At 44.9% G+C, this 64,633-nt stretch overlaps 21 protein-coding genes across 21 annotated transcripts in view; 10 read left to right on the forward strand and 11 right to left on the reverse strand.

Moving 5' to 3' along the window:
• The first annotated feature begins 8,380 nt into the window (after window positions 1-8,380).
• On the forward strand, window positions 8,381-9,903 carry BDR25DRAFT_376477 (phosphotransferase enzyme family protein-like protein). Its single transcript, XM_033697450.1, has one exon. The coding sequence runs from the start codon at window positions 8,446-8,448 to the stop codon at window positions 9,802-9,804; it is 1,359 nt and encodes a 452-aa protein (XP_033543763.1). The 5' UTR covers window positions 8,381-8,445; the 3' UTR covers window positions 9,805-9,903.
• A 2,643-nt stretch (window positions 9,904-12,546) lies between these two features.
• BDR25DRAFT_305778 (uncharacterized protein) lies at window positions 12,547-13,086 on the reverse strand. The gene is made up of 2 exons (XM_033690483.1): window positions 12,844-13,086; window positions 12,547-12,763 (listed from the first exon to the last, which is right to left on the reverse strand). The coding sequence occupies exons 1-2, from the start codon at window positions 13,046-13,048 to the stop codon at window positions 12,654-12,656; spliced, it is 315 nt and encodes a 104-aa protein (XP_033543764.1). The 5' UTR covers window positions 13,049-13,086; the 3' UTR covers window positions 12,547-12,653.
• Window positions 13,050-13,763, reverse strand: BDR25DRAFT_358983 (uncharacterized protein; the record flags this gene model as incomplete). The annotated part of the gene is made up of 5 exons (XM_033696023.1): window positions 13,050-13,123; window positions 13,164-13,261; window positions 13,294-13,433; window positions 13,525-13,583; window positions 13,634-13,763. The coding sequence occupies 5 exons, from the start codon at window positions 13,761-13,763 to the stop codon at window positions 13,050-13,052; spliced, it is 501 nt and encodes a 166-aa protein (XP_033543765.1).
• A 45-nt stretch (window positions 13,764-13,808) lies between these two features.
• On the forward strand, window positions 13,809-16,241 carry BDR25DRAFT_358984 (uncharacterized protein; the record flags this gene model as incomplete). The annotated part of the gene is made up of 14 exons (XM_033696024.1): window positions 13,809-13,820; window positions 13,852-13,880; window positions 13,951-14,047; window positions 14,120-14,154; window positions 14,237-14,282; window positions 14,345-14,405; window positions 14,454-14,594; window positions 14,624-14,677; window positions 14,724-14,863; window positions 14,900-14,909; window positions 14,979-15,723; window positions 15,751-16,012; window positions 16,061-16,186; window positions 16,224-16,241. 14 exons carry the CDS (start codon window positions 13,809-13,811, stop codon window positions 16,239-16,241), a joined length of 1,776 nt encoding a protein of 591 aa, XP_033543766.1.
• A 2,664-nt stretch (window positions 16,242-18,905) lies between these two features.
• BDR25DRAFT_195966 (uncharacterized protein) lies at window positions 18,906-19,715 on the reverse strand (the record flags this gene model as incomplete). Its single annotated transcript, XM_033684337.1, has 1 exon — window positions 18,906-19,715. A coding segment is annotated over one exon (810 nt), but the record flags the coding sequence as incomplete, so codon positions are not given.
• A 118-nt stretch (window positions 19,716-19,833) lies between these two features.
• BDR25DRAFT_327612 (subtilisin-like protein) lies at window positions 19,834-22,473 on the forward strand (the record flags this gene model as incomplete). The annotated part of the gene is made up of 5 exons (XM_033692344.1): window positions 19,834-19,836; window positions 20,515-20,713; window positions 20,766-21,234; window positions 21,303-21,928; window positions 21,989-22,473. 5 exons carry the CDS (start codon window positions 19,834-19,836, stop codon window positions 22,471-22,473), a joined length of 1,782 nt encoding a protein of 593 aa, XP_033543768.1.
• Window positions 22,474-23,166: 693 nt separating this feature from the next.
• Window positions 23,167-23,650, reverse strand: BDR25DRAFT_358987 (uncharacterized protein; the record flags this gene model as incomplete). The annotated part of the gene is made up of 4 exons (XM_033696025.1): window positions 23,167-23,274; window positions 23,322-23,414; window positions 23,489-23,608; window positions 23,645-23,650. The coding sequence occupies 4 exons, from the start codon at window positions 23,648-23,650 to the stop codon at window positions 23,167-23,169; spliced, it is 327 nt and encodes a 108-aa protein (XP_033543769.1).
• A 4,204-nt stretch (window positions 23,651-27,854) lies between these two features.
• Window positions 27,855-29,436, reverse strand: BDR25DRAFT_345136 (putative tetrahydrofolylpolyglutamate synthase). The gene is made up of 3 exons (XM_033694014.1): window positions 28,404-29,436; window positions 28,200-28,357; window positions 27,855-28,152 (listed from the first exon to the last, which is right to left on the reverse strand). Exons 1-3 carry the CDS (start codon window positions 29,354-29,356, stop codon window positions 27,932-27,934), a joined length of 1,332 nt encoding a protein of 443 aa, XP_033543770.1. The 5' UTR covers window positions 29,357-29,436; the 3' UTR covers window positions 27,855-27,931.
• Window positions 29,437-29,724: 288 nt separating this feature from the next.
• Window positions 29,725-31,717, forward strand: BDR25DRAFT_395472 (uncharacterized protein; the record flags this gene model as incomplete). Its single annotated transcript, XM_033698378.1, has 13 exons — window positions 29,725-29,859; window positions 29,903-30,013; window positions 30,076-30,203; window positions 30,255-30,389; window positions 30,442-30,498; window positions 30,537-30,846; window positions 30,881-30,913; window positions 30,957-31,003; window positions 31,056-31,293; window positions 31,342-31,372; window positions 31,432-31,466; window positions 31,500-31,541; window positions 31,565-31,717. The coding sequence occupies 13 exons, from the start codon at window positions 29,725-29,727 to the stop codon at window positions 31,715-31,717; spliced, it is 1,455 nt and encodes a 484-aa protein (XP_033543771.1).
• Window positions 31,718-35,077: 3,360 nt separating this feature from the next.
• BDR25DRAFT_305780 (uncharacterized protein) lies at window positions 35,078-35,750 on the forward strand. The gene has a single exon (XM_033690484.1). It carries the CDS (start codon window positions 35,182-35,184, stop codon window positions 35,500-35,502), a length of 321 nt encoding a protein of 106 aa, XP_033543772.1. The 5' UTR covers window positions 35,078-35,181; the 3' UTR covers window positions 35,503-35,750.
• Window positions 35,751-35,801: 51 nt separating this feature from the next.
• BDR25DRAFT_267655 (alcohol oxidase) lies at window positions 35,802-37,700 on the reverse strand (the record flags this gene model as incomplete). Its single annotated transcript, XM_033687060.1, has 2 exons — window positions 37,560-37,700; window positions 35,802-37,502 (listed from the first exon to the last, which is right to left on the reverse strand). Exons 1-2 carry the CDS (start codon window positions 37,647-37,649, stop codon window positions 35,802-35,804), a joined length of 1,791 nt encoding a protein of 596 aa, XP_033543773.1. The 5' UTR covers window positions 37,650-37,700.
• Window positions 37,701-39,008: 1,308 nt separating this feature from the next.
• Window positions 39,009-40,254, forward strand: BDR25DRAFT_376489 (uncharacterized protein; the record flags this gene model as incomplete). The annotated part of the gene is made up of 4 exons (XM_033697452.1): window positions 39,009-39,025; window positions 39,303-39,356; window positions 39,411-39,508; window positions 39,563-40,254. 4 exons carry the CDS (start codon window positions 39,009-39,011, stop codon window positions 40,120-40,122), a joined length of 729 nt encoding a protein of 242 aa, XP_033543774.1. The 3' UTR covers window positions 40,123-40,254.
• Window positions 40,255-40,696: 442 nt separating this feature from the next.
• BDR25DRAFT_358994 (uncharacterized protein) lies at window positions 40,697-41,766 on the reverse strand (the record flags this gene model as incomplete). The annotated part of the gene is made up of 9 exons (XM_033696026.1): window positions 40,697-40,737; window positions 40,784-40,872; window positions 40,901-40,954; window positions 40,990-41,038; window positions 41,073-41,146; window positions 41,197-41,305; window positions 41,370-41,465; window positions 41,494-41,607; window positions 41,637-41,766. 9 exons carry the CDS (start codon window positions 41,764-41,766, stop codon window positions 40,697-40,699), a joined length of 756 nt encoding a protein of 251 aa, XP_033543775.1.
• Window positions 41,767-42,201: 435 nt separating this feature from the next.
• Window positions 42,202-44,155, forward strand: BDR25DRAFT_336137 (cytochrome P450). The gene is made up of 3 exons (XM_033693075.1): window positions 42,202-42,468; window positions 42,524-43,156; window positions 43,206-44,155. The coding sequence occupies exons 1-3, from the start codon at window positions 42,382-42,384 to the stop codon at window positions 44,121-44,123; spliced, it is 1,638 nt and encodes a 545-aa protein (XP_033543776.1). The 5' UTR covers window positions 42,202-42,381; the 3' UTR covers window positions 44,124-44,155.
• A 1,298-nt stretch (window positions 44,156-45,453) lies between these two features.
• Window positions 45,454-46,523, reverse strand: BDR25DRAFT_305783 (uncharacterized protein). Its single transcript, XM_033690485.1, has 3 exons — window positions 46,352-46,523; window positions 46,134-46,296; window positions 45,454-46,068 (listed from the first exon to the last, which is right to left on the reverse strand). The coding sequence occupies exons 1-3, from the start codon at window positions 46,439-46,441 to the stop codon at window positions 45,476-45,478; spliced, it is 846 nt and encodes a 281-aa protein (XP_033543777.1). The 5' UTR covers window positions 46,442-46,523; the 3' UTR covers window positions 45,454-45,475.
• Window positions 46,524-47,067: 544 nt separating this feature from the next.
• Window positions 47,068-48,877, reverse strand: BDR25DRAFT_292628 (P-loop containing nucleoside triphosphate hydrolase protein). The gene is made up of 2 exons (XM_033688669.1): window positions 48,243-48,877; window positions 47,068-48,193 (listed from the first exon to the last, which is right to left on the reverse strand). The coding sequence occupies exons 1-2, from the start codon at window positions 48,782-48,784 to the stop codon at window positions 47,170-47,172; spliced, it is 1,566 nt and encodes a 521-aa protein (XP_033543778.1). The 5' UTR covers window positions 48,785-48,877; the 3' UTR covers window positions 47,068-47,169.
• A 786-nt stretch (window positions 48,878-49,663) lies between these two features.
• BDR25DRAFT_345141 (NAD(P)-binding protein) lies at window positions 49,664-50,829 on the forward strand. The gene is made up of 4 exons (XM_033694015.1): window positions 49,664-49,808; window positions 49,872-49,898; window positions 49,958-50,021; window positions 50,074-50,829. Exons 1-4 carry the CDS (start codon window positions 49,688-49,690, stop codon window positions 50,738-50,740), a joined length of 879 nt encoding a protein of 292 aa, XP_033543779.1. The 5' UTR covers window positions 49,664-49,687; the 3' UTR covers window positions 50,741-50,829.
• On the reverse strand, window positions 50,795-51,476 carry BDR25DRAFT_358998 (uncharacterized protein; the record flags this gene model as incomplete). Its single annotated transcript, XM_033696027.1, has 3 exons — window positions 50,795-50,900; window positions 50,938-51,130; window positions 51,185-51,476. The coding sequence occupies 3 exons, from the start codon at window positions 51,474-51,476 to the stop codon at window positions 50,795-50,797; spliced, it is 591 nt and encodes a 196-aa protein (XP_033543780.1).
• Window positions 51,477-55,151: 3,675 nt separating this feature from the next.
• On the forward strand, window positions 55,152-56,540 carry BDR25DRAFT_292634 (uncharacterized protein; the record flags this gene model as incomplete). Its single annotated transcript, XM_033688670.1, has 3 exons — window positions 55,152-55,436; window positions 55,488-55,938; window positions 56,000-56,540. The coding sequence occupies exons 1-3, from the start codon at window positions 55,214-55,216 to the stop codon at window positions 56,538-56,540; spliced, it is 1,215 nt and encodes a 404-aa protein (XP_033543781.1). The 5' UTR covers window positions 55,152-55,213.
• A 1,184-nt stretch (window positions 56,541-57,724) lies between these two features.
• Window positions 57,725-63,066, forward strand: BDR25DRAFT_292636 (uncharacterized protein; the record flags this gene model as incomplete). Its single annotated transcript, XM_033688671.1, has 8 exons — window positions 57,725-59,100; window positions 59,152-60,360; window positions 60,407-61,006; window positions 61,057-61,261; window positions 61,363-61,813; window positions 61,890-62,548; window positions 62,597-62,720; window positions 62,781-63,066. The coding sequence occupies exons 1-8, from the start codon at window positions 58,177-58,179 to the stop codon at window positions 63,064-63,066; spliced, it is 4,458 nt and encodes a 1,485-aa protein (XP_033543782.1). The 5' UTR covers window positions 57,725-58,176.
• A 300-nt stretch (window positions 63,067-63,366) lies between these two features.
• The window catches only part of BDR25DRAFT_359000 (uncharacterized protein), a gene marked incomplete at both ends in the record, with an annotated part of 2,235 nt that continues 968 nt past the window's right edge, over window positions 63,367-64,633 (reverse strand). The window contains 5 exons of the mRNA XM_033696028.1: window positions 63,367-63,493; window positions 63,536-63,596; window positions 63,653-63,926; window positions 63,967-64,495; window positions 64,527-64,633. The exon at window positions 64,527-64,633 is cut by the window's right edge and continues 211 nt beyond it. Of these exons, the coding sequence (XP_033543783.1) occupies window positions 63,367-63,493; window positions 63,536-63,596; window positions 63,653-63,926; window positions 63,967-64,495; window positions 64,527-64,633 (1,098 nt within the window). The remainder of the gene's footprint in view (window positions 63,494-63,535; window positions 63,597-63,652; window positions 63,927-63,966; window positions 64,496-64,526) is intronic.

Genomic DNA, 64,633 nt, shown 5'->3' on the forward strand with positions numbered 1-64,633 from the left:
CCCTTAGATAGCATTTATAGCTAATATAGCTAATTCTTTATGCGCTAAGCGTAATCTAGGCTATATTAGCATAAACTAGCTTAGTACGTTTAGAAAGTGTTATCTAGACCTTAAAGTAACATTTACGCGTAGTACAACTATAAGAAAGCCCTCTATAAGGGTCCTAGAGTAATTTAGGGCAGGTTTAGCCTTGTAGAAAATATTAAAGCTAAGTATAGCATCTAGGATAATAACACGTACAACTTTAGCAAAACAGGCTTTATTATAGGCTAAATATCTATTAACTATACTTACGCTTAAAACTTTACTTTAAGCTTTAAATAACACTTTATAAACATACTAGGCTAGTTTATGCTAACATAGCCTAGATTACGCTTAGCACGCAAAGAATTAACGTACCTAACAGGTTAGCTAGCCACTTTTGCTAAGCCCTTACTAAACTCTACCTATCTACATAATGCCTTAACAACAACACTAGATTAAATCTTCTAAAGAACGTTAGATACAGCTTGCTCTTTAAGCTTTTAAATAAGACTTAAAACTTTCCTTATAATGCGCTGTAGCTATCTATAATGTCTTTTACACAACACTAAGCAATTAACGCGCTAGACAGCCTTTATAAGTAGAATACTAGCCTAAATTAAGGAATCTAACTGTCACGATTGTGCACAAGTAAGGTTATAGAGCTTCACGGAGGTCTAGTTTAATTACTATGTGAGGTATTATAGTAGGTACAAGACGTTGTGTGAGGAATAGAAAGGTTTAAAAGAAAATTAGTAATTAAATACTTAGCTTAAAAGTCTAAGCACTTTAGGTATAAATTAAGCCTGTTTTAGGTTTAGTTAGTGTTAAAGTAGTTTATGCTTAAGTTTATGTCTATGTTATGTTATATTTATGTTAGACATGCACTAATAATACTCTAGTACGCATCTAATACAGTTATGTCTAGGATCTAGAGAGGATACTATAACAGTACCCCCCTCTTATTAGGAAGAGAATCTTTTACATTAGTAGTTCTAGCATTAGGTTGTCTTTATTAGGGTACAGGTTTAGTTTAGATAGGTATTAAGCGTAGAATTAAGTTACTATAGAGTTTTTTTATAAAGCTTCTATAGGTTCCTATAACAGTTTGTTGTATCTAGTCTATTTTATAAAGTATTTATAGATACATTTTTTTTATTAAACTAGATCTATTTAACATCTTCTATAATATATTCTAGTTTATTATTTATAATAACAGGTTTAAGTAGCAAGTTTAGCTATTTAAGTAAATAGTTAGATTTAGAAGCTACTTAGCGCAGCAACAATACATAGAACACAGGGTGTATCTTTATGCTGTTAGGTAGAATTAATTAGTAAGTATATAATAAGACTATATAAGCTACTATAAAGAGGCTAAAGTTTTTCTAATTAAGTTTCTTTAATTATTAGTTTATTTAGATATTTCTAGCGTTTAGCTAGACCTTCTTGCTAGCTGCATACGCAAGGGTAAGAGTTTAGAATTAGTTTATGTACTCTTATTAAAAAGCTTAAGCCTATGTAAGCTTTTTATAAACATATTTAGATATATTTTAAATTTTATTAATAAGTCTATTTACATTTATTACTTATATAAATTAATAAGTTAGTTAGAGGGTATTTAAAAGTAGTTTAAATCTTATTTAAAAGTAGTATCTATAGTTTACTAAAAATAGAGATACTTATATTAATTTAGATGTTATGTTATTAGCTTTAAACTATGCTATAGCTAACTATTTTACCTAGTTGTCTTACTAGTAGTTTGTGTACACTTATAGAACTTATTTTATTACAGTGTTTATGTTCTTAGTCTAGCTGTTAGTCTCTAGGTAAAAAGCTGTAGATAGATAGAAAATAATTTAAAGCTATTTATAGAGTTTGTCCTAGAAGGCTAAGACAAACTGTGTACCTCTGTCTAATATAATTATGTTAGGCAGGCTATAGTAAACTTATACATATTAGTAGAATAACTAGGCTATATTAAGGGCAGTTATAGAGGAACATAGTATTAGGTGTTAATACTTAGTTAAGTAATTAATAACTACTATAATATTTATATACTTTTTAGATAAAAGTAGGTTTATAATAAAGTTAATTAATATGTCTTTTTAAGCTTATTTAAAGATTAAAAGCAGTTTAAGTAGGCTATTATACTTTTTTTAAAAGGCCTTTACTTTATAGTAAGTATAGCAACATGATACATATTAGCGTACAGTATAGAACATGCGGGGCTAGTAGTACTCTCTCTATAGTAGGTTAAGAGTCTTTTCTCTGCCTAGGTGTCCTCTAATAGGCAAGTTATATATAATTTAGAGTAGTTTAATTCTTAGTTTATTAAAATTAAAAATTATAAGTTAGTTATAGTAATATAGCTTACTATTTTAGTTTTTATAGTTAGCTAGTGTTACCTTTTTTAACTAACTAGCGCTGTTTTAGAGCAGGTCTAAGGTTTTTTAAATAAATTTATTATTTAGATACTTATTAGTAATAATTTAATTAATTATCTAATCTATTTTGTTTAAGTTAAGGTCTAAAAATAGCTTAAGTTAGAGTAAAGTTTAGTGTTAAGCTTTTTATACTTTTTTCTAAGTAGAGATGTTTTAGGATTGCCTTATAAGAGCATCTAGTTTCCCTTTATTTTAACTAGAATAATAAGTAATCTTAAAATTAAAACAAAATAAGTATTTAAACTAATAAGCTTATTAGTAGCTAAGTTATTTTATAGTTGCAAAGTACTGTAAGTTCTTATAGTTAAATAGAACCTATATTTAATGCGCTGCACCTTCTAGTTTAGGTTGCTATTATTTAAAGTAGTGTACTATAGTAAGTAATTTTTTATTATAGATCTTATAATTACTTTCTACAGGGCTTATTTTTTTTAAAAAGTATGTAATAGGCCTAATAGTCCTGTCTAGCTTAGTCTAGAAGAGAACTCCTGCTACTACATAGTCTAAGGCATTAGCTTCTACAAGTATTAGTAGTTTAAAGTTAAAGTAGTAGAGTATTAAAGCTTTAGTAAAGGCTTTCTTTAGCTAGTTAAAAAACTATTAGTAATTTAAATTAAAGTTAAATTAAATTTCTTTTTTAGTAAGTGTAATTATAAGGCTTACTTACTATAAAAAGTTGTTAATAAATTATTAGTAAAAGTTAGTAAATTTTATAAAAGCTTAAATATTCTTTATATTTTTTAGGTATTACTAATCTAGCATAGTTTAAACCTTAATAGGGTTTATTTAGATGCTATCTGTAAAGATTACATATCCTAAATATGTAACCTTTAATTAGTAGAACTTACATTTATTTATGTTAAGTTATAGACTTACTTTTTCTATAGCCTTTAGCACTAGGCGTACATGCTGTTTATGCTCTAAAAGGCTATTACTATAAATTAAAATATTGTTAATATACACAGTACAGAACATGTCTAGGTAGGGTTAGAGTAAGTTGTTTATAAAATATTAAAAAGTACTAAGCGTGTTAGCTAAGCTAAAGGGCATTACTAGGTACTTAAATAGTCTATATTAGGTTTAAAACGCTGTTAGCTACTTATTACCTTTTACTATCCTTAGCTTATTAAAAGTAGTAATAATATCTAACTTTATAAAATACTTTACTTTACTTAGTTAGCTTAGGGTTTTCTATAAAAAAAGAATTAAGTATTAGTTCTTAATAGTAATAGTGTTTAGTTCTTAGTAGTTAACATAAAATTAAAGCCTACCTTTAGGTTTCTTTATAAATAGTATAAGTAACACTACTAGTAAAAAGCTAGCTTAAATAAACTTTTTTTTAGGTTTTTATTAAAGTATTTTTAAAGCACTTTTAATTTATTTAGTAACATCTTATATAGTAGCCTATAACTAGGTTGTTTACTAGGCTTAAAAGTTATCTAGTAATTATATAAATATTATATTAAAAGCTTATTAGACTTATCTTAAAAAAAAACATATAACAAGTTATAGTAGTTTTAAAAAACTATTATCTTTAAGTTAGTGCATTTTTAGAAAGCTAGAGCTTAGTCTATATTAAAAATTATAACTATGTAGATTTTATAATCTAGTTATTAAGCTAGGGTTATAAATAGAGTAGGTCTTATATAGCAGATGTCTATCTGCTGTTTAAGTCCTAGTTTATGTCTAAATTAAGTAAGTAAAGATTTCTTAAAGGCTTTTTTTTTTTAAGTTTAAGTAGTTATTAAATTATTTTACATAGCCTATCTTAGTAAAAGGCCTAGCTTATTAGCCTTACTTAAGTAGTTTTTTTTTAAGTTATTAAAAAGTAAGTCTAGAGACCTTTTATATTAAGTGCTACTTAAGTGTTATTTAGGTGTAAGTATAAGCATATATCTTAGTATTAAAAAGAGTTAAAGTTTAGAACTTACTCTTAGTAATTAAAAGTAACCTTATGCTAATATAGCTATAGTTATTTTAAAATTAGGTTATAACATTCTATGTTTATTACATAGAGCTTAATTTACTTCTTATAGTGTTAGTAAGTAATTATAATAGTTATAGTATAAAAAATAAAACTTTTTTTAAGTTATTTTCTATTAAATCTAGTTAAGTAAATTATTTAAGTAAGTAGTGTTAATTAAAGATTTAGTTTACACACTAGTTTTTTATTAATATAACCTATACTATTTACTTTTAAGTTAATAAAAGCCTATATTAAAGCTAATATAGTTCTTTATTATAAATATATAGAAATATTAACTTAGTACTTTTAGTTGTTAGTAAAGGACTTAGCCTATAAGTTAGTAAAGATCTAGTGTTAAATTAGTTCTAGAGGGCAACTTAGCCCTAGAACAAGCCTTTTTATAGGCTTCTACTACTATAGCTACAGCTGCGTTAAGAGTAGTAAAGGGGATTAAAGCTTAAATATAAGTTAAAGCTCTTATAAAAATAAAATTAAAATAGTAAAAATCTTTAATAAGTGCTAGCAGCGCTACTTATGTAGACTTAAAAAAAAGAAATAAAGTAGTTTTAAAAAATATAACTATGCTTACTGCACTTAAAGTATTAACCTTTTTTTTATAATTTTTACACTTTTTAAAACTAACTAAAGCATAATTTAAATTAATTTTTATTACATTAAAGTCTTTATTTATAACTGCGCTAGTTTAGGGGCGTATTAAAGCTTGTATAAGAAGGAACTTTATGTTATTATTATAGGTAGTAATTAAGTTTATATACATGTTAAGGTTATTTAGAAGAGGTTCTTCTACTATAGCGCGTTATAGTTTAGTTAAGAGGAAGTTATATAAGGCTATAATTAAACTTATCTTATTTAAGCCTATATTAGATGTAAGTTAGTAAAACTTAGTAAAGTGTAAAGTAAAGCTTTTTTTTATTTATTATAAGGTGTTTAGGCAACTTAAGGCTGTTAACCTTTTATTTAAGTCTTTATAAGTTACTTATAAAAACACTATAAATTAATTTAAGTTAATAATATCCTTATTTATTAGTAAGTTAATTAAGGTTATTATGTTATAGTTAAGTTAAAAGTAGGCATATAGTAACTAAAAGTGTTTAGAGGGGAATTAGTCTATATTTTCTTTAAGTTTGTATTAAAGCTTATATAAGAAAAAAAGTAAGTCTTTTTATTTTCTATTAAATAGTAAGGAATTAGAGAGTTAGTTAGATTTTATTACTAAGTTAGAAAAGTTACAAGTTATAGGCAGCATTAGACAGAAAAAAGTTAAGCTATCTCTAGACTTTTAAGTAAGCTTTAAGGCTAGTAAGTTCTTAGTTCCTACTACTATAATAAAAGTTAAGGTAAAAATAGACTGCTTAATAACATAAAGCTATTTTTTAAAGTCTTTTTAAAAAGCTTTTAAGCTTACAACATAGTAGCTTTTTTATAAAGTAAGCACTTTTTAAAAAGCTTTTTAGCTTACTTTAATAGCTTAAAGTTATATAAGTACTAAGCTTATTAAATTAAATTTAGAGGCTATTTTTAGCTAAAGTTTTAATATAACATAATGTTATAATTATGCATAAGTAAGGTTATAGAGCTTTACAGAGGTCTAGTTTAATTACTATATAAGGTATTATAGTAGGTATAAGATGTTATGTAAGAAATAAAAAGGTTTAAAAAAAATTAGTAGTTAAATACTTAGCTTAGAAGTCTAAGCGCTTTAAGTATAAATTAAGCCTATTCTAGGTTTAGTTAGTGTTAAAGCAGTTTATACTTAAGTTTATGTCTGTGTTGTGTTGTGTTTATGTTAGATGTGCACTAATAATACTCTAGTACGCGTCTAATACAGTTATGTCTGGGATCTGGGGAGGATACCGTGACACTAACTAAGCTTAAAAAAAAGGTAGTTGTTAAGTACATACTTAAGCTTATTACACGCAGATTTTCCTTTAGGCTTATAGCTATAGCTAATATAGCTAATTCTTTACCTGCAGAGTGTAATCTAGGCTAGGTTAGCTTAAACTAGACTAGTATATAAGTTAAGCACTACCTTAAGTTTATAATAAAGTTTAATTATAAGTATAATTATAAAAGAGCGCTTTATAAAGATTTAAAGGTTATCTAGGGCTAGTTTTGCCTAGTAGCTAACATAAAAGCTAAGTACAGTATTTAGAATAAAGACAGGTATAACTTTAATAAGTTAGGCTTTATAATAGGCTAGATATTAACTAGAGTAGTTGTTACAGCTTTAAAAAGATAAGAACAGCTAAAGGTAATATAGTAAAGTAATAAAAAGTAAATAACAGTTATCTAAAGCATTAATGTAATAAAGTAGGCTATAAAATTATAAAGCTTTAAGTAGTAAATAAGGCTACTACGCAACATAGATTACATAAAAAAAAGTAAATTTAGGCAAAAAAGACTTTAATAGTTAAGGATAGAGCTTGTTTAACTACTCTAAAGGAGTTTAAAGCGTGTAGTAATAGGAAGAAGCTAAAGACACAAGTGCGCGCTAAAGAAAGTAAGCTAAGTTAAAAGTAATATAGGCAGTGCAATTAGACTAGGCATAACTTATATATATATAAGTAAGTAGCAGAAGTAGACTCTAAATAATATCTTGTGTTATATTACTTTATATAGGGCTAAAGTAGGCTGTTTTGCAAGAGAATAGGGTAGTTTTAGTAGGGGCTTAGCAAAAGTAGCCAGCCAACCCGTGTAGCCGGCCAACCCGTTAGGTACGTTAGCTATATTAGCTATAAATGCTATCTAAGGGGAAAATCCTTGCATATATAGCTTAAGTATAGTCTTAACAATCACCTGCTCCTTCTTATTACCTAGCCTTTATAAGTTAGCTGTAGAATTAGCTTATAAAAGTTGTCTAGCGCTATAGTTATTTGTTATTTTTTAAGAGACTTTGTACATAGCTACAGCATGTTTCTTTAAGAGTTTTATGTCTTATTTAAAAGCTTAGAGCGTAAGCTGTATCTAATGTTCTTTTAGCGCATTTAAGTAGTGTTGTTAGGAACGCATTAGTGTAGAAAGGGTAGTTTAGTAGGGTCTTAGCAAAAGTAAGCGACTTAGGTGTGTAAGCAACTCGCCTGTGAAGTACGTTATAACCTATTTAAAAAATAAAAGATTATTATAGTTAATAATAAAAAAGTTATTTAAAATAACTACTAGACTAACTTAGTAGTAGTTATATAGTTAAATTATTTAAATTATTTCTTTAATATATTTTATAAATTACACTAGTATACCTTTAACAATAAGTAAATAAGTATTTTTAACTTTAGCTATAAGCTTCTATAATTTTAATAGATATTAACATAAATGTGAACTATAATATTAATATTTATTAGATGGTAAAGCTAGACATTCTAAACTTATGTAAAGTTTAGTAGTAAGTATAACTAATACTATTAGTAAAATAAAAAACTCTATTAGCTAGCTGTATATAGTTTTAGTAGGGTTTTAGCAGAGTAGCTAACTCGCCTAGAAGTCTAACTTGCTTATAAGGTACGTTATAGGACTTAGCATCGCAATACTTTACTAAATCTTGTTAGAAACAGGTGATAAAAATGTTAGAACATAGCTAGAGGCTGTCTCTATTACTTATTAAAATCTAACCTAGTTTAGACAAATAGTAGTAGAGCTATAATAATTTTTAGCTTAGCTAGTATATAGTAAAAGAGGGTTATAATTACTAGAGTACCTAAAATATTACAAAAGTCTCTTGTACAGCTGGACAGAGAATGCGTTTTTAAGCCCCTAATTAGGTGGCCTTGTCATTAGAGGAGCTAATAGGGGTCCCCCTGCTAGTTGCAGGGGGAGAAGGTCCTTAAGGGCTCTGAGCTTCTCTGCACAGTCGGCTGAGCACCCGAGATAACTAATCTCGCTAGTTGCACAGGTACAGATATTCTTCGCCTTCTTTACCTTTGTACTCTAGCTACACAATTCTTCTTCTTTTGCTCCTTACCTTGGTATATTTTCTGCACCTGACTGTGGCCTGCGGAGATGATGACTGTATTCGATGAACTAGCCGAAACAGATGGGGACAATGAATTCAAGGCTTGGTTGTCAATGGTTATCGATGCAAAGCAAGAGATTGTCGCCTTTGTCGCTTCTCGACGACAAGGCAAGCCCGCGGGAGAGTTTGACGGCTACCTTAAAGGCTCATTCAACCTTAGTCTCGTCGTCAGATTTAGCGATGGAGGGCCGAAAGCTGTGATTCGCTTCCCAAAACCAGGTCATACAGCCACAGCTTTCCGGGATGAAAAGGTCAGGAATGAAGTCCAATTCCTGAAATTTCTAAGCGAGAAGACTACTATTCCTATACCTCGGGTAGCAAGTTGGGGTATGATCGAAGACAGTCCTCGGCATCTCGGTCCATTCATAATTATGGACTATGTTGATGGCATCTCGCTGGCGACCATCTTAAAGCAGCCAACGGAGACCGAACAAGATGAAGTGATCCTCGCGACCGACGTGGACGACACGAAACTGGATTATGTCTACGAGCAACTTGCCGATTACATGGTACAACTCTCCCGACTAGATTTTTCTACAATCGGCGCGATATCAAAGAGTCCGTCTTCAAATGAATGGTTTGCTAGCGAAAGACCTCTAACCTACAACATAAATGAGTTGAAGACTGTCGTCTCAAACTACCCTATAAGTGGATATCCTACAGCCCCGTTCACGTCTGCAAAGGAGTTTCTTCACTCTCTCGCTAAAGAGCATCTTGTCCATCTTCGAACCCAACGAAACCTTGCCAATAACCGGGAAGATGCTAAGAAGCGGTTCATTGCACGCCATCGATTCAAGCAGCTAATCTCCCGCTACTGCCTCGATGATGCCGGTCCTTTCAAGCCCTACTGTGACGACCTGCAGCCTACAAACATGCTTGCGCACCCGGACACTCTCCGTATCACAGCTGTACTGGACTTCGAATTCACAAACACCATGCCAGCGCAGTTTGCATACGACCCACCTTGGTGGCTACTTCTACTGGGTCCAGATATGTGGCTTGAAAACCATTCCATCGAAGATTTTATGATCCGCTACGTGCCAAGAATGGAACAGTTCTTGCGAGCCTTGGAACGGGTGGAGGCGAGGACAAATTCGGAAGGAAGCCAGAGAAACCCACTTCTTTCTGTGCGGATGCGTGACTCCTGGGCAACTGGAAGGTTCTGGTTCGACTATGGAATCAGGAAGAGTTTCGACATAGATGCGGTCTATTGGGCTGCACTTCACAAGGATGGGGATGATGTGCTTAATGACAAGATGAGAGAAGAGCTGGAGAAGTTGATGGATTTAAAGATGGACCAGTTGAAAGCTTATGATGCAGAGTGTAAGGTCCGATTTTCTTCGTGAGATTTGGTTTCCGCAGGCTATGCTTGTTCATGTGGTTGGTGAACTGAGAGATGTAGCGTTAGATGTCTTTCCGTGCTCCACATTATTCCGAAAGAGGAGGTTACAACTAATTAACGTCGCCTTTAAAGGAGAAATAAAATCCATCAGGGCACATTCACAAAAAGAGCGATTACTGCATCAAGCAATACCACTGCGGCTTGTGGTCCCCAGTGGTGACCTTCAACTTGCACCGTATTTAATCGTATCGAGTTTCACTACGAGGCCGACATCGTCGCGAGCTGTCTGGCACGTGAAGTAGGAATGCTTCCCTGCGCTAGGGTGTCACTGCGCCTAGTTTAATTGGTCCTAGTCTGGTCCCTGCTGTGGATCCCGTTTCCGGTGATCTGTTTTCCTAGTGTCCGCCTTTACCAATATTCTGTTCCAACCTCGAATTTCCCGGACTGTGCGGAGGTGCTTGGGGTGTTAAATGAATTGAGGACGGGATAGTAAGCGATCGCGCTGATGCACGATTTGGACGTGGCGAGACGGGTTGTGGAGAATGCAGCTAGACCCGGCGATAGCTGGCCAACTAATGCTATTGATCTCACCTTGTTAGCTTTAGCCTTGTCGCGCTTTCTTCGAGGATAGCATTCTCATAAGCCCTCGTCCGACAAGATGCCATTATCCCTGAACCAGCCTTGCCTAATCTAGGGCCATTGCCTTGTTATCCTCCAGCCGTAGTGAGCGACGTTTCGTATTCGCATATATAGACTAGAGCGGTCGACGTCGGTTGTCTAATGGGAGTGGATTGCGGAAGCGTTTTCGGAACGAGAGGGCGAGAGCAGAGTTGAACATGGGGAAGGAGTGTAGGGGCGCCTGATTCTGCCAGAGTCGAAGCCAGGAGAGGTGCTGGGCATGCGTAGTGAGAGGGCGGAATGGGGATGTCTGAGGACTCGTTTTTTTGTTGTTCAAGAGTGTTTTACTGCTGACGCGCGACGGAAGATTCGTTTGATTTTACCTCCCAGTTAGTGGATACGTTAAGGCTTCCCGGGGTTTCCACATGATTTCCGGTCAGCTAGAGAGGCTAGCTCATGCCGGTGCGGTGGCCCGTACAATCAAGGCTGACCAGGACTTGGTTCGCATGAGGTCACACACCGAAGCCATGCTCGTATGGATCTTGTGCGGCCAGTCCGTAGTGGATCTGTGTCCTCTTGAAATCCTTCTCTTCATTAAATGTGAGGATATGGCTATCATTATCCAATTAAAGTGGCTCGTAAACACACCTAGAGTAGTCTCAGCTAATTGGTCCCTTAGCTTTGCGTAGTCAAGGTTGTATAGCTTTCGGTCAAATGAGTATGTGGTCAGGTCATCATTCATTTATTAAGATTGAGTCAGCTAAGCATCGCCTTCCTTGTTCTATGATCACCACAACCCCCGTGAATGGCCCTTCACTGGAATATTAGGGCAGAATTGTGTCTAATTGTTTTGAGCATTCGTTGTGTGGAAAGCATATGCCATATTCGCAGAGAGTCTTGACATAATAGAAGGGAAACGCCGTAGCGACTATAGTTAATTGTATCTAGAAACTTTAGTAACGAAACTATAGTACACGCTTGATTGGGTGTTGGTGAGGTTACAGCAGTAGATTGAATACCAACCCTCTAGAGGTTCAGCTGCATTCGCATAATTCCTCCGCTGTGAGTTGGCTCCCTTCGGTCATACCAACGTAAGGATTGAGCCATTTTTGCATAGATTCTGCGCCGCTCTGCCAGCTGACGAAGCCAGCAATGTCTCGCCGTGGCCGAGCTCCATCCGCGAATGCCAACGCTCCAATCGTAACCGCTGTTCTCCGCTTAGTATGGATCCTGCGCCGTTCGCTCGGTCCAAAGAGAAGAGTTATTCGTCAAAGCTCGTTTCCGTCCTTCACCAAGCACTATACACCTGGAATTTGCTTCGGTTTGCCGGAGGCTGTCACTCAGCTTGGGTTACCAGTAGAGTAGGCCTATAGTACTCCTTTGTCAAGGGGCCTGCCATTGAGTCGCTCGTAAGGACCGAGGAATTCGCCAGCATTGACCAATGGTGTCATCTGGTTCGCTCCGGCATCGAAGCTCTTCTACTCCACAGTTGTGAAGAGTTCGGGGGTCGGGGGATAAGAAATGATCAGTGCTGTTAGATCGTAAGTAGAAGAAACTAGGTCAACGATGAGAGCAAATACAGCTGCCATGTAGTTTTGTGCTCTATAGTCCGTCGATCATAATCTGGGTGGATGAGAAGTGAAGTGGAGTGGAGCGATCACAAGGACGGACGGGGCGGTTTCTGGGAGCTTCTGATGATGTGTAGTTAGCGTGAGGCAGCAGGCTTGGGTGAAGCCGGCAGACATGCGATTAGGCAAGAATAGCCAACTTCAAGGGGCCCGCTCAAGCGTGTGGGGTGCGTTTATGCAACTCAGGCTCGTGCTCAGGCTGTTCAGCCTCAACTCAGGATCCGCTCACCCTAACGCACCCACAGCTCAGGCTGGAGCAGGAGCAGCTCAGTCCCCTGAACTGGAAGGGAAACTGCTTGTGTGCGAATTGGGACGTGGCAATAAGTGTTATAGAAACCATTCACGTGTAATAAACACTTCAATTACGGCAGAGATGAGGTTTTGTTTAGGCCAAAGCACATTTCGATTTTAGTGAGCGACCGAGGTACATCCCCCATCATCAGGCAATCATATATTCAAATGGTTCAAGAACGAGAGAATGGGAGGGGCCATCAGTCCACAGCGTCCAATGGAGTATACAACCACCCTACCCACAACTCCCAGCCACCCCGTATAGCTCCACAATACTCCTCTCTCTCACGAGTTTCCTACCCCGGGAATTCAACTTCTAAGGGCAGTCGACAGAGAAAGACCCAATCTTGCCCGAAAACTGAACACACTGCCCAACACGAGCAGCCTTGGCATTGTTACTGCAGTTGCTGTCGGTATATACGGTCGCTAACACAACTTGTCAGTACAGTCCCCGGAAATTCCCACACTTCGAGTTAGAGGAATACTACTCCGCAGCACAGACATACCAGTACAGCCAGATCCAAGATCATTGACCTTAATGCTTTTGACATTCCCAACACTCTTGCAGGTGTTAGGACCATGGGATGGAGGTGCGGTCCAAGTGAGGTGGTCGCCGCTGTTGCAATTCGAACCACTCCAGCTATCAAGATGGGAATCTGCCGCTACAAGGGCAGCAAGAGCGAGAATGAGGGAGGGAGTAAAAGCCTTCATGTTATGGAGTAGATTTAGTGAATCTAATTTTGTTCTCTAGTGTGGAAATAATGTGCTTGAGAATGAGTTGGTAGGCTTGTCGGCGAAGATCTAGGCTTCCCTTTATACTCTTCACACCACATACTCGCAGAACTCGTTGTCGGTGAATCATTCTCAGTGAGAGAATGCGCTGGGTAGATCACCACTGAGCTGACGCTTCCATATGCTATCATGCTACCATTTGATTACGCTTACAGTCTCGCGACGTCTCTAAAGGAGAAAGAAGGGTCCCAATGTGGTGGTTTAATGGCACGGTTGTCTCCTTTCGGGCTTTGATAAAATCCACGTTTGGAGTCAGATGGTGCGATATTTCGAAGTTAATATCGGTGGTCATTCTGTATTTCGTCTTTCTCCACCCTACAGGGAAAGAAAACAACTGCCGTTAGAGCCAATAAATGTCTTAAGCAATCAAGGCGTACTCCTCATGCAATTCAAACCGGCCGTATCTTAGCCCCTATAGTTTTCGCAATAATGTGCGCTTTTACAAATATTTCGCCTTCCAAACAGGCCATTCGCCGGGTCATGAAGTGTTTGTAGGTCCGTCACTCCGTGCTCTCATATAATCGTGAGGAGAAAATTCCCTAATGAAGCGAAATCTTGCGAGATGATTCAATAGAAGCGGTCCAGCTGAATGGGATTTAATATAATTTGAACGCTGTGTCGAAGGCTGTGTCATCACATAGTCTTAATCCATCAGCCAGTCACGGCGTTGCGCGACATCATGAAGTCGTTGGTCAGAGGCAAGTGCTGTTGTGGATCTCGAGTTAGTGTGGCTGAGCAGATGCACTTATTGGTTTACACCCTTCATAATAGAATATCATCATATAATTTGCTCGCAACAAAAACAACCTGCAACGCTCTAGCTTGTTGTATTTGGTGCTTGGCCTGAAGATGATCGATAAACAAGAAAAAGCTGCTTGTGTGCATACGTCCAATCCGATAAGAGAGCAGTCTCCTGGCGTATTTTAGGCCACGGGCGCGCAGATTAAGTCACAGCATTTCAGCTTAAGCACGTGCACGCGCAGAAACAAGCGAACGATCTTTTCGATCTTGGCTAAAAGCAAAACGTAAAGATTATTTTACATTCTAAGCGCTTAGAATTTTTGCACGTGTCTTTAATAATGCAATCCCCGTTACCTCTTCGCCGAGGGGAAAGGTGTTCGAATTCCTTTCCGCACCCATTCAGGTCATTATGGTAGGAGCCATGCTCTAAGATCTTCTTGGTGCTTAATACAGGCGTGCAAAAGGCTACGCGAGGTGTATGTAACCTCTAAGGTACAGGAGATATTGCATGATGAACATGCCTTTGCAAAAATAAGTCCTCTTAGGTAATTAAACCATTCGCGATTCTCCTCAATCGCTCTAGAAAACGAAAAAAATGCCAAAACATTTCACGCCCAATTTCCTGCCACATGCAGCTTCCCCGCTTCACCCAACGCCCTGCCAAGATTCATAAATGAACGCCGCAGTCTACGCAAATTGCTAGCTGACAATTTTCTTTCATTTGGTCAAGTTTCTCGCCCATCTATGTAACAGGCTATCAAATCTGCGAGGATTTCTGGCTATTTCCCTTAGTGATCTACTTTCGAGGTCCCCGACATACTTAAACTTTATAGCAATATGAATTCAGGGTAAGGGAATGCATCCTTCCAATCAATCTCCAAGGATGGTATAAGATCTCAGATGGCTGGCGGTTATGATTCTGAGAATATACGGTGTGCGTCGCCTCTCACTTTCCTATTTTCAATCCTTGAGTCACTCATTGAAACTTCCCAGGTTAGCATCGCCACGCCACGACCATGAAACTCTCAGTTCATGTTTCGTGGCTTCTAGCCATAGGTGTAGCTAGCGCAAGCAATGGTAATCATGCCCTTTCGAAGAGACTGATTAGGGGACCAGGCAGACACACAAGTAAGTTTCTCAGCTTTTCGTTCATTCCTATTCCTCCATGCATTCTTCTCTAAACCCCTAACCCCTACGGAACTTCGAGAACTAGCTCTACCAACACAATCTCACCCGCTTCTAGTGGGTGGTAACATTAGCGAAATAACCTCCTGGACCCTAACCTCCCTCTCGTATGGCATCCTCGGCTCTCTCCCTGCAAACTCCACCTCTTTTCTCCAATACCTCTGCACCAACTTCTCCTCCCTAACTTCCCGCTACGTCGACGCATTTCCTATTACTAATGGTGATATCACCGCCTTCGCGAAATCCGCAATTTGCGATGCCGCCGCCAACCCCTCCACCTCCCCCGTTGTACCGGAGAAAGTAGGCGGAAATGCCTGGTACCTAAAATCCTACCTCGCAGGCATCTTCACTATCCAAACCTACCATGGCTATCTAAAAAACTCCACATATATGGCAACGATGTGTTACTACCTGGAGGAAACCCTCCTCAACGGTCTCTGGCTCCCAAACTACGACATCGAGCCCGGAAGCGGCGTTGATGTTGAAGGCAGCTTTTGCGCGAGTGCGGGTTATTATGACCGTGGTCCGGGGTTTACATACACGAATGCCACAGTTGGGACAGAAGTGCATGAAAAGGCAACGAGCCTTGTTAGCGAGTTTCTGGCAAGAGTATTAGTGGTTGTGTTGAAGGATGAGGAGTGGGTGAGATGGGTGTGTGAGGGGAAGAGGTGGCGGTGGTGGGGCGAGGGGATAAGGGCAATGGGGTTGGATGAGGGGGTTGCGAGGGGGGTGGTGTGTGGTGAGAAAGAACAGGTGGTAGTGGGTGTTGAGGAGGCAAGGAGGGGGTTGTGGGAGGTGATGGGCAGGTTGTTTGAGTTTCAACTGTTTCATGCAGGGAATGAGAGAACGTACATGCAGTATTTGTGTGAGAATCTGAAGGAGGTGGATTTAGGGAAGGTGGGGCTAGACGGGGTGAAGATTCGAAGAGATGCTTGCGCTGCTTGGGGAGGTAGCGGTGTATAAGGGACTATATTTGAAGGGAGATTTTACCCTCATATGTCTGAGAGTGGGCGAAATTCTGAAAATGTATCTATGAAGAAGTACACCCAAGCGAAAGTTTTGGGATTTGGCATTGCCGCTGCCCTTTTGCTTAGAGTCCAGGAGCTATACGAGAGCGGAAATGCTACTTTCGTTCGCCATGAAGGGGTGGTGTTCTGCCGTCAGCCAGCCATCCAACGGTTATTAAGCGCCTTCTCTAAACTCCTAAATTCCTCCTTGGGACTTCAGAAAGCGCTCAAATAAGTCCTAGAAGCTGAAAACAAGCTCCATGCTCTCGTAAACTCGACAACTGAGTCTCCTCTGCAATATTCACATTACCCGAAACCTGCCCTGAATTCTCAACCGCGGTCCCGGCAATGTCCGCGATCACAACCGTCCCCTCAAGCTCGAACAATGCAGCAAAAGCGAGGGTAGGTCGTCGAAACAATACCACTGGTGGCCTGACGGGAAAAGCACTCGTGTAAGAGCAGTCTCTTGGAAGCTCGGGTAGAGAAGGGGGAACTACCATGGAGAAAACAGCATATGCTAAACAATACTTAAGGAGCAATCAGCAGATCTCACAATATAGGACGAGTATGGCTCCGTGTCGCACACGGATCTCAACATGGATCTGGATTAAAAGAGTACTAGCGTTTCTAGAAGATAGAGTGGGGTGTCGTAGTTGAGAAGGTGAAGAGAAATTATCGAAGATAAACATTCCAGTAGTGACTGCGTACGATGTACCCCATGTGCTTGTCCAAAGTGCAAGCCTCAATCATCAGTCAAATCCACCACCTCTGCCTTCCTTTTCACACCTGCAACTCGAGGTAAGGCGCGCGAATCTTGTAACGGCACCGAGATCGGCCGAAATGATTGCATGCCTTGGCCATCGGGAGTAAGGAGGGATTGGATCAAATCGAACAGTTCTCCAAAATTTCCTTGGGGCGCCATTTTCTTCACCTGGCTCTGCAAGTGACCGAGTTGTGATCGCATATCATCGTTATCCAAGTTCCAGTTAAAATTCAGCGCATAGTACTCGCTGTCGGTCTTGTGGATGACGAGAGTATATGGTGGTCGTTGGCTTCGGTCGGTGTCGAACACGTATTCTCGATAATTAAGAATATCCCGTTCAAGATGCTTACGAATTTTCTCTGCGTAACGAAAACTCCCAACAGACTGATTCGGATTAGCGAGAAATTCTCCCAATGACTGGCATGGTTCACAGCCACAGATTTTTCGAGGTGTGCGTTTCCAACTCTTTGACTTCGAAGGACGCCGTCGTGCTAAGGATCCTGCGGTCTGCTTTATGATGGAGCTGACGAAGGATATGATTGCATCGTGCGCACTGCTACTGGGGTGTCGCGCAAGGATGCCGATCAATTTGTCAGCCAAGTTGATCAGTCTGCTCCAGTTTTCCCAGAAAGTGGCGTTTACATCTGGAAGCTTAGGCAAGATGGAAGAAACCAAGGGCAAAGATTCTTGGTCCAGCCCCAGAGCCATGGTCTTTTCAATGATCACCAATATTTCGTTTACAAATTCTGGCAGATCCTTTCCCCAGGAGTTACTACGGTGGTTGTATAAGTAGGGACCACTCAATGTAGAACGTGGCGACTCGATGCCGATGTCATTAGACGACATCTTCAGAATCTGAGCAGCGGAGGATATGGCCCTCTCAAATGTCGGCTTGGTAATTTCCTCGCAATTAGTGCCGGCCAGCTGGCTTAGGTACCGAGCAAGAGCAACTCGTTTTGGGCTCTTTATCAGAATTGGGAGGACACTAATAATATCAGTCAAGATCCACCACATTCAATCGATGAAACTTACACGTCAAAATATAAGTCATGAGAAACAGAGCGGATGATGGTTAATAGAGCCGGGACATCCTTTTCCGAATATGATTTGACAGAACGCAGCATATTCTCTTGGTGCGCTTTCCACCAATCATCGAATGACGGTATCATCGATGAGGGAAGCTCGGATTTGAAGAATTCGAGGGAACTTATTAGGGAGCACGCCGTTTGGAAGGTTTGTTCTCCCGAAGTTTGGTTCAGCCTGCGGTAGATTAGCATGGATTGCTTGTAAGTATATCTAGGAGTGCTTCAAGATACCATGCAGCCCACGCGTTTGGCGTACCACTCGACGCATCCTTTGCCACTTCCCTTGCCACGACGCGAACCAAATCAGTTGATGAAGACCAATTTGTGTCTAGCATGGTTTCCTGTAGTGCTTCGCGGACCAGTACTGCTTGCCCAAGCGTTTGGCAGAGTTCAGAGACTTGCGCGAACAATTCATGAATGTCTTCGGGTCGACCTCCAAATCCATATCCATAGTATTCATAGGACCCGTATTTAGGACTATGTTGGGAGTTCGCGGTCAATTTTTGGATTAGATTTTTCAAAAGGAATTTCAACTCCTCCGTCCCTCGTCTGGTCATTTCCTCGTTAGCTTGCGCCGCTTGATCATTCCTGACCAGCTCAAGAAGAGCTCGGAAAGTCCTCAAGTTGTATTGTCTTGGGAATGATAAATGCCTCATGAGCTGGTCTCCTCGTAAGAGAATGAGAACCTAGCATGAATTAGTTAGCTTCCTGAGCGTCACTATGAAACCACGAACCGTGTCATGGTAGCGATACGTCGAGGCCATTGCCTCGTTTCCCGTATAATCACCCTCATCTTCACTGTCCACGGGCCGGCCATTGTACAGATCTTCCGCAAGAATCTGGTTCGACTCAACATCCAAAATTAGATCAATTCGTTCCCCGGCAGGGGTGACGACATATTCAAGAGAAACAAGAGGACCCTCATCCTCATCCTCATACCCTTCTTGGTCTTCTGTCTTGGTCATCCTCCCGAGGAGCAAGTACACTCCGTTCTTCGTACAGAGATGCTGAAGGTATCGTCCTCTCACTGCGTCATGACCCTTCAAGCTCTTCAGGGAGAGGCCTGCATCGGTGTATTGGTGATCCAGTGGATACACAAACATGTCTAGGTAGTGAAAGTCTTTTCCCCAAACATGCAGCAGTCGTTCCAGGCGATCATGGCTATCATCAAGCGCCGCAGCTGTTTGCCTTGGCATGCCTAAGTCTTGGACTAGGTTGTAGGTCATGACTAACCGATAACCGGAACCAATAGGCTTGATCTCGTGTTGCACGTCTGAGTACCATGCAAGAGTCGAAAGGTCGAATTTGGAGCCCAGTGCGGTCTCCATCACTCGCTTCTTTTTGTTGTGGGCTAGGTGAACTTCACCACCACTATGCTCAGATGGCAGACAGACCACTAATGTTCCGAACATTCCAGGTACTTTTTCGCTATCCTTGTGGGCTTTGAAAAATGCACCCTCCTCGTAAAGGAGTAGTTTGTACTGCTCTGCCCGAGACGGAACCTGCACACCAAGGTCTTGGGTTGTTTTTGCCACGAGGGTGTCTAGAAATACTGCCCAGGCGGGATTCTGACACTGGAAATCCCCACAATCTAACTCCCAAGACTTCCTCACAGACGTGTCCACGATCGTCTCCGCGCCCTTTCCAAATGGCGATTGTTTGCAGAGACGCGCAATGCTTTCCGCGTCTCGAGTCGATAGCGGCAATCCCACCGATCCATAATTGTTGACGCGAAGCCCAGGATTCGGATAAATATTGAAGTGGCGAAAGGCAGAGTACGTTCCATCGTGTTGGATATCGTCCAAACAGTATTGCAATCTTGTCTTCAAGTCTTCGTCCACAAAGTCGGACACGTCTGTTTCCGAGCCCATGGAGTCGGAATCGCTCCTCTGGGACATTTTCGTAAGGTACCAGTTGGCTTCAATGGTGAGTACAGTCGAAGGCCAAAAGATTTGGCGTCCAAACAGAGTATGTTAGAAGAAAGGAGGTTCCAACGTGAAACAGGGTACTTTAATTTTACACGAGACGCGAGGCCGACGCGTCAGTTACCCGCCAGCTCACGTGACTAAAACGAATCTTTCCAAGTAGGAATGATTCAAACGCCATGAAGAGAACATTTATTGGCACCCTCTAATTGAATCGAAATAGTCTAGTCACCAAGCCTCTCTTTCAAGGGCGAGGAAGAATCCTTCGTAGCACGGCTCAAGATTGACACCACCTCGGCACTCTCGGTCCACAAAGACGCTAAAACGTGCCCAGCGAACTCTTCATCTGGGTTTGAAACAGCAGATTTGTGCTGAGCAACTTTTGGAAGAAGTCTTCAAATGTTGACGCTTGCACCTCCTAACCTCAACTCTCTTTTCTTACCCCCCATGACTAAGCCCGGTTGGTCCAGAGTAAATGAGGATAGTTTAAGTCCTGCCTTAATAGGCAGGTACCTTAGCGATTGTGATACCGACACTGACACCCATGGATGCTGTCCCACTGCAGTGGATCATTCCGCAATTTAGATTTGATTGCCGGTTATAATAAACCTTGCCTGTTCACGACACTAGTACCTTCCTCCTCCTCCTTCTGTACCTAGCAACTTCATCAACGATGCAGTCGACGATTCTCTTCACGGCAGCTCTACTTAGCCTCTGTGCAGCGACGCCGCTGCAAAGCCGATATGTCGTCAAGGAAACTCATCGTGTCCCTCATGAGTTCTCAAGAGAAGGCAACGCACCCAGCCAAGCCCTCATTCGCCTTTCCGTGGGTCTGAAGCAGGGTAGATTCCATGAGCTCGAGAAGCAATTGTATGAAAGTAAGTCTCTGAAGTCAATTTATCTGCTCTTTGCATTCCCTAACTCGAAAAGTTTCGGATCCCGACCATTCCCACTACGGACAATACCTCAGCTTGGATGAGGTGAACGAATTAGTCAAACCTAAGGATGAATCGCTCGAACTGGTCCAGGAGTGGTTACACCAGCATGTCGATCCCAAGAACATCAATTACAGCCCTGCTAGAGACTTCCTTACCTTCATTTTGCCGGTAGCAAAGGTGGAAAGACTCTTGGAGACAAAGTACTCCGTCTACCGTCATGTGGATGGATCCACTATTATCCGTACCCCGGAATGGAAGTTGCCTTTGCATCTGCATGACCACGTAACAGCCATTCAGCCAACAACATCGTTCATTCGTGCAGTACCTCAGAGCAAGACCTACCTGAATGTTCCAGGCACTGTTGGTCATCCTTTGCCTTATGGGCCAAGCAACGGAACAGTTGATCAGGTTTGCAACACTAGAGCTGTAACTCCCTTGTGCCTCCGAACGCTCTACGGGACGTAAGTTGCATTCGAAAGTCGTCCGGGCACATCGAGTTCAACGTGTATCTGGTAGCTAACATATGCAGTGTTGACTACAAACCAAAAGTTCCCGGCCAAAACCAAGTCGCCTTAACCGACTATCTAGGAGAATTAAACAACCGATCAGACACTGAAATATATCTCCAACGATACAGGCCGGAAGCCGTTTCTGCTGCTTACAAGTTCCGTCAAATTTCCATTGCCAATGGCACTTTGCAGCAGACACCGAACTCTCCAGCCCAGCTTAGAGCAGGCACTGGCATCGAGGGTAATCTCGACGCCGAGACGATTCTTGGTATCTCATGGCCTACACCGCTTCTAGCCTGGTCCACAGCCGGAGATCCCCCCTTCGCACCGGACATCGACAATCCCACTGTAGACAACGAGCCTTATCTTACCTGGGTGAATTATGTGCTCAAGCAAGACTTCGTACCTCAAGTCATCTCAAATTCTTACGAAGACAACGAGCAGACAGTTCCATACTCTTACGCAAATGTGGTATGCTCACAATTCGCGCAGCTCAGCGCACGTGGAGTTTCCATTCTCTTCGGAAGTGGAGATGGGGGTGTTGGTGGCGTGCAACCAGGTGGATCGTGCCTTTCAAACGTCAACAATCAAACCCAATTCATTCCTCTTTTCCCCTCCAGTTGCCCCTACGTTACTTCAGTCGGTGGTAAGGACTCTCCTTTCTTCTAAGCTCAACTATTGGAATCCGAGCACTAACTCAGCCCAGCAACCGTAAATTTCAAACCAGAAGTCGCCGCCTACGATCCGCGCAACAAATTCTCCAGCGGCGGCGGCTTCAGTAACTACTTCCCCCAACCAAAATATCAAGCTGAAGCTGTATCCGAATACCTCGATACCATCGGCGAAGAATTCTCCCCGTTATACAACAAATCCGGCCGCGCGTATCCCGACCTTGCCGCCTACGGTGTCAACTATACTATCATCTGGAACGGCACTTTACGGCTCGTTGACGGTACAAGCGCCTCGACGCCCGCTATGGCTGCCATTTTTGCGCTACTCAATGATGCATTAATCTCGAATGGAAAACCGCCACTAGGGTTCTTGAATCCCTGGCTGTATAAGAAGGGTAAGAAGGCGTTTGTGGATGTTACGAGTGGTTCGGCGTTAGGCTGCAATACGACAGGGTTTCCGGCGACGAAGGGTTGGGATGCTGTTACTGGGTTTGGGACACCGGTGAGTCCCGCTAATTAATGCCCCATTAATTAATGGCATTATGCTATGAATTTGTGCTAATTTGTGGTCTCTAGCGATTTGACAAGCTGCTGGAGGCGGTTGGGCTGTGAGTTTGTCGAGTGAAGTGGAAAATGTAAGGCTCCTAGAACATAAGGAGTCAATGACAACGATGAGAACGAAACACTTGATTGGCAGTGAGCTCCAATAAGACTCATGCATTTCCTCTAAGAAAATCATTTAATGTCTATCCCTGTGTCGCGAGTCACCCTCTGTTGAGAGCTAAATCATAGGTACTTTATCTTTACAGCAATCTCGACTCCACCTATACAACTGCATATACTTAATTATGCATGAATCCTATAGTTTAGCTAACCCTAGACCCTCGAGATGTCTTCCAACTAAAAATTAAGCTGTTATTGCCGCGTCATCGCCTAGTTTGCGGAGAGTCTCCTTTCTGTGGCATTATAAGACACCTCCACCACTGCTCTACCATTGAACTCTTATTACCCCTGATACTTATAGTATAGCAGTATCGGACCCATAGAGCCTTACTATTACGCTGATAAGTTATCGTTAACTATGCAGCTGCTATATAAGGATGATTCATGTAACGTCGCCACGCTAATCGGTACCTTCCAATTAATGGAACAGCGATCCCGCCTTATGCCAACTACACTACACTATAATTGCGGTACAATTTAATCTCTATAATCAAGGTAAATTGATCTTGTGGTTGGTAAGCCTGTGGCTGTGCAGATCCTGATCATATAAGAACGCTCGCACTAGCACAGCGTTCATGACGAGGCAGAACGACAATGGCTACAACGACGAAAAAAGCATAACGAGGCATAATAGAGTTTGAGCACAATAATGGCGAGCATGGCGATGGGCACAATGATAGCCGTAACGGCCATCCCAAGACATAACAAGCGCACAAAAGGGATACCAAAGACAGAGCCCTATCTGTACGACCATTACGCCAAAATTGCAACGAAGACGAACTCTCTTATTACTAATTTTACAGCAACAGGACGCGAAGTTCGCGCAAGCCTGCCTCAGACTGATCCAAACTCCATCTCTCGTTGCGGGCAGTCTCCGCTACTACATCCGCGCCACTGGGGCTGTTAGTTCTGGCGCACTGACTTGCTATCCTCTACAGTCTGTGTTTCGCTTATCCGCGCCACCTTACAATCATTCTAAAAAGTCTATCCTATAGCTAAAGCACTCAGTTATAGGCCTAGAGGGTACAGAAAATCACGTGATATCGATTGTACAGTTGTGCAGGTTAGAGCTGTGCGTACAGACACTTATTTTTATAAATCTTATACTAAGTAACAGTGTTATATATAAGTGTAAACTACTTTTCTATAATTATAAAATCTTTATACAAGGCTTTTTTATAGTTATAAAAATATTATTAAAGTAGACTATTTACTTATGTAGACTACTTGCTTGTAAAATATATTATACCTTATAATAATTTAGCTTATGTACTAGCTTTACTATTAAAAACACTAGGCATCTCTTAGCTTTAAATCACACTCTAAAAGTAATAGTAAATATGTCTATACATAGTACACGCACTGCTCTAATCTGCACAACTGTACAGTAGACATCACGTAACCTAATCACGTAGTAGTTGTACAGTGCCTGTGCGGACCTTAGCAGGAGAGATTCTAATACATAATCTCTCCCACCTGAATCCTAGATAGAACAAGAATAAACAACTAATAACCCCCCTTCTTATATCTATAGACTGTGCGAAAGTGCACATACAGAATTGTATGCAAGGCCCGCTCACCTCGCGCCCAACTGTATAAGGAAGTCTATTTAATAAAATAACTTTTTTTAACTATTATATATTTAATAGCTAATTATATATAGTACTAGCTAACTCTTTAATATTATACTTATTATGTAGAAAGTTTTATATTTTATTAAAATAGATAGTAGAGGAATTTTTAAAAAAGATAATTAAGTTCTATAAAAGCATTAGTATAATAATAATAATAATAAAAAAAGCTAAGGTAGTTGCTACTTACTTAAACCTAGTCTTTATATATTACTTTAAGTCTCCTCTACTTTAGTGTTAACAGAGGATACAAGTAGTTCTATAAATCTAAGCTAGTATAGATTTTATAAATAGGCTTATAGAATATTTTTAGTTTCTTAGCAATTTAAAAAAAATAACATTCTAATATTAAAAAAAGGTTATATATAAGTAACAATAGCTTTATAAAAGTAAGTAGGTATAGTCTATAGATAGAGAAGACAGTAGGCAAACAATTACACTACTATATTAGTTAGGGGAATTTTTTTAAAGTCTAGGGGACTACAGCCGAGCGCTTAGGCTATGGGACAGACTTTTTAGAACGACTGTAGCCTTCGGCTCTAGCGTATCTGCCCTTAGCGTACAACTCTTCCGCTTCTAACTACGTTTTCCACAGTGGCTTTGTCCGCTTCTAGCGTAGCACTTGCGCCTTTCTTAGCCTCTTTTGCAGCCTTCTTACCCTCTCTTTCTGCATTTCTTAGTCTCTTTCTTAGCCCTCTTAGCTTCTATCGCAACTGCTTTCGCAGTATGCTCTGCTTGTAACTTCTTAAGATCCTTATAACTTATTACCCTTGCTGTCTCTACTATCTCTACCTTAGTTAATCAACAAGCTTTAGCTTTATTATTTATTATATTTAAGAATTAATTATGTTTCTAAAGAAAGAAACACTTATTACAGAACAGTTAGATAGCATTAGTAAGCTTTTATACAAGCCTATTTAGGCGCTGTTTGCTTGTCTTATTAAGTACATAAACATTCTGTTTAATTAGATTATATAGTAATATAACAGCTTTGTAATAAGGTAGGCGCTCCGCCTGCCAAGCCGATACTTAAGCTAAGTATTCTTGCATAGTATAATACATATCTATTAGGTAATGCTAGGGTAAGCACTAGCACTAGCGGTTGTCTCTAGCCTAGCCTAAACCTCTATAAACGAGAGAAGCCCACGTGGTTGACCGTGCCGACCTTGTTACAAGCTTCTGCTAACACTAGGGTTACAGGCGTTTATAGTACTTTGTTTATATATAACAACCTACCTTTACTATATTAGTTTTGAAAGCAGTTTATTTAGCAAAAGGCTATAGTATGTTGCTTAGTACTTTGTCTAGGTTAAAAAGAAATAAACTAGCCCTAGCTTGTCAAGCTTATATGTTCCTAGACATAAAAGCTCTTTCCTTAGTAAAATTATATAGAGAGGTAAAATGCTTCTTACTAATTTTTTCTACACCTTCTTACTCTAGTTGTTTAACTTAGTTGCAATATGCTGTTTTATATAAGTTAAATACTAAATTATTACAAAGCTAAAGCTTATAAAAGGTGTTAAAAAAGAATTTAGTATAGAATAATATTATTTTTAAAATAAAAATTTTAAGATTTAAAAAGTTTTATATAGTTTAAAGCTGCTACATATTAGTACTCTAAGGGCTTAGCACAGGGTATATAGGCTTCTTAGCCTCTGTACCTCTGCCTCTGACCTTAAGGTGTAACGATTCGCATGAATCGTTCTATTCAAAGTTACCTAACGGACCTATATCCGATGGTTTCGCGTATCTGCCCCGACCCTGCCCTGCTCTCTAAGCTACCTCTATCTCTAAGTATTTAGCTGCACCTCTCCTCTTAGCTAGCTTAGTAGTTTCCTAATATCGTTTTGTACAAGGCCTATAGGTGTTAATAGAATTCCTAGGTTTCTAAGTCTCTACGCACTCCTATATGCCTCTAAGCAGATTCACACCGCATTTAGACCATTGTCTTGCCTGCGCTGTTACATAAGTTTACTCATATTACCCCCCTATCCTGCATTCCCTCTCTGTGCCTTGTGCTTCCTGCTTAATACCTTTTATATTATAGTTTTTAGTTAGCTTTTTTTTAGTTTAGAGTTTGAATACAAGCTTAAGCTACTGTAAGCTAATATAAAAGGTAGTGTATCTACTATCTAAGTATGTAGAATGCTATCTAGAAGTAAGGTGTATAATTTAGCTACTCTAATAGGTTAATATAAGCTAGATTATTATAGGGTTTAATTACTTACTATTAGCACTTATATATTTAATAGCAGTTTCTGTTGTTTACCTAACATATGCACTTTTATAGCCTTACTAGTTATTTGTACTATTAAGAAATTTAACATTGTTTAGCTTAGAAAGCATAACACTAATCTTGTCTATATTATAAACATTTTCTTATAGGATAGCTAGATCTTATATTACCTTTTGTAACAATCCTCATGAATCGTTCCATCTCGGATGGCCCGGAAGGCCCCCGTATCGGCCCCGACCCCGACCTGGTCCCGACCCCTGCTGTTACCCCTATTCCCTCATGTATTTAGTCGCACCTCTCCCCCGTAGCTAGCTCGGTAGTTTTCTGATATCCTTCGTACAAGGCCTATTAGTGTCAATGAGATTCCCAGGTCATTGAGTCCCCACGCACTCCCATATGCCTCTGAGTGGATTCCTACCGCATTTGGACCCATTGTCTTGCCTGTGCCGTTACACCTTTCTAATTACTTTAAACTAGTATATAACCTTATTGTAAACGTTATAGCAGTTCTAGTTTAGTGCTCTACTTTACTTGCTTTTAGTTTTAGATAGCGTTTGTAGAAGGACTAAAGCTAGTTCTTTCTAGAAAGCTTACTTAGTCTGTCTAGTAGTAGCTGCTGTTAGACAAGACTAAAGGCTATTAAATGTATATACTTTATTTAGACAGAGCGTCTAAGTTAATAACATCCTGTTGTACTAAAAGCTTAATAAGGGCTTTTGCTTCCCATGGGTAGAGATAGTGTTGGCTTCAGCCTTTCTCTTTAATTAACCTTCGTCCTTGTGCACAATGCTAGAGGGTAGTGCGAGGGACATAGCTATGATCTGCTAGGGCACGGATTTAGGTACTCTAGGAGGAACGCCTTGTACTAGTACTTAACTGGCTTTGTCCATGTTAGCTTACTTTAGTGATGGTGGTGGTAGGAAGGAAACGAGTGGGACCGAGCTTGACCCTGAAAGATAGGCCTCTTTTTGGGCCTGTCCATTTTAGCCGCGCGCAAATCTCAGATTCTTGAGACTCCACTGGGAGGGAATCGAGGACAAGCATCTTTGCAAGAAGGTAGATTTAGAGAGAAATAGAAAAAGATAGTTATTGGATGGTGATTATCCAAAGCACGTGACTTGCAAATTGGCTTCTGATCGGTGCGAAACAAAGCACCGAAGGAGCAGGTTACGCGTATGATATGATCGAACACAAGGGTGTTGCCAATGCGAGTTGGCACCCTTCCTGCGTGCCGGAAAGATTAAGAGCTGCATTAATTAGTGCACTCTTGCCCGGCATGAACGATGGAACTGCGCCGAGTTCTATGAGGCTATAATTCCCTGTCTTGCTGGTAGTTTAACGCAACACAATGTTGTGTGTCTAGAAGAGGTTTCGACAAATTACTATGATCAAACAGCACGCTTTAAAACGAAAAGGGCCTCTCCAACTAGGTGCTGACTTCCAGTAATGAGAGTCTGCATGCCACTGTTCATCTTCCCAATGTCTCTCGCTGCGTCAAGAGCCAGCGTCACAGTTGGTGCACTTATGACCTTTGAAGCTGGGTGTATCTTCTTCCAGATGGTTGAAAAACTCCTTTGCTCAGATATTATTGATGCTTCAGGTTTTAGATCTAACAAAAGTTAGCACTAGACGAGAGCGCAAGGAAATGGTGTGTACCAGTCATCGAGTCAAGATCTTGACGAGGGTCGTACGTTGGGAAGATGGCGTAATGGATTTCACCGGGCTTGAATGAAGTCGCCAAGCTTTCGAGCACAGCTGTTGCATCCCTCTGTTTGCTGACCTGGCTGAAGATCAAAATTCGAGGGCGAGGCGGCCTTGGAATGTCAGCACTCGTCTTCTTGTAGGATTCAAGAACCAAACCTTTGGGTTCCTGGTGTTTCAATAAACCAGTCTGCTGCCTTTGTCACACTCATCTCGTTATGCGCTCCGTCTAGATACCACTGATTGACACCCTGAATGATGGTCTGGAATCGACCCGGCCAGGAGAATTGATGTATGCCATTAAGTACATCGGTCGAGCCAAACTGTGGACTATCGCTGGGAGCTCTTTGATCCAGAAAGGAACGTGCCACGGCTGAAGCTAAGGAGCAGTTCAGCCGTTGGACATCGGGCTTCAGGTTCATCTCCTGCTTAGGCAGAGAGGAATCGCTCTGGATAAAGTGCAGATCCACACCTCTGTCCAGTGCTCGCTGCCGCAATACCTTATCAGCGTGAGCTTCCTGAATGACTGAGAACGCAGCTGCTCCAGGTTTGAATATTCCCGACTTGTGCCAAGCAATATTCTCAATGGATGGACCAAGTTGGCTCACATGGTCCATACCAAGGGACGTAATAGCTGTGACTACAGGTCTCCTGATAACATTCGTGGCATCGTATTCCCCTCCGTGGTGGGTCTCGAAAATAGCTGCATCAACACCTTCTCGGATAAAGGTGTGAAAGGCTACTAGCAAGAATAGCTGAAGAAAGCGAGGCTTGGTCTCGAAAACTGCTGGATCACGTTGCGATAACGTTTCAAACACCTCGAAGAAGTATTTGGCAAAAACACTTCGCTCGAGTGGCTTCGAATTGATTCTGATCCGCTCTTCTGGATATATTAGATGTGGTGAAGTGTAGAGACCAGTCTTGGACGGAAATCCAGCTCTTTCACCATATGCACGAAGAAAAGAGTCCACAAATGCACACGTGCTGCCTTTGCCTTTTGTACCTGCGATGTGAATAATGTTGAGTCCATCAATGTCCCCATCCTGTGTCCTAAGCAATTGAAGAGAAAGCAGGGGTTTAGCCGTACCGAATGTCCGAGCTGTTGCAGCCATTGCTTCATTCCGACAATGCTCGGTGTCCCTCGTAGATCTGACTTTCCGTTCAAGTTGGGCATATGATCTAAGTCGTTGAAGGTTATCGCGGGCTTTGAACCCGGTCTCGATCGGCGACGTCTGCGATTCAAGATTTCGATGGCGTTCTATGTTCAATTAGTGAATCGTGGTTGGGATGGCAGAGTCTTGTTCACCTTGTAAGTCTTCTCCATCTTGAAGATTTTAGCTTTGTACATAGCAGCTCCCCTGTTCAAAGTGATGTAAATGTGAACGACTCGATTTGCGAAAGATATTTTCACTAGCTTAGTAATCATACCTGTTGAGCATGTCTGCAATGCATCACAATCTCTAATCAACGCCATACAATAATGACGTATTTTGTCTACCGTTCACTCACGCCTGGAAAATTGAGAATTCCACTGGTTCATCTCAAGCCTACTGCCAGCAGCACTCTGGACAATAATTCCTCGCACGAAATCTCCACCTTGCCGTCTGCTGAGTCAGTCGAAGTAGCTTGAACAGTGTCACACGTCTCCTTTGACGAAGTGCCTCCCTACATTGCACTATCTTACGCTTGGGGCGATGTCGATCACAAACGTGCGATCCAACTCAACGGACTACCCTTCCTGGTATCCGAAAATCTTGAAGTTGCGCTTCGTCACCTGCGGTTGCCTCGAGAAACGCGGACCCTACGGATCGATTTTTTATGTATAGACTAGGACGATGAAGTCGAGAGAAGCGAGCAGGTGCAGCAGATGGGAGAGATATATGAGCGAGCGACTCCCGTCATTTCTTGGTTGAGGCCAGCTGAAGACGACAGCGACTTCGCCATCGAATGGATCCTAAAGTTTGGTAGTTAGTTTCGTGAATTAGGAATAGGAACAAAACTCGAAATGAGACTGCGCCATCTGCTCACACAGCTTGATGAACATGGTGAAGGGATTATTGGCGGGGAACTAGAGATGTTTTTGGCGGATTTGAGGATGCAATTCTCAACGACGAATCCAGCGCTTCTCAAACTCTGCAACTCTTTGTCGAAGATTGCTATTTGTCATTATTAGAGTCGCATCTGGGTGATCTAAGAGATGGCACAAGGTCGATGCATGGTATTCATGTGCAGCAATTCTACCGTTACGGAAGACGTATTTCATCATGCTTAAAGGCTACTGAGAAACTTGAGACAGTATGTCGTCTTCAAGAGCGGTTTGATAACGCCGCAAACTTCAGAGGAGCAAGCCATCTTTTCAATCAGCCCTCGCGAATTGATCAACGTCCTGAAGACTCGTAGAACAGAAGCATCGTATCCGCTGATTCATTTACCTCGAACTCATCGCCGATTTGCAACTGCAGATCTGCGAGATAAAGTGTTTGCTCTACTGGCTCTGTCCAGGGATGCAGAAGCACTTGGTCTTCTTGCAGACTACCGTCAAACCTGCAACGACACTTATATCAACCTTGCAGCCAGACTCATTGAAGAAGACTATACCGAGGTCCTTTCACTCTCCGATCCCGCAATGAATCGAGATGGGCTACCATCATGGGTTCCTGATTGGCAGCGTCCGAGTCGTTCCTTACCTCTACAACAAAGAGGATTCGATAGATCCGCTCGACCTTTTTTCAGCTGTTTGTAGCCAAGTTTCTCAGCTGGTGGCAGCAAGCTTACAACGCACGAGGCAAGTAGAGGTGATGCGAACAAAAGTATGGTGCTACTTCTTTCTAGCAGGTTTCTTGGGAAGATAGAAGAGGTGGGCATGATCTGGGAAGTCGGAGGGATTAGCAGGTGGTTACGAGACTTGAAACCTTTTTCTAACCTAGTTTACAGCGACCGCGATACATTTGAGGAACGAAGAAGCGCCACGTATCGTACCGCCGTTGCGGATCAAGAGGTTAGACAAGGGACCATTAAGCCAAGGCTTTCACAGATGATGATTGACAAAGTAAAATAGTCTATGGCTAGAAAAAACATGGAACAACTTGTTATGCAGGACTTAGTGAGAGATGGCTTAGGTGAATACTGTGAGCAACTGCTGTTGCTCATGCCAGGCGGCCTTTGCTAATTAGTGGCGGCTACTTAGGCATTGGCTCTTACGACGTGAAACGCGGAGATTACGTCTGAATCCTCTCCGATCCACCGTCAGTCAAGGGACTGTTCTTAGGCCTTTTTGCTTCCTGCTTTCCGAATTCTGTTTCTGTACTAGCTTAATTCAGGACACGGCAACAAGGAACAGGGAATTGCACGCCGCAAAGGCTCTTGGTGGCGCGTCAAAGCAGCAAGCAAATTTCGCAGAAATGTGGGGTGCCGCAGCCAATGACAAAAACCGCACCTCAAGATCTCAACAACAGCTTGAAGGAATAGGCTAAGATTTTTTAATATAGTTTCGTTGCCTTTCTAGAGCATACTATATATATATATAAAAGAAATAGAACCACCAACGAATTCCTAAGAGATCTGATTTTGACCTAATTCTAGCCTAATTCTGGTCTTAAAGCTTGATATCTTAACAGCATCTTAGGTATAGAACGTAAGGCTAATATGTGTCCTAGAATGGATATAAAAAGCTAATTTTATATGATTAGATTTTTCTGCCTTGCCGTTGTTGAGATCTTGAGGTGCGATTTTCGGGTGCGCAGCTTCTGATAGAATACGTCACGCGATTTATCTCCTAATCAGACAATCCAACCTCCAGAAAACCTACAATTGCAGGCTCTGCATCAGCCTTCGAAGACCTGGAACAGCGCTTTAAAGTTAATAGCATGTCCATGATCACTCAGACACGCAGACGAAGAGCAGACGAAGAGCAGACAGGAGCTTCGGCGCTAGGCGACACGCTTCAGTCCAACACGTCATGTTCAGAAGTCAGACTTTGTGATTAATAGACAACATTTTGTCCACCACAGCTAAAGGACAACAGATTTAGTTACAAATTAGATTCTCTTATTTTGCTATAAATTTCTAAGTCCTTCTGTCCTTCACTTCCTTCCCTGCAACAAATCTAGAGATTTAAAATCTAAGAAACTCTTATATAGCTGTGCAGTAATTTCGTTAAAATAGCGAGGCCTTTTATAACGTGTACACTATTTTCTGGAAAAGCTGAGTGTTAAGTTTGATCTTTATTCTCTCTGGAATGGTATAATCTATTATGTTATGCATTCCCCACCTGATCTGCAACTCCCATATCCGCTGAGCTAACTAATACATAGTGGTTTTTCTAGGACACGACTGGCCTTGATGTCTGTGAGTGGCATGGAAGAACTTAGGGACCGCAGACCACGTAATAGCCTAGACATTGTATTTGTAGAGGAGGTCAACCGCTGGTGTAGCGAAGCAGTAGGGACTTGGACAAATGTCTTTAGTTTGGTGCTGCCTGAACTCTCCCACTGATTGGAATTCTACCCCACACTCCTCGCAATTAAACGGCTGTTGAGTGAAAAACTTATCATTTGGTCCTTTGTGGTATTGATCTGGGGGCGCGTGGGTGTGATATCTTTTCTAGCAACAGATAGGTACCAAAGCTAGTTGTTGCTATCAGGGATAGGAATCTGTATTTGAGTAGGCAGCACAGTCGGACTGCTGGAAAGAAGCACCTTTTTAACAGGTCTCCTCGCCGAAATCGCGCAGTTGGTCTTTAAGTTGCCGTTTGGAGGGGGCAAGTTTTCAGAAAGAAGTAATTGAAAGATGTGCGTGCGAAATCAAGATTGCTTCAAAGACAAAGTAACTATGGTTTGGCTCTTCACGGAGGGTGGCTCGCGACACAGGGACGGACATTACACATTTCCGCTTTTCGATCACAAATATTCAATGGGCTTCCTAATGAAGCTAGGCAAGTGCCAGCAGTAGACGAATCCACTTAGCCATAGGCTAATTAAATGTCTCGGATTCTGAAATTGATCAGGGCCTACACGGAACAAAGGAAAATAAAGGACTATAGGCCAAGGAATGACTTACAAAGTTCAAACAAGTCATTGATACGCTTGTTTCTTTGTTTCAAGAATAAAGAGTACCGAGAATTGATTTTGCGAACAGAGGCAGTGAAAATACAAAGCTCTGCGACCTTTTCCGTTCCTCATCACTAGATTCCAAATTAATCATCAACACTCATTGGACATCGCATTCGCGGAACCAAAACTGGTCAATACCCATATATAGAAGACCTATATTTAGCCTACACCCTCTCATAGGCGCATTCCATTCGCATCTCTACTCCGAACTACATCACCTGATAGGAGAGACGTTGGGGGGCTACGGAGTCACAGATGGATGGAGGTGGAGAATCTGCCGCCCATCGATCTCAAACTCCCATCCACTTTCCCGTAAGAAAATTCTCGAGAACCTTGAAGAGAACGAATATGAATTCATACTAGCACCGCAACTCGCGTCGCTGCTCATTACTGAAGAAAGATTCGTGGGGTTTGAGGGGTTTGAGGGCATATTCACCACGGGAAGATGAGGTGTACGGGGTTTTCACAGAACAGGGAAACCTGGACGGAGAGCCGATATCTCGCGGCGCTGGACGAGAAGTGTCAAGAACGAGAGACTCGAGGTAAGCTTAAGGGCATGGCTCTGCACAAGGGTTGCGGATAACGATGTACTATGAGCTATTTTCTGAGGCACCACCGGACCTTTACGGAATGAAAACAAGTTGGGAGTTCTTGGAGCACGACTCCGAGGTTTTTGACTTGCTGAAGGATATTAGGGAACCTAGGAGAGCCTTGCAAGAGCAACTTGTTAAAGCGCCACCAAGCGACAACGATGCACGAATGACAGTCGTGGCGTGGGCAGCAGACGATAAAATATTCCCAATCACAGAGGAAGACGTGTAATCTGGGCCGGCACTCTGGTTCCAGAAGAAAAGGTATCCGAAAAGCAGATAGGCTTACACCATATACACCTGCATATTTGCGAGGTTGTGAATGGCCAGAAATGAACAGCCTGCCTGGACTTGTAGTTCCAATTCATATTTGTCGCATTACTAGTACCCGAAGTCGTTCACTGCTTCCACAGTTGAACGTATGTGCATTGGATATATGAACCAGCACCCTTTTACGTGCCGGGAGATATAAAAGCGGACACTGCCGATGATAGGTAGGTCTTAGGGACTTTTCGCATTCGGTTACACTACTGGGTTTCCAAACAGGCTTCGTCGACTTCGAGCCGTCGCATCCTGAGCAGCCCCAGGATGTGGAAAGTCCAATCGGGTTCAAGAACAGCATGCTGCTCACCGGCCTGACCAAGGAAGCCAATGAAGGGTATGGGGAAAGCCTGGCCATAAATAGACTGAGCGTAAGTCGTGAGTGCCTGTCCTAAATCTCCCGATCTCCAGAGACGCATTGTCAAGCTCTAGAAGAGTATTGGTGTGCTGCGCAGGGAACTCCTTGATTTAGAGAAGAGATGGGATTACGCCAAGTGGCCACTTTGAGGGCAATGCTCGACTCCGATAAAATTTGAATCGAAGAGTTTATCTATACGAAGGTGATGACATGGTTGTGGGCGTGTTAAGCAGAGGACGGTGGAGCATTAGGCGGAATGTACTCGTACTAGCAAGAAATATTTAGAACGAAATTAGATTCCGTGGAAATAATCTTCTAAAGCAGAGGTTAGGTTGGAGGGACTACAGTGACGAATGGTGTTTCAGATTCACGCGGGGAGCGATGACGTCACACCTGCTTGAAACATGCCTCACGCCACAACCAACTTTTAAACTAGATCTCAAGCCAAAATCCACCCACCCCAATCCTATCTAGCCCCAACCTACACATCTCTCACCAGCGACTATAAACTACATCCTAAAACCCTTCACTACCACCACAATCCACGTCCATTCACAATGCCTTCCCAACGTTTAACCTTCCAATCAATATCCAACTTCTCCTTCTCCTCCAACATCAACGGCCAACAGCGCTGCTACAGCGAGCAAATCTACAGTGATCCATCGGGCACAAAAGTTCGCAGGACGAGCCAAGAGCCTGGGCAAGCTCCGAAAGAGGAACGCTTTGAGTATGATAGTGCGGGTCGGAAAATTGAGGAGGTAGAGACGAAGGGCAGGATTGAGGATGTGACAGATAAGGAGAAGACTACAGAGGGGGAGAAGGATAGAGAATATGAGAAGAAGGTTGGAGATGATGCTAAGAGGGAGAGAGGTGCTTAGAGCATGGCTTGAGAGTAGTTTTGGGAAGATGTGAGGAGAGGGAAATGAGAATGCATTGATGGCACGTGATGGAAAGATGAGTTGCAATAGCTGTATAACAGCACTCCCATAACTCCTATTCTGGTATCTCGGCAGACTACTTCACCTAATTTCGTAGAGCGGAACATAACAGGGGTGGCTTAGGACAGGAGCTCAAGGTCAGTTAGGGTATAGCAAGAAGTTTAATCAATCAAGTCATCTCTATTTTATCTTCCATAATCGATGCGAATGTGTTGGGCTTGCCTCGTCCCACCTTCAATTCACTTGTACTCTTTCGCGATTATTTCTGCCGCCCTCTCCGCAACCCCATAAACCACAGTCTGCATGTGTGCCCCCACACCCACTGGCACCACACTCGCATCCACCACCCTCAGGCCCTTGACTCCATAAACCTTCAATTCCGGACTGACAACCCCTCCATCCTTCTCCGTTATCATCGCACAAGTACCCACGGGGTGATATATACTCAACGTTGTCTTCCTTACAAAATTCTCCCATTGCGCCTCCGTCTGCACGCCAGCCCCGGGCTCGTATTCCGTGTCCCAAACTTCTTTCATGGGGGAGGTATCTGCGATCTGCCGCGCGAATTTCGTGGCGACTTTCAAGGCGGCAAGGTCGTATGGGTGGGAGAGGTAGTTGGGATTTATCGTTGGTGGAGTAGAGATATTAGCGCTAGTGATATGTACGTTGCCTCTCGAAAGCGGATGTTGGACCGCACTAATAAGCGTGAAGAACAACGAGCCGTAGAGACTCGAATTCGCGGCTGGATATCCAGCAACACTGGTTAATCCGTCGGAAAAAATTATTTCCAGTTGTGGAACCGTCTGAGTATATGGGGCCTCTAGCCATGAAAGTTTCAGCTTATCAACTGGTGAGGGATTTGGGGTTGCAGATTTAGCTATGTTGGTGAGGTAGGTTGAAGTATTTGAAGAAATGGAAGACCAGTTCATGTATGTGTATCCACTTGCTGTATAATCGTATAAACTCACTTCTCCAGCATTGTAGAGTGCGAGTTGCTGCGCTGCGTATGTAGCGTTCACGCGTAGGATGTCGGTGGATGTGAAGTTTGGCTTTAGTTTATACGAGTTCATGATGCGGACATGGTCTTGTAGGTTCTCTCCCACGCCGGGCAATTCCTTGATAATTGAAACGCCGGCGGCGGAAAGTACGGTAGAAGAGCCGATGCCGGATAGTTCAAGGAGTTGTGGAGATTGGAAAGAGCCGGCCGAAATAATAACTTCTTTTGTCGCGGTGAGTATTGAACCGTTATCCAACGTGACCCCCGTCGCTGTTAGCTTCTTGAAATTGATCTTCGCAACTCTCATTCCGAGCTTAAGGATCAGATTTTGTCCTGCAAGATTCAGGTACTCCGGTGAATACGATCGTGTGTAATTCGACTCGCGGATATTCGTCGGCTGCCTCATAACGCCCAGTGGATAGCCCCCCAAACTCTCCAAGTTCGACTCCATCCCCAGAAAATTCATCGTCGGAATCCATGTCTTTTGATGCTCGGGCAGAATTCGATTAATCAACGTCTGAATCGGTCCTCTATGTCCAACGCCCTCCTCCCCATACTCCTCACTTGGGAAGAAATTCTCCACCCTCAGCATTGCTTTATACATGCTCTTCCAATTCCACCCTGGGTTCCCGAGACCTTCCCATGCATCGAATTCCTGCGCACTGGCTCGATCCCAGACCATCAAATTCAGCGCTGAAGTTCCACCAAGGACCTTTCCGCGCGTCTGAGGCACGACCCGGGAACTAAGACCGGGCTGTGGAGTTGAAGTAAGGTTCCAGTCGTATTTCCCCCCGATAGTAGAACCTTTGCGCCCGGGAATGTAGATACCGGGTTCGTCACGACCGTCGGGGCCGGCTTCCAGGACAAGGATGCATGATTGTGGGAGCGAGAGCGAGAGGCGGGCAGAGACCGCAAGGCCGGCTGTACCGCCACCTACTATGATCTGAAATGCGAATTAGAGAGCCTCTTGTAGGATGGGAGATATTTGAGCGAGACATACGAAATCGAAGGCCGTTCCATTGGCGTTGCATTTAGCCTCTGCCAACCCTAGGATCACCACAGACAGAGTGAGTGTTAACCAAAACATCATCGCGATTCTGAGGAGCAATGGACGCGAAAGTCGAGATCGGGTCCGGTGCCTTGCCCACCGTATATATTGCCCGCCCACCGGGTTAATATTCGAAAGGATGCAGCCCTACCGGGGGTAATATCCCTTGAGCACGGGATTCGTTGCCAAAGGAGCATCATATCCGAGCGTAGCTGCAGGAAACATGCCGGCAACTGCAGCCAGGAAACAAAGAGGCGACGACCAAAGTACCGACACCATACCATAAAAAAGACAATAATATCGTGATTGCAGAAGTGGTTGGAAAGAACAAACTTAAAAGTTAGAAATTTTTGGGGGAGTACGAATAGAGTAGATTGTCAAGTCTGTCTAATATCACATTGCATCTTAAGGTGTCTACCTTCTATTACTGAAGCGCAGGCTTGACGATGCCTTTTGTGCGGAAATATTTCTTGGATTTCATGGTTTCTGTAGTGGCGAGCCACCTGCACCTACCTACTTACACTTAATGATAGAATCCATATCTTGAAGATTGGCAGGAAACGCGCATGCCCATGGCAATCGGTTCCTTCAAGATGGAGTACGTATAGGAGACTGAAAAGGGAAATGAAGTTGTAGAGAACAAGTAGCGCGGAGATGGAGATTTGTAAAAAAACTAAAAAAAAAAAAAACTAAGACGTGCCAGACTCTTTACTTTCAGGGGTTCCTCTGGCTGAGAGAACAACGATCCTTATTGGCCTCGGCACTCCCAGTGGACAGCAAACCTCCAACCACTCGCGCGCCGGTTGTATCGAATTTCGCAAGGACTTTCGCCAGCCTCGCCTAGGCATGCGAAATCCCATATTTGTGGCTCGTCGTCATCGCTTACTGTTCGGCCTCCACAATTCAATATTTCCGGCTGTGGCTTCGACTTTTGGGCGAGGCTGCTGCCCAGCTCCACCACAGTTAAAACGAAAGATGCTTATCCCTTTGTGGCTTCGGCTTTTGGACGAGGCTGCTTCCCAGCTCCACCGAAGTTCAAATGAAAGATGCTTATCCCTTTGTGGCTTCGGCTTTTGCATAGGGCCGGTATCCAGCTCCACTGAAGTTAAACGAAAGGTGCTTATCCCTTTGTTGCTTCGGCTTCCGCATGAGGTTGCGGTCTAGCTCCACAGAACGGAAGATGTTTAAGACTGAGATGCCGCCATATATACGTGCCCACCTTTCGCACAGAAGTCTCTCTTTTAAGCCTTACTCTGAATTGTGCAATATGGTCAAATCAATTGTTTACGTTCTCTCTCTTCTTTCCCTTGCGTTATCGGCGTTGACAGCTCTCCCACCTAATTCGATATGTTCTTCTCTGCCCGCTTCATGTTCAAGGGTTCCAGCATCTGAGAGCAAGGCATGCAGTTCCATCATTGGTATGCAGGTATGGGCCCTGTTAGTGTACCAGGCTAATTAGATCAGAAGAGAAACGGCTCCAAAAGACAACCTGTGAGGTGCCTTCTACTACAGTCACGAAACTGTGACTGTGACCCCCAATGAAAAGACCACGACAGTTTCCAAGACTGTTGTCCAATCTATTGGCCTGTATGATTCATTATATCAAGTCTAAGAAAATGTCATCTTACAAAATATTTTCAGAACGTCTCTCGAAACGGCATTTTCTACTGCTGTGACAACAAATATCGTCTCCAGTCAAACAGCCATCATCGTCACCGAGACTATCCACCAGACAGTAAAGACCACGTCGTGAGTTCTTCTGGATTCCCTGTGACGGAAACCAGTCGAGTAACCCCGTCCTAGAACATCAACCGCCACTACCACAACGGGTTACCCACGCCAGTGTATAGTGCCCCGTAATGTTCATCTCGAGCGAAAAGATGAAGTCCCATCATGTTGCAGTAAGCGATACTGACTCCCTTCTGTTAACTGCCTTTTCTAAAACAATCCTGCAGAATGCTTCCTCACGACTACTAAGAAGTGTGGGACAGCCACGAGCACGGTGACTAAGACAGCAATTACTCCTCTAGTTACAAAAACCATAACCGTATACTCAACTGTCTTCTCAGCGACTATTAACAAGACCACTCAACTTGCAACATCGACAGCCACAAGTACCACGATAAACACAAGCACCATCACTAGCTCTATCACCATCGTCGATTCAACGCAGACATCTACAACCACATCCACAACAACAGTAGCTTTCGACGCTTGTGCGACTCCCTTTACTCTTGGCATAAACCGGAAACCCTCCAGCCTCAACGTCCAGCTCGGTATGACTGGCGACACAGGAAGCCTCACCCAATGCTGCGAAAATTGCTACATGAACAAAAACTGCGTGTACTACGCGGTCAATGCAGCAGTGGATATCTGTTATGTTTCCTTCTCGAAGAAGACAGGCGCTGGATGTGTGACAGCCGAGTGTCCGCTTGGGCTGCAGGACGGAGATCTGTTATCGGGTGATGGGAATACTTATGGGTTTGGGCCTTGCTCGAGCGGGTTTGTGGCTTGAGAGGATAATCCTAGGTCTTCAAGATGCTAACACCGAGTGGATCGTTCGAGTACTAAGTTCGAGCGGTGGAAATCAAGTAATACGACTTTCGCCTTCCCGCATTTATATCATAGCTTTAATGTAAGACTTGAGCAGCTACTTTCATAGTGTCGTTTCGCATCACATCAAACCGAAACACCAAATTACCACATTACGAACCCTGCTCATTAAGCCCAAACCCCCAGTCACCACCCCTTCCGCTTCCATCCCATCCACACCCGCCCCTCTCCCGCCTCCGACTCTGAATACGGGCTTTTTCCAATACCTGTTCTCATCCATTTCTCCTCACAAAATCCCAAAAACTCCTTTGCTCCTCCTGCTCCCTCTTCTCTTTCACCTTCATTTCATCCAAAAGATCTTTCCTCATTGTCTCGGAGATTCTAGTCCAAGGCACGATACAGCAACCGTTATTCATCTCCGAAGACAAACGCGCATAAAACCCCGTCTTAGCTGCGAACGCATTCATATGTAGTCGTGGCCAAGATAGATACTTCACTCACAGAGTTATGCCTATATAAATTGGTGTTCGCGACGCCTATGTTCTGAGCAACTCTGATGATGCCATGCAACTGATCGCTTCGACGCGCAAGTACTGAATCTAGGAATAGGTACTCTATTCCACATGTCACATAAGCTCGGGCCTTGTCTTTTGGCGGTGTAGTCAGTTCAGAGATGATGCCTCCTTGAAGGGCTAATAGATCGACGATTTGACTCCCACTCCAGACCACCTGCACGGAACCCAAGCGTAAGCTCGAATCTTCTTAGTAGCGGCTTTAAGTAGTGGAAGAAAAATCTGTGCACACTGGTCAATCGATGAGTTAGACTGACTTCGGCGCGTCAAACCAGAGATTGTAATGTAAATCTGTCGCCGACCGTCCTTGTGGATCCGTCGGTCGGATGACTCTATCGACTTATCATGCCTCTATTCACTAAGCTTAGAGTGGTGTTAGTGAGAACCCTGAGGGCGGTAAGGGAGTTGATTGGACTATATAGAGAGGCCGAAGGGCTGCCCTCTAGCCTGGGACTTAGGGAGACTTACTCCCAAAGCAGCCTTCTTCACCCGAACTTTCGACTCTTCGGCATCTCCACTCGGTTTCTAGTATCAAGTCCCCGATTTTGACAAGGGAATCCATAACCAGCCGCGCTGGATTAACACAAGGTCAATGCGTCATGGAGCCGTAGGTAGTAAATATTCCACACCGGATTACCAATGTAGCTATCGTTTACAGTCTCAACGTATGCCCTCAGATCTCTTAAAATGCTGAGATTATCCCTAGCCGCATCGATATCAGGACAGTATACCTCTAAATTCCTCTTAGCAACCAATCTCACTTACTTTGTTGGAAAAGTTAGCCGCAGAAACCTTACTCATGCCTTCGTGGAGGCGAGAGCATGTTTGAGATCTACGGCTATCATCTCCGCCAGAATTCCTGCTTGAAGATATTTCTCCGGGCGGGAATTTAACTCAGCCTTACTTGTCAAAGCCTCAATGCCGAATGCAACGAGTATCTCATATATTCCTTCTGTATACCACTCTTCGTTAGTATCAAACTCTAGAGTTAGCACCAGGTGCACGCTTAGCCCGTTTAGGTTAGGATTTCCCATTCCGTCTTCTACAATGTTATCCTGAAGAAAAAGGTCTTAGATATTTGGCCATATGATCGTACATTAACGTGAATTCATTGTTGTACGAAATCGTTTCGAGAAACTCATGAAGGCTACGATTCAGCCCAATATGGAACCCCTTTGCCTTCACCTTGGTTCCAGCAAGAAGCCAGGACCACCATTCCGCTGTTATCCTAGCACCCGCTGCACTCTCGCCCTCTGCTTACTGACCGTCGCCCTATGCCTCAATACCCGCCGGCTTCCCGCCACCATCCCGTTCAAGTGCCTTTGTTCTACGATACCCGCGAATATCCGCCGGAAGCCGAATCATATACCCAGTGGTCCCGGACACTGTCAGCTGCACCTGACCGATTGATAGCTGGTCCCAACAAGGCTCGCTTTTGTAATGATGCAAGGTCTGAATTTCTGTGGCATTTCCAGGAGATGCGGATGGGGAAGGAAGGGTAGGTGTATTTATCACGGCTGGGCTGCGCTTTGTTCTGGGGTTTTATTTTGGGGTATTAAGCACCGGTTCACGGCCGGAATACTAGAGCTTGATTTTATTACTTGGATAGATTGTATCCGGTAGTACGGCCAAGTAACAATATTGCGACGATGGAGTTCCTGCTGAGCGTCGCGCATCATCTCCTCACGTCTCCACTTCTCCTCCTCGCCATCATCTTCGGTATCATAATACTATACGTGAGTTTCCGTCTCAGCGCCTTCAATTCCAATCCCAAGACTAACCATACCCCAGGTATCTGTAATAATCACCTACCGTCTAACCCTCCATCCACTATCTCAATACCCCGGTCCCTTCCTCGCCAAAATCACCGACTGCCATCTGGCTTGGTACGCTTATCGTGGCTCCCGTCACCTCGAATTCCAACGCTGCCACGAAAAATATGGTCCCTACGTACGCATGGGTCCGAATTTTCTCTCCATTAACACCTCCACGGCGCTAAAATCGATCTACGGGTTTCGTGCTAATGTCAAGAAAGCCGACTTTTATACTGCGTTCCCGGCGAATAAGAAGACGGTGAACGTGCACAGTAGTATTGATAAAATGCAACATGCAAGGAAGAGACGCGTGATGAGTCATGCGTTTAGCGATGCTGCGATTAAGAACTTGGAGAAGTATATTTTGGCGAACGTGAGGACGGCATGTAGGTTGCTAGGGGAACGGTCAGGGAATGTAAGTGTTGGGGGGGTTGAGAAGAGTGGGTTAGGCGGGTGGAAGGAGGAGTGGAATGTGGCGAATTGGTGTAATTGGCTGGTATTTGATATTATGGGAGATTTAGTGTTTGGAAAGGCGTTTGGAATGTTGGAGAGTCCGGCTAATAGGTTTGCGGTCGATCTAGTAGGGAACGCCGCGCATAGACATCTCATTGTAAGTCTAAGGAAGATATCTAAAGGAGTCCAGTTGCTGATAATGGTAGTGCGGAACTCATCTTACGATCCACAACTGGCACCTTGACAAAATTCTGTTCCGCAAGATTGCAGCGCAAAGGGGCCAGTACATGCAGTACAGCAAATCCCAGGCTGTGGAAAGAACGAAGCTTGGGGTCGACGTCGATAGGAAGGACTTCTTCTACTATCTCCTAAATGCGAAGGATCCAGAGACCGGGAAAGGATTCAGTATGGACGAACTATGGGGTGAATCGAACCTTCTCATCATTGCTGGCTCCGATACAACATCTACAGCAATGGCTGGGACATTCTTCTACCTCGCGCACAACGCCAACGCACTAGAGAAAATTGCCAAGGAGATCCGGCAGGCGTTCTCGGATGTCGAGGAAATCGTGTCAGGGCCGAAGTTGAGCGCATGCGCTTACCTGCGTGCCTGTATCGACGAGACCATGCGTATGACCCCTCCGGTTGCCGGCGCTCTGCCCAGGGAAGTCCTACCGGGAGGTATTGAAATCGATGGTCATCACATCCCCGCCGGCATCGACGTAGGAGTACCCCACTACGCGATACACCACAACCCTGCTTACTATCCCAAACCATTCGATTACATTCCAGAGCGTTGGTTGCCGGATCACAGATCTAATCCTCTCCATGCGGTTCTCTCAGACGCACACAATGCATTTTGTCCATTTAGCATTGGACCCAGGGGCTGTATCGGAAAGGGGTTAGCGTATGTTGAGCTAACCGTCACAATCGCTAGAGTGCTGTTCTTGTATGATTTACGGCTGGCCCCGGGAACGACATTGGGAGAAGGCGGTTCAGACTTGGAGATTGGGCGGACGAGGTCTAGTGAATATCAGATTGAAGACCGGTTTGCAAGCATGAAGGATGGGCCAGTCTTGCAATTCCGAGCCAAAGGAGAGCATAGCTTCAATAAAAGATTGTGAGTAGCATGATCAGAAGGTAGCTCTGATGGATCTGCCATTATAATATTCAATTTGAGTCTCCGTACTCTGATTAGTTCTGGTTCCTGAGCATTCACTTTTAATATGTTCCACCATCCTACCCTTCCAAATTGCTGCCTTTAGCTAAGGCCGGGCCGTGCTCCTTAAGGTTGTCGAGTAAATGATGAGTGGGTTTTGCAAAGTTGACTTTAAAGCGTCTCTTGGAGAGATATTGCGTGTTTGAAGTCTTTCGAGCATGCTCTACTTTTTTTGTTTGCAAATCTCCAAAGAGAATCTACCTAGGGACAGACCCCCTTTTAGGTTTACTAAATCCGAGTAGGCTTAATCCCTCAACATTCAAGTAACAGAAGGTCTCATATAGCTTCCAGGAAGAAATGGTAGACCCTGGGGGTTTGGCACTTTTCCAATACATAGTGGTCTTTGCTCCTTTATGGTCCTAAAAGGATCCCTTCGGGGAAAACTACTAGTGGCTGTCGAAATCTGGCCTCTTAAGACTGCTTGATTTGACAACGATTTGACACCGCATAAAGTAATTTAACCTATTCCTCTGCTGCGTCTGAGAAATGCTCTATTTATACTAGGAATTGAGCTAAAAACAAATTTTTCGCTAGACATCAACATCTGGCAAAACACCTCATTGCATTCACTGAAAGGTCCAAACACAATCCCGATCCATTCGCTAGATGGTGAGTTAGTGAGGGTGCCTTTCCCAGCCCTTTTCGAAATACGCCGCAACGGGTACCCGAAATGACAAATATCTAATTTAGATTCATTCTAGAGTAGGTTCATAGTAGTCTTCTTCTTCTTTTCTGCGTCTAGAACTTCATGTTTCCCTTAAGTACTTCTACTCGTCACGCCACAGCCAAGATATCGTCATTGAAGCACCGAAACTACGAATAGGATCGTATCAGGGTCCAGCAAACTAGAATACCAAGCGACCGAAAAGGGATCGGACATTCCGAAGTAGTCAACTCGTCGTTGTCGTCATCTGAAAGCATTTATGGAGACCAGCGATGCTTCATGACTGTGAGTTAAGAGGATTAGAGGGAGGGGAAAAGGAAGAAGAGCAATCTGCGAGATGAACAATGCAAAGCTGAAGAAAGTGAGGGGTATAGGATTGCGAGAAAGAAGAAGGCGTAGCTGTATCAGGGGTGCCAAGCTTGTATGACGGCATCCAATTAATAGGGCTTCATATTAATTTCTCCGGTAACGTTATTTACAAAGTCACAAGCTTATTTTCACAACCACCAACCTTTCTTCTAAAATCCCACCATTCTTCCTCCACCCTTGTAGGGCAGGCGGTGGCTGTGCCCTTCTACGCGTATATCTCTTATTTATCTCCTCTCCGGCAATTCAGCAGGATTATAAGGTTGCTGTACTCCAGGATAATACTGCTGCTGTACTTCAGGCACATGATATCCTTGTACAGGCGCAGCAGGCATCTCTGGCACGTTGCTCTTCGTTGCCATCTCCGCTCCCAAGACTTGTCCACTCGAATCGAGTTCCGCTGGCCCAGGTCCAGCCATTTGTGGTTGCTGAGCTATCGCGGCATTCTTTCTGTTCCGTTTCCCAAGCCAGAACCCTAGTCCAACTAGTCCAGCTAGTATAATTATTCCTAGAGGAACTCCCAAACCGATGCCAACTTTGGCACCAGTACTAAGACCACCTCCACCACCGTTGTTTGAATTCGAGGGCCCCGTCTCGATAGGGCTGTTCGTAGCTCGTGAAGTGCCGGTCGGGATTGATGTTCTTGAGCTAGTGAAAGAAGCATCAAATGATGTGGAGGAGTCGAAAAGCGAGACCGAGATGTCGATACCGCTTTCTGGGAACCCACTTGGGCCAGCTGCACGGTCTTCAAGATCGGGGAAACGGAGTTCGAGACGGTCCCCAGTAGTTTCGGTTGAGTCTTCAATCGGAGAACCAACGGCTATTCGCAGGCCAAATTAGCGAACGATTCAATCTCAAGTGAGGATTGCTTTTTTCTACACATACCTGCGCACAGCTCGCGAAGGAAGTTTTGTGCTTCACTCAATGGTCCACCCTCACACGAGGCGGTCACGCATTTCATCAACCGGGGGATGTAATCGCCATCGGAACAAGCGCAGACAAAGTCTGTGTTTTTACACGTGGTTTTTGTGACACCGACGCATTGTTGCTTAATGAATTTGTTAGGGAGAGATTGATGACTGAGCATATGGTCGGAAACATACTGCACAAGCAGGAAGGCCTTGAGCAAAGACATTCGACGTTATAAGCGCAATGCTGAGAAACAACGACGCGCGTAAATTGGAAGACTTCATTGTATCTATGTAGGAGTGACAAAGCGACGTAAGTTCGAAGGAAAATATTGATTAGGAGACGAGAAACGCGGGAAAGATCTCAGTTGTCCCCTTATCAAACCTCCTGAGGCTCAACATCCCCAAGAAATTGAGTTGTCAACAAGCCACCAAGCCTGGTCGGCGCTGTGCTCGCATCATGACACCAACTTAGACCATGTCGCGCTATCTCCCCCATGTCAATCATGTCAATCATGCAAGCGTTAGTTTTGATTCGAGGCCGAAGAGCGAATACGGCAAGCCTGTGCGAAAGCAGCCTAGAGCCAAGTCTCGCGTGCAGCCACAGTCACAGCCTTGCCTTCTCGGCAAGAGACGGGTGAGGGGTTTTGGGGTCCAAAAGCACTCTCAAGTGTTCGAAGGGGAACGAAGGTCATTGACGTCCATTAAACGTCTTCCAAATGCCTAGATTAACCGATTCTGCAATAATGCAACATGGTTGATAAGGCAAGCGGACCAAGGATGTCTTGATGTTGACGACAGTACATCGCGTAAGCCAAATCGGGCGTAGTGTGCATTATATAAGCCGTATTCACAAATCAAAAGGAGACGCCGCTCTCATTTTCAGAACTGCAAAACTCAGTTTACCCAAAAGGAAGTTTAGCAAGGCTGCGCTGAAGTACAGATACCTACTCATCTTAACTAACGCCCTTTCATCCTATTTCATCCTACTCAATCTTGAATCACTTCGCGCCTTACATCATCCCAGCAGCCCAATCACTAACTTCCAAGAGGGCTTTCTTCGGATCGCCTCGACAACCCTGGAGGAAATTCTGAAGCTGGGCAGGAGTAACCGCATCCTCCGGAATGAATTTCGAAAAGGCTTCACTCATGCCCTGAATTTCAGTTTGATCGATACCCGAAGCGACAGCAGCACGTCCGACAAGTCGCATGAACATCGATTTTGCAACATCGAGTGACACATATCCAAAGTAGATCTTCTTGTCAATGCGTCCAGGGCGGATGAGCGCCTCATCCAGTGAATCCGGGTTGTTGGAGGTCATGATCAGAAGACGACCCTCCTGGGATGCGGTACCATCGATAGCGTTGAGAAGACCGCTAAGAGTTAGTCGAGGAGCTCTTACGTACATGTCGTCGTCAGTTTCAATTGGTTCAGCCGATTTTTGACGACCAATGCCCGCTGAATCGATATCCTCGATGACGACTACGCACTTTTCCGGCAGAGAGAGAAATAGCATATGGAGATAGGAGTCGTTGATTTGGTTGGCTGCGAGATCAATCATATAGATGTCGCACTCTAAATGAGAAGAAAGAGCAGCACTGAAGCTGGTTTTCCCTGTGCCTGGCGGACCATGGAAGAGATATCCGCGACGATATGGGATGCCGGAATCAGTGTAGGTATACTTGGTCTCCGGAAGGTAGTAATCCTCCGCATCTCGTATCAACTCTTCCTTAACAGTTGCATCCATGTCCACGGTATCAAGCCTACGTACGCTTTTCCGGACAGCCGACCAATGCCCATGGGCAAGGTAGGGTCCACCATTGGCGCCGATGAAGTAGATAGTAGTGGTTTCTCCCTTGTTACGAATCTTAAAGTCCCGGCAGGTCTGAAGGAACTCGTGAAGAGGCGACAAGCTACGACCGAGGGTACTAACGTGAATGCTGCTCTGACCCTGTCGGCTTCTGCTTCTGGAAGCAGAGATATCTCCAGCCGAATAGGGGAAAGCACGTGAAAACTTGAACGGCCGCAAACCAATCCTGTGCGGTTGTCAACGTCTAGAACCTCAAATCTCACGGGCGGACTTACCAAAAAACTTTATTTCCCATCGGAAGCGTCGAGTGAAGGTTACTGGATGTATTATTTGTATTGGTGGCCTGAGAGCGCTTGCGGGGTTGGGGGAGCATATAGTCCGTGAAAGGGTCTTGAATAACACCGCCGGTGACAACGTGACCATTTGTTGTACCTTTCTGCATAACATGCACTACCATCCATTCCATAATCTCCTTAGCAGCAGCGTCAGACTCGTAGATACTAACGGTAGAAGTGAAGTAGTCTGTAAATAGCTGCTTTAGATATGCGAAGACTGGAAAGGCTGCTCTGTACAAGGCAACTGTCGCTAAGATGCTGTCGAGGCTGTATCCTGGCCGGAGACGAGAGGCTACCCGCTGAAGGATTTCGAGAATGGGGAGACCTTGAGAAACCGAATTCTTCTGATGAGTGGGAACAATACCATTATCTGGGAGGTCTTGGATCAAGGCGGATCTGTTCTGGTATATGTTTGATATTGCAGGGATTGGGAGTCCATGGTGGACAAGTCCAGTTTGGTAGAATTGGCTCCTACCCGTCATTCTGTCAGCAGATAAATGTCAAATGTCTCTTGCAATAATTGGCCAAAACGCCGAAAAGAAGTGCCAAACGCCCCTAAACGTAGCTGTCGCGTGGTTGGTGAGGAGAAGGTTCTTCAGCTCGGGGTTGAACTGATGCATCGCAATGACAATAAGCGAGCGCGCCAAGCTGCATTGGGGCAACGCTGGGGCTTGGCAGTGAGGCAGCAGTGGACATCGGGAATATCACCGAGTACTCGACACCGGTGAGCCTCAATCACTGGAAAGGTTTGAGGTTGAAGAAAGCGAAAGAATATTGCTGTATCCAGAACATGAAGTGCATACTAGTGTATGTCCTGAATCGGGACTTAGATGAAAAAACGATGCTAGCGAGTGGGTAGTTCTGAACAGGTTGAGATTATTAAGGGGGTTTGCATACAGCGCTCCTAACAAGAAAGAATCCTAAGAAATCGCCTTCAGCAATAACACACCTTTTAACAAACCCTTGAGCTCTTCCAGGCGGTGCTGAGCCGGGATGCCGATGATATGGTGTGATGAACCACAGCGAGCCCGAAGAATTATTAAAATTGGTGAAGGATGGTCATATAAATGGATAGAATTGCCAAGTTAGAGTTTAGCCGAATAAAAATGTTTGGTGACGCTCCGACCGGAATGTGCTGCTCAAAGAGTTCAATGTCGAAGTCATAACCCGCATGTTGACGCTCAACAGGCGTGAAGCGAGCGCTTGACTACATCGGGATGGCTTCCTACGTCATAACGGGTATTCACCTTTGACATCGAATTTTGGCTTAGATATCCAGGAACACGATCAACACACACTTTCCCATCGTTTCCTTCCAACAAATTTCTCTAACTGCGAAGACTTACACCCACCGAATCAAACCTGACTAGACACCGAACTCAATAATGGTTAAAACATCCGAACTCCACGTTACGAAACTCTTTTCTGTCAAGGGCTACGTCTGTGTAGTTACCGGAGGCGGGTCAGGCATCGGCTTGATGTCTGCGCAGGCTTTGGCTGCAAATGGTGAGCTTTACCCTTCTATGACGATCCTAGAGCTTTTAGGGTGAGCTAACCAATGGTACGTAGGCGCTAAGGTGTATATTACGGGACGACGTATGCTATGTTACATAACATGTTTATTTCAGGATTCTCAGAATTAACTCCGAGTGCAGGAACTGAAGCTCTTGAAAAGGCCGCAAAGTCTCACGATCCTGGAGAGGGTGGCAAGATCATCCCGTATCTCCCAGAGCACCAAATGTAGTCAACCAAAAACACTAACCGCAGGTAGATTCGGGCCTTGTGACGTAACTAAAAAATATGATCTTGAGAAGTTGTATGGCGAAATTGCTTCAAAGGAGAGATACATCAACCTCCTAATATGCGCTGCTGGCATCTCTGGCACCAAGGCTGAGCCAGATCAAGAATCAGCTTCATCTCTGAAAGAGAAGCTCTGGAAAAATGAGACCTTTGAGCAATGGAACGAGACGTACAAGACCGACGTCACTTCCGTGTATTTCACCACCGTCGCTCTACTTCCACTTCTTCAGGCCGGTACCAAGACTCAAGGACACCTATCTGCTTCCGTGATAGTTATCTCGAGTATGTCGGGCATCATGCGCCACGCACAGGGCCATTTCTCATACAATGCCGCAAAGGGGGGAACCGTACATCTGACGAAGCTCATGTCGGCTGAGTTCCAGAAAGTCCGCGTCCGCGTCAACAGCATTGCACCAGGCTACTTCCCGAGCGAGATGACGACAAAGGAGAGCGGCGATGATATGAAGAGTAAACTTCCAGACGAGAAGGTGCAAGAAAAGGGGCATGTACCAATGGGGAGGGCAGGGAGTGATGAGGAGATGGCGCAGGCGGTTCTCTTCTTAGCAAAAAATGCGTATGTGAATGGTGAGATTATTGCGGTCGATGGCGGCGTATTAAATGTCGTAGCTGGGAGATAGATGAGATGTGATAGTAGTGTTTGAAAGGCCACTTAGAAAGTGACGGCCTAGGGTTCAAGGGCAGTCAAACTGGATGACCGGGTGAATAGAAAACGGAATGAATACACATAACCAGACTTTTAGGATCTTTCTGCTTGAATAAGGCCTCTCTTCATTGAATCTAGCCCCATGAATTCCCTCCTCAGCCCCCAATTTACAATCCAGGCTTCCCTAAGCTTGATCCGGAAACAATCTCAAACTGTTGGCTATCGCAACAATCGTCCCCAACAGCCTCATCCCCCGAAAGAGCTGGCACGGTCGCCGGAATTGCACAGTACTTTCCTGAGCTACAAGCAAGCACGGCCAAGAAGCTCGTATCGGCGTTCGAGTTGGCCCAAGCTTTCACCGTTGCTGTTCGACATCCACTTTAGTATGGCAAAACATATCCTGTTCGAGATTACATACGTTGTGCCCAAGGCTGGCAACTACTATCCTTGAGCGTTGGGTCTGTACATCCGTCCGCTCTCAGCAGACCGCGAGAGTCTCGAGCGCCCTCGTACAGACAGAGACCGGAGGAGAGACAAATGTCACCGGTGCCACAGCACGAGACAAATTTCTGCGAAGAGTATTGCTTAGCACATGGGAGGTAGGTCGTCGTTTTCCCATTGAGACCGTAGCATTGCTGATACTCTAGGGCTACGGGGGAGGTGGCAGCTGCGACGACAAATGTCGCGAGACTGAAGAGTGTAGCCTTCATATCGAAGCAAAGGAATCTTAGTGCAGATTAAACTTATTCAGGAGCTCAAAGAGGAATCAATAGGAGATGATATGGTGCCGATGCGAATAATCATTCCCTTTTATAGTCTGTGAAGAAATATACTGTTTTCTGAAGGATTCAATCAGCGGAACCAATACCAAAGTCAGCTACGACCCGCACCTAGTGATTTGTATAAGAATACGCCAAATGCTGCAGGCTTTATACCAAACACTGTAACAAAGTGCTACATTTGGAATATTCTAGCGGAGAAGGACGCGCACGTAGTGGCGGAGTTCATCAAAGTAGATTGTTATGTAACATAGGAACCTAGCCGAATGCTAGATGCGGTGCGACAATACTTAATTGTCATGGAAGCTCGATCCTTCCTAATTACGGAGGATTGTGTGAAGAGTAAGGGTGGGGAAAACGGAGTCGTCTCGGTAGGAATTAGTGTACTTGGTGTCTACAGGTTCATTTCAGCTCGTTGAAGCTTACTCTGCTCACTTTGCTCCGCCGTCTCGCTTCGCCCCCAATAAAAATAAAATATAAAAAAAAGCTCCAGGCAGCTGATTTCCATTCAATTGCAATGCAGAGGTGTTCAATAATATTTAGAGTCAGGTTGAAGAGGCATTGAGGTAGTTCAGGAGGGAAAGCTCAACCGCGATAGATTTGGCATAGACTTCCTGTACCGAACCTAAGCATCCCATGAAAGGTTCTGATATATGAATGAAGATTTACCATAGAGTAAGATTTCCGCAGAGCGTTGGCACAGCCTTCTTTGTGGCCTAAGCAAGCATGCTAAGTCGTTGACCATTCAACAAATTGTTTTCTATGCCACAGGGACATGAATTCTACAATAGCTTTCGAATGAAAAGATCGCTTCCGTTAAGTCACCAAAAGAAATATTCAGCTCATATGCGGTAAGTGCATCATTCAAACGGACACAGCGAAGCGCTATGTGAAACTCTCTCAAACCATAGGGTAAGCCTATCGTACTTTGAGTACATTAAATTCGAAACCATTAGCTGCGGCTTCCTTTCAGGCATTCTCTCCTCAGGGTAATCACAACAACCAAATCGAAGTATAACAACGACACCACCACCACGATCAATGCCCCCACCAATGCAGAAACAATAAATCAACCAACAAACTAAACAATCATCACATATCTCTAGTAACTGAAACAGCCCAACTTAATTTCAACGAAGAGTCCAAATTCCGAGCGGAACATCGAAGTGCAACAAGTCGTACGTCCAGTTCCACACAACACTGTCAGCAGAATGGCAGTAAATGACTCAGAGGGTTACCAGCATTAGCATCTGAAGCAGGAGAACGTTCCTCAGTCTCGGCCAGAGCCTAACACGGCTGGATTCATTAAGATCTAGATTAGCCCCCTAATTGGAAGCCGGAGATGGGTTGGTATTTTGGTCCGTAGAGTCTTGTTGGGGAATATACGGTCGCTAGGAAATATATGCTAGTCAACGTAATTCTCGCTATCCCATGTTTTAGCTGCTTCTCCCCCAGGAAGGCGATGAATGAGACTCATTGAACTAGACCGAGGAGTCCTGGCCATGGGAACTGCAGGCATGGATACTTAGGTTGGTGGATACAAATTCCAAATTGAAACTTGAAAGATGTGTGCTTTGGCGCAGCCACTGTGAATTCCGAACACCTAACAAGGCATACGAAGCGAATGTGAGAATGTGAGGCAGTGAAACCACGCCAGAGCGCTTACAGCATATTGGCATCTACCAGGGGACATGATGAGAGTATATCTAGTAGGTCAAATCAGTTGTTGGAGATTTGGAAGTGCTCGAAGGAAGACAAGAGAAAATAGGTGGCTCTTCGGTGTTGGGAAGGAGAGCGGTTACTTCCTGGCTACCCCTACTCCCCCATGTCTTAGTGAATTGGTTGAGTCTACCCCCGGCTGCTGGCTTCCCCATTTCGCTGGTCAAGCTTCTTCGAGCGTTGCTAGAACCGAAGCTCCGTACCTTAGTTTCGAAGGTTATGTGTTGGCCCTTACGAGCTAATAGTATGTGTAATCTTAGCCATAAATTATTTGTGAGTTCGAGACTGATAATAATGTTGTAGCGACTGCCGAGAAGGGGCAAAGTGCGCTGTACCCTAGCGTCGTGGTTTCGGGGCAGATTCGAACGGTGAACCCCATCACCTCGGATATGGTCTGATCGTCTTCTATCACAACAGCATCTCCATGATTCTTCCTAGCTCGTTTTCCGTCACTATGCACGAAAGCGGCATGTCGGTATCAGAGCTTAACTGCAGTTATCGCGGCGTGCAACCTTGCCGGCGTCTCAAGCGGCGTTACGAGTACTAGGCATGAACTAAGGGCCAAATCACAAATTTGGCCTCTTGACACTCGCAGCTGCATGATGGCTCAATGCAAGATGCGGAGTACGTTAGGATCATTCGCCCTTCTCTGCTTCAATTATATCCCTTGTGAGTTCTCTCGGACTTTTCGTCGCCCCTTAGTTTCAGCATCAGAGGTCTTTACTCTTTGGGGATGGTCAAGGTTACTTCACATCAGAAGTCCAAAATCTGCGAGGATGTCCAACTATTATATTGCGCTTTGGCCTTCTGGTTGCTTTGTACCCCTCGCCACTTTGACTACGCCAAGGACTTTGCGGTTCTCGTTCAGCCACAGTACCTATGGGTGGACAGGCTCTCAGCCCTACCCAAGGAACACGTTACACGTCGGCATAACACGAGTCACTGCCGATGAAGTACATGTGGGGGGAGAGACAGCAGGATTTGCTGTTATCGGGCACGGTTGTAGGAAGTTTGCGAGAGGTAACCACAACGCGTGGGCGTGCGGACCGTACCGAGCCTCCCTCATTTGCAACCACCAACATCCATTCGTATCTTCATTGGCCCGTGTGTCATTTCTTGCACCCTCGCCGCTTCTGTCGTTCTAGGGCTACAAGAGTTCCTCCAGTCCTTTGTTTTCCACATTCATGTCGCCCAACGCTTTCACATTGGCACAGTAGTTCGTGGAGTCGGTACGCCGCGTCTCCGCTTCTCAGGTCATAACTGTGTCAGATCAGATTATTTCCGTTGCGCAGCTATTCGGCGCGTGCCACTCCGACTTGGTTTCTTTCCAATTGAAGACAGCATTCTATCCGAAATCGGCGTGCAACCGGAAGAAAGACGAAGCCATTTGGGGCTTTTTTTTTTTTTGCCGCGTGATATGGGGTTCACCTACCTACCCATCCATCGTTGATCCCGCGTTCTGGTAGTAAGCCTAACGCTTTTGGCTAGCCGCTGTGTTTCAATCTTGTCACGTTCTCATTGAGCCTTCATAGTTCTTGGTTCCGACTCCAGCCTGTCTCGTGTCTTTGCAGCAACAAGATCACCTCTCAGAGATCCGCTCAATTAATTCGGCGAAGATGTGACTCAATGAACGAATCTTGCGGTGACCCCTGTCATAAATTGTTGTTACGCCCATCGGACTTTGCGAGGCAGATGTCTCGCCTCAACCGCTATGTTTCATACTGTGCCGCACGAGGGTCCAGAATGCCTTGCCAGTTGGAAGGCAAACGAAGGACACTGGCCACGCCGCAGAGCAGAGCCCTTTGTCGAGCCCAAAAGTGCTTTAAGCATATCTACAAATCTCCGGCCCTTATTGCCCTCATCCCCGGCCCCCTTTGCTAGATAGAACCTCGAGGAAATCCCAGCATTGCCTTCCTTCCCCTGCCGTGCCTCCAAGATTTGACCTCGCGATGAGCTCGACTTCATCGCTGACGCCAGAACTTGCCGCTGCAAATGCAAGCCAGCCGTTGCTAAATGTCTGCATCAGCTTTGCTATTCTCGAAACCTTTTTCATCATTGCTTTTCTCTTTTCTTGGTATTTCAATAGCCACAATACTAATTCAAACAACGCTGTGTTATATCTCATCATGGCTGCCTACATTTTCTGCATAGCAGGAACTATGACCGGAGTTGGTAATTCAATCTCGCCTCGACATGCCTAAAAACTTTCTAATGCATGTATAGTTCACATCACTGTTGGAGGCGCCGGATACCACGCAGATACGTTGCATCCTGCTACCGTTCGAACTATGCTCAAGATCATGCGAGCGCACGAAATTATATACTCTCTATCAATCCCATTCCCCAAACTCGCTATCTTGTGCTTATACTTTCGGCTTTTCACGTCCAAGATATCACACTATATTCTGTACACGACTGGCTTCCTAATTCTTGCAACATTCGTCTTCGCCTTCGTGTCAATTTTCGCCAACTGCAGACCCTTTCAATACTACTGGGACAAGCGGATACAGGGTCATTGTACGATGGATGTAGTAACCGTTTTTCGCTTTTACAGCATACCGAATATTTGCACGGATATCACGCTTTTGATCCTTCCGATACCGGCACTGTGGAATTTGCATGTTGGAATGTGGACGAAGATTGGGCTTTTTATGACCTTCCTAATTAGTTCAATGTGAGTTTAGGCGTACCTGTCTCAAGTGTTTGATCCACTTCGCTAATCTCCCCTTATTTAGTGGAATCGTAACCGCCGTTCTTCGCTTTGTATCGATCCTTCAGGTGAACTATCTGGAAGATGTCACCTACCTCTGCGTCCAAACCACCATCTGGACCGTTATCGAACCTGGCGCATATTTCGTAGCTGCAACAATGCCCACACTACGACCACTCGTTAGGCGAATTTTCGCAGAACTGGATAGCTTCTGTCCTTTCACACATGCTTTTACTCAGTGGGTGCGACGGCGGCTCCCAGAATCGACTTCCGGAATCGAAGCTGGACACGGTCACTATCTCCGCAAGAAGTCGTGGAACTTTAAGCTTCCTCAAGACTCTGTTCCTCAACCTAGTAGGGTACTTCGATTAGATGACCTACATTATATGCAAAACCGCGCAACAATGAGCCCGAGTAGCATAGATGAGGAGAGTATGCTGTGTGCGGCGGCGGTAAGCCATGAAAAGATGAATAGAGAGGGGAGAAATCCGGATGGGACGTTGCGGGGTTGGTCGTTGCAGCCGATTCGGTTGAGTCCGCTGCGGACGTCCTTCTATTTTGCGTAGGATCGGCTTAAATAGCTTGGTTGGAGACACTAAGTAATATGGGAGCCGACTGTTCATACCATGGGTATTAATAAAAAGGCCCCTCCGGTAGGAGGCTTATAAAATAGAGTCCTGCAGCTGAGCATGTGAGCCGCAGACATGAAATTCTCTCAAGATCATTTGGGGCCCTATAAAAGGCCGATCATGGTGGAGTGTAGGGGCAGCCGAGAGGGCTCGCCCGGCCTCTATTAATTACCTGCAACTAGATCCCACCTGGCAGGTAGCCTAATGGGGTAAGAAGAGTTGGCTGGGCCATTACACTAATACCAAATCAATCTCTCTCGGTTTCTGACGGTCCCAGATGTCCTTTTAAGTGCGGGTATGGACCAGAGAGAGACAGATCATTCCAGTTGAGCGCTGATGGGGGATTGACGTGAGGAATGGTTTTCGTAACGCTGCTATTGCCAACCAATCGACCTGAGGCTTGGCGAAGACTCTTGCTGCACTAAACTTCGGGTCATTACTGTGGCTAACTTAGAGCTGCGAACTAAAAGGGCACTAGAGGAGAATATAAAGCTAGTAGGAGCAGGTGAGAGAATTCTCCGTCAAACCTTAACAGATTTAAACGATTCCAGCGCCATTGGAAAGTGCTTAACGAGCTCCTCAGTTATGTATAGGAATAGATTTGCAACTCGTCACCTTGAGAAGTTGTAGTCTGCAGGATGTGGTGGAACGCGGATAGTGCTGGGGCCGAAAGGGATAGTGCTGGGGCTGAAAGGGATAGTGCTAGAACCGATACCCATTTAATAAATAGCTGAGGAACCTATACCATGAAGTTGAAAGCTATTCGCGTATAGTTCGTCTACTCTCCTTGCATGAATAAAGCAGGGGCCTTCAGCTAAGGCGCCTTCTACAATACACAGACAGTTTCGAAAACGGATAAAGTAGCAGTAGCGTAGCCCCACGTGACAGCGTGCTCCCCAAGGCGTCGGGAATAAGCCACGGTCGATTCTGAGACGGCGGCTGCAACATGGATTTCAAATCTCACCAGGCGAGTAGTTTGTCGATGGTCGGAGAGAAAACAAAGCAAACATCGCAGGGCACGCGCCTGTGGCTAGTGAATTGGGAGCCACAGCCAAGCCACAGCCTTTGGGGGGCGAGTGATGATGCAGGCCCACATCCTCGCAGGGCTCCGACGCCATTCACTCTTCGACGCACCGCGCCCAGCAGCTTCCACAGCCTTTAGAGCCCTCGATTGCGGCCTCTTCCTCCCGCACTCACTGGCTACCCCGCATGCGCAGATATCAGCGTCTCTGGAGCGCGACGCGTGTGTTGGAGGACATTGTCGCAGCGACGCGGTAAAACAATCTCGAGCCCGTCTTGCGGCCAGGATCCCAAGTATTAAGGCCTATAGGACGGGCGACGGGCTGCGCGACGAAACCGACCCCGCAACCCAACGCCCACAAAGAAAAATAGACATAAACACAAGCGGAGGGCAGCTGGCTGGCTATGCGCCCCGACGACAACGAGCGACCGAGCACAGCGAGCGCCGCAATCGATTGACGCCCGTCCGAGGATACCGGAACATTGGTACCCAGGTACATTGGAACGGCTTGGGATACAGCAGAGAGGCTGCCGAACCGGGCGAGAGGAGACCATGGTGTCGAATACGCCGAGGCCTTCCCATTCCCAATCCCAATCCCATTCTCATTCTCATTCCCATCCCCACCCACACTCCCAGCCTCGCTCCTCGCAGCAAGTCCTGTCCAAACCGAGCGGCTCAAATGCGAATAATTCCAGCCACTCCAAGAAGGCGTCTGCATCGTCTAACCACCGCGCCCCGAGTCGTGAAGGCAGACCGAGCAGAGAGGGTTCCGCACAACGGGCTGCTCAGGATGTCGTCGGGCTCAAGGACTACCAGCTCGGCGACTGTCTTGGCAAGGGCGCCTTTGGTAGCGTGTACCGGGCGCTGAACTGGGGCACCGGCGAGACAGTCGCCATCAAGCAGGTTCGGCTGGAGAACCTGCCTGCTGCAGAGCTCAAGACCATCACCGTGGAGATCGACCTGCTAAAGAACTTGAACCACGCCAATATCGTTAAGTACCATGGCTTCGTCAAGAGCTCCGAGTCTCTGTACATCATCCTAGAGTACTGCGAGAATGGCTCCTTGCACAGCATCTGCAAGAACTTCGGCAAGTTCCCCGAAAACCTGGTCGCCCTGTACATGTCTCAAGTGCTCCATGGGCTGTTGTATCTCCACGAGCAAGGTGTCATACACAGGGATATCAAGGGCGCCAACATCCTGACCACCAAAGAGGGCTTGGTCAAACTAGCAGACTTTGGTGTTGCTACCAAGGCAGCTGGGCTGGATGAGTCGAGCGTGGTTGGGACGCCATACTGGATGGCTCCTGAGGTCATCGAGCTGACCGGGGCTACCACCGCTTCAGATATTTGGAGCGTGGGGTGTACAGTGATTGAGTTGATTGAAGGGAGACCCCCATATCATAAGCTGCAGGCTATGCAGGCGCTCTTCCGCATTGTCAATGACGAGCACCCGCCTCTGCCAGGTAGTGCTTCTCCGGTATGAATACAAACACGCGTTATTATCGAGAAAGCTACTGACCATCCGCAGGCCGTCCGAGATTTCTTGATGCAATGCTTCCAGAAGAATCCCAACCTACGTATCTCTGCTAAGCGACTGCTCAAGCATCCGTGGATATTGAGCGCAAAGCGAACAGTCCCATCCGTCCAAACCAAACCCACTGAATACGACGAAGCTGTTAAATCTGTCCAAGAGTGGAACGAGGCGCTTAAATCTCCAAATTCCCTGCGCCGGAGTGGCCGTTTGACGACCAGCCTCGGGCCGTCAAAAAGGGAAACCCTGCCCACAACCGCCACCACCGTGTCTTCGCGCAAGGCTTCTGTGAGCGTGAACCTGCCGAAGCACAGGCCAAATGCTGAAACCTTCCGTTCACCTGATATGGACGCAAATGATAACTGGGATGCCGATTTTGCAGAAAGTATTTCACCAAGTGCCCTTCATCTCCCCCACTTAAAGCCACAGGATAACTTCGCCGGCCTCTTCTCTAGCGAGAAGCTCAAGGCTTATGCTAGCTTCGAGGCAGTTACCGAGGAACCGTCGAACTTGGATGAAGGTGAGGCCACGGTGAAGAGTTTTCTCGGTCTTCAGAGCAGAAAGAGCACAGACGCATTCGACGACATCGAAACCTTGAGAGCCTCATCGATCAGAGGAAGGCCTTCCTCCTCACGGATGTCATCTGATTCCACCGCTGACGATCGTCACGATGTCCAACCAAAAACTGCATTCCTTCGTGGCATCCCTAAGGCTACCCAGCTATCGAAGAGCAAGGTTGCAGCTCTCGCCCGACCTTCGTCACTCTTTCGAGAGAATTCTGTTGAAGACTATTCCGACCTAATGCCAGCTGATGAGAGCGCTTTCGAGAAGAAGTTGAAAGCCATGCAAGGAGTCCAACCCCGTTCCCTCCCTCACCAGCCAGCCTTGGCTAAAGAACCTCCACCAGCTGAGTCCTTCTCCCCGAAGCTCTTCCATCCAAGCGACCTCAAGACTGCTCCGAAGTCGACCCGAGATGCCGCTCTCAATGGCAATGCTCGGCGTCGATCAGCGTCATCAACATCGGCACGGAAAATGCAGCGTTCGCAATCAGAGATTGAGATCCAGAAGTACGCTGAAGACGACGAGGACAACGACTTCTCGGATGTGTTTGGAGATAAGGGGTTTAGCTTACCGAGTAAGGCGGATAGCGACAGTGGGTCGGAACATAGCATGGCTATGATTACTTCGAAGATGTCCTCGTCATTTGTAAGAGCTCTCCTGCAGGCTCTTTGTTCCATTCTAATGGTTACAGATTATCACCGACGACGATGAAGTTGATCCATTCGCCAACCTAGAAGAGGGTCTGGAGAATATCAACCTCGAGAACAATGTCGCTCGTGACAGGGATGATCGTCTAGCTAAGCAGACTGAGAATCTTGTCGGCTGCCTGAAAACTAGTCAACCTGATGACGTTCTGCTTGATATAACAGATCAGCTTATCCAAGTCCTCTACGAGTCCCCGGACAAGAAGAGCATCGTCCTCCGATCCCATGGCATGCTTCCCATTCTCGAGATCCTAGGCACAAACCCTCCCCGCGATGTTGTCTTGCGCCTGCTCAAGATCGTCAACATGATCATTCTTGAAGACGCAGAATCCCAGGAATCGTTATCTTTCCTTGGAGGTATCCCTATTATCTCCAGCTTTGCGCATAAGAAGTATCCGAGCGAGATCCGGAAAGAAGCTGCCGCGTTCGTACGGCAGATGTATCAGACTAGTACTCTGACACTGCAGATGTTCATTGGCTGCGGTGGCATCAATGTCTTGGTTGAGTTCTTGGAAGAAGATATAGACACTGAGAGGGATCTAGTACTCATCGGTGTCAATGGTGTTTGGAGTGTTTTTGAACTGCAGGTGAGTTAGGACATTGTGTAAAGGGCTGAGCTTTCGCTGATTTGTGATAGGGTCCTACGCCAAAGAATGACTTCTGCCGCATCTTCTCTCGCAGCTCAGTACTCTATCCACTCTCGCTCGTTCTTAATCGTGTGGTTGACGAAGAGGGTGAACTCGCTGAGCTCATCGAGGGACGTATAGTTAACATCTTTCTCATCTTCTCGCAAGCAGAGAGTCATGTAAAGGATCTCGTAGCTGACCGAATGATTTTGAAACGTAAGTTCTTTATTCACAGTTTCGCCAACGCACAGGCCCCACCCACTTGCATATGCTTCCTTCTACTGCCCCAACAATGCCAATTACTGACCTGCCTCCAGGCGTTCTGAAGGATCTCCGTAAAATGGAGCCCAATCACCAAGTCACCATGCTCAAATTCATCAAAAACCTCTCCATGCTCTCCTCCACACACGAAGCTCTCCAAAACTCCAATGCCATCGACGTCCTCATCGAACTCCTTAAATCCTCCCGTAAACAACCCCTCTTCCGCGAAATCTCCAACCAGATCCTCAACACCATGTACAACCTTTGTCGACATAATCGGTCCCGGCAGGAAGAAGCGGCGCTGTCAGATGTGATACCGATATTGAAGGAAGTTGTTCAAACTGAATGGCCCCTGAAGGAGTTTGCGCTCCCGATACTGTGCGAGCTTGCGCATTCGGGCAAGGTTGCTAGGATGAAACTTTGGGAGAATAGGGGGTTGCAGTTTTATATCAGTATGTTGAGTGATCGGAATTGGCAGGTTACGGCGCTGGACGCGATATTTATATGGTATGTTCCCGCAATCCCCCCCTTACCGCATCATCGCCAAACGATTTTTTGTGGTTATGTACTAAACTTGTTATAGGCTCCAAGAAGAAACCGCCCGCGTAGAACAATATCTCCTAACATCCAACTTCTCCACCGCCATAATCGACGCCTACACCTCTCCCGAACTATCCCAATCCACATTCGAGAACATGCTAGAGCCACTTCAAAAACTCATTCGTCTTTCACCGCCCATCGCTGCATCCCTCGCCGTCCCAGAGATCTTCACAAGAACGTGCCAGAAACTAGGCCACAAGGACGCCGTCACCCGCCTCAATCTTCTTCGTATTCTCAGGACAATATGCGACGCCACAGACGATGATTGCACGCTAATCAGGGGCTTCGGTGTCTATGATGCTATCTTCCACCTCTCCGCCCACGATCCCGCTATCCTTGTCCGTCAAATGGCGGATGAGCTGGTTCAAGCTTGTAATAGTTTCACTAAACGCAGTATCTCCCGCGGCTCAGCCGGATTCCGACGTCCGACTTCTCGCGCTTCCGTTACTGGCGGTCGAGCAGGTAGTGGGTCTTCAACCGGCTCGACGATTCTGGGTGGCGTCGCTGCTATGACGCCTCCGACGCCGACTTCCCTTGTGCATAGCTTCTCCATGCCGCCAACGCCCGGGACGCGGGACCGGCAGAGCCGGAGTCAGAGTACCGCAAGTATCTATGACGTCAGGGAGGAATGGACTAGCGAAAGTGGGGGGAGTGGAAGCGGAAGTGGACGCGGGATGCCAATCGGTGTAGGCAGTGGCGCAAACGTCTCCGCGCCCTTAGTCCGCGCATCCACAACTCTAGGGATAGTAGGGTCGCGAACTCCAGGTAACACGAGGCCGCCGAGTCGCGATCACTCGCAGCCATCATCGCTTATGTCGATATCAAACTCTGGATCTGCATCTGGCTCTGGCTCTGGCTCTGGCTCCTTGGGTAGTAGTGGCGGTACATCATCCTCCTCCGGCAAGCGCGAAAGCCGACTCCCGAAAGCCCGACAAGGACGCACGAGTTTGGCGCTTATGGAAGCGGTGACGAGACGGAGGGGGGATAGGGAGCGGGAGCGAGAGACAGAGAATTCGGCGCCGAGGAATGGTATTAGGAATGGGGATCCTGGTGAGAGGGAGAGTCCGTTGCCGAGGCTGAAAATCGTGAGACAGAGGAGGCAGACGAGTGGGGGGGAGATGGGGAGATCGAGGGGGAGTAGTGCCGGTGAGGGGGGTTAGGGTTGCAAGTGTGGGTAGTAAAAGAGTCAAGGTGGAAGAGGTGGGGAAGAGCAAGGCCAAGGATGGACATATGCACGAGGAGCCTACGACGATCTACCATTTTGGTATCATCCACTCTCTTTCCCCACCCCCTTCTTTCCTGGATTACTTCCTCTACTGTCAACAAGATACGCGGGACTTCACCCTCTTGCTAGCTTTTTCTGCGGCGTCTTTGGGTCAGGGGCAAGGGATACGGTACAGCATACGCTGGTTTAGATGGGTATATTGCATAGCTCGGCGCATCATAACTACGATTGAACGTCAAGACTTCTGTCTAGCTGTTTGAATGGAAAATGGGGTTTCCTTTTTAGAATATAGGATTTGTGATTTGTGATTTGTGATTTGTGATTTATGGCTTAGATGCTGTGAGATCTGGGTCGTGATAGGGCTATTGGGGGGCAAGGAGCGCTAGGTGAGTAAGTTTGCACACGTGACACCGTCCCCTATGCCCAGTCCCGCCTCTAGAAGTATCTTAACACTCCTCCCAGCTTCTTTCTCCCTCCACCGCCGGCTTCCTCTGCATTTAACTATGTGGACTAAAACCTACCTAAAGTGCGTTCATGAGGTATCCACTCCTTGCCCACCCGCCCACTAACAAGTTTCGCACTTCTCAAGCATGTGCTGCTCAGGCTCGGGTCTTGCAGGACGTTTGTGAAGATCTCAGTTAAAGCGACCCAGGCATTCGCATCCTCAAGGAGCGCTTTGCCTGTGTGATCGTGCTCCTTCCGGATATGTGAGATGACTGACGATTGTTGCTTGACAAGCATGTACAGCAGGCCTCGCAGCACGGCTGTGGCGCTGTTAAGGCGCGAATCCGTACCCTGGCAGAAGAAGGAGAGAAGATCAGCCTTAGAATTTGACTTTCTGGCTCGTCGATAATGCCGCAGAGGAGCATTGTCTTACCTTTGTCAGCATCGCCCTTAATCCATAGTAGTCGGCGTTGCCGAGGACCCAGTGGTACGAGTCCTTTAGCAGGCGGCCTTTTGTGTCCTTTATACATTTCTTGTCATCACAAGGATCAGTGAGGTGTAGGCCTTGGATGCATCTGCTCAGCTTATCGATCTCCTCCATAAGCGGTTTGAACGCTCCGCCTGCCCCTTCACCATAAAAAGGAGAAATATAGACATCAAAAATGCCAAGCAACGAATACGCTCTATCTTCTTCAAGCTTGGTGTGCTGGTGTTCGTTCGATGATAACCGTTCGTTGACGCTGAAATGGGTCAAAGGGGTGCCCTGCAGCGGTGAATCAGGAATCTCCATCATTTCATAGATATGCTTCTGCAGAAGAACTATACCATATCTGGTGCTAGGAGCTCTTGGAGCGTCCAGCCCCGGGTAAGCCATCTGCTTCTCCGGAAGTCCGATACCCGCAGCGGCAGGGAGAAATCCTCTTCATCAGTCTCAACAGTAGCTCTTGATACATCTGACAGGTAGACGCAGCATCAAGTGGCGTCGCGGTACCAATGGAACATGGAGTTGATAGCCTGAAAGAGCTCAGGTTTGTTTGCTTTGTTAAAGCAGCATGTAT

This window comes from Lindgomyces ingoldianus (genome assembly GCF_010093535.1).
Source record: "Lindgomyces ingoldianus strain ATCC 200398 unplaced genomic scaffold BDR25scaffold_31, whole genome shotgun sequence".
Taxonomy (NCBI): Eukaryota; Fungi; Ascomycota; class Dothideomycetes; order Pleosporales; family Lindgomycetaceae; genus Lindgomyces; species Lindgomyces ingoldianus.

Bases quoted from the DNA above. Each gene is read 5' to 3' on its own strand.
- BDR25DRAFT_345136 (XM_033694014.1), bottom strand. From the start codon at position 29,356: ATGGCTGCAACAGCTCGGACATTCGGTACGGCTAAACCCCTGCTTTCT. The intron at 28,358-28,403 runs GTTTGGTTCTTG...TGACATTCCAAG, and splicing joins GAAACACCAGGAACCCAAAG to GCCGCCTCGCCCTCGAATTT. The intron at 28,153-28,199 runs GTACACACCATT...AACTTTTGTTAG, and splicing joins AGATCTTGACTCGATGACTG to ATCTAAAACCTGAAGCATCA.
- BDR25DRAFT_305780 (XM_033690484.1), top strand. From the start codon at position 35,182: ATGCCTTCCCAACGTTTAACCTTCCAATCAATATCCAACTTCTCCTTC.
- BDR25DRAFT_305778 (XM_033690483.1), bottom strand. From the start codon at position 13,048: ATGAAGGCTTTTACTCCCTCCCTCATTCTCGCTCTTGCTGCCCTTGTA. The intron at 12,764-12,843 runs GTATGTCTGTGC...AAGTTGTGTTAG, and splicing joins TCTTGGATCTGGCTGTACTG to CGACCGTATATACCGACAGC.
- BDR25DRAFT_336137 (XM_033693075.1), top strand. From the start codon at position 42,382: ATGGAGTTCCTGCTGAGCGTCGCGCATCATCTCCTCACGTCTCCACTT. The intron at 42,469-42,523 runs GTGAGTTTCCGT...ACCATACCCCAG, and splicing joins TCGGTATCATAATACTATAC to GTATCTGTAATAATCACCTA. The intron at 43,157-43,205 runs GTAAGTCTAAGG...TGATAATGGTAG, and splicing joins CCGCGCATAGACATCTCATT to TGCGGAACTCATCTTACGAT.
- BDR25DRAFT_292628 (XM_033688669.1), bottom strand. From the start codon at position 48,784: ATGACGGGTAGGAGCCAATTCTACCAAACTGGACTTGTCCACCATGGA. The intron at 48,194-48,242 runs GTAAGTCCGCCC...ACAACCGCACAG, and splicing joins ATGGGAAATAAAGTTTTTTG to GATTGGTTTGCGGCCGTTCA.
- BDR25DRAFT_305783 (XM_033690485.1), bottom strand. From the start codon at position 46,441: ATGAAGTCTTCCAATTTACGCGCGTCGTTGTTTCTCAGCATTGCGCTT. The intron at 46,297-46,351 runs GTATGTTTCCGA...AAATTCATTAAG, and splicing joins AAGGCCTTCCTGCTTGTGCA to CAACAATGCGTCGGTGTCAC. The intron at 46,069-46,133 runs GTATGTGTAGAA...GCCTGCGAATAG, and splicing joins CCTTCGCGAGCTGTGCGCAG to CCGTTGGTTCTCCGATTGAA.
- BDR25DRAFT_345141 (XM_033694015.1), top strand. From the start codon at position 49,688: ATGGTTAAAACATCCGAACTCCACGTTACGAAACTCTTTTCTGTCAAG. The intron at 49,809-49,871 runs GTGAGCTTTACC...AATGGTACGTAG, and splicing joins GCAGGCTTTGGCTGCAAATG to GCGCTAAGGTGTATATTACG. The intron at 50,022-50,073 runs GTATCTCCCAGA...AACCGCAGGTAG, and splicing joins GAGGGTGGCAAGATCATCCC to ATTCGGGCCTTGTGACGTAA.
- BDR25DRAFT_376477 (XM_033697450.1), top strand. From the start codon at position 8,446: ATGATGACTGTATTCGATGAACTAGCCGAAACAGATGGGGACAATGAA.